General features: G+C 42.8%; 2 protein-coding genes across 2 annotated transcripts; both read left to right on the top strand.

Annotated features, from left to right (window-relative positions):
- Window positions 1-18,662: 18,662 nt before the first annotated feature.
- Window positions 18,663-28,152, top strand: LOC131196962 (vomeronasal type-2 receptor 26-like). Its single transcript, XM_058180483.1, has 3 exons — window positions 18,663-19,266; window positions 24,382-24,576; window positions 27,248-28,152. The coding sequence occupies exons 1-3, from the start codon at window positions 18,663-18,665 to the stop codon at window positions 28,150-28,152; spliced, it is 1,704 nt and encodes a 567-aa protein (XP_058036466.1).
- Window positions 28,153-32,261: 4,109 nt separating this feature from the next.
- On the top strand, window positions 32,262-50,082 carry LOC131196969 (vomeronasal type-2 receptor 26-like). Its single transcript, XM_058180497.1, has 4 exons — window positions 32,262-32,288; window positions 38,796-39,035; window positions 44,462-44,588; window positions 49,178-50,082. Exons 1-4 carry the CDS (start codon window positions 32,262-32,264, stop codon window positions 50,080-50,082), a joined length of 1,299 nt encoding a protein of 432 aa, XP_058036480.1.
- The last annotated feature ends 14,557 nt before the right edge of the window (window positions 50,083-64,639 follow it).

Below are 64,639 nucleotides of genomic sequence, written 5' to 3' on the forward strand. Positions count from 1 at the left end.
AGGAATTATTTTGGATTATGATTGTTAGTTTTGATACCCTGCATTTTGTTCTGGGAAGTTGGGGTGGGGGTGGGGGTAAGGGGAAGGAATTGGGGGGTTGAGGCTAGAGATGGAGTGATGGTTAATGTACAGGGATTATTGAAGATGTATAAATATAATTAATGTAGGGTCGGGTCTGCCCAGTTACCATTTTAGAACGGTGGGGAGAGAGAAAAGAGAGAGTAGGAGGTAGGAAAGAGGAGAAGAGGAAGGAAGAGGGGTAGAAGAGGGAGAAGGAAGGTGGAGGGTGGAGGGAGGAGAGGATGTAGATAAGAGAAGGAGACGAAGATCTGGAAAGTAGAAGAAGGTAGAAGAGGGAAGAGTGTTAAAAAGGGGGGTGGTGACTGGACAAGCCCGACTAATTGTATATAACTGTACATTGGATGAGCTGTTTGATATGATTGTAAAAATAAAACTTTTTTATGAAAAAAAAAAGAGGGGTAGTAGACTAATGGAAAGGAAGATCCCACTAAAACATGTAGACAACTGACCTTTATAAAGAAAGAGTTTGAGAAGAGTTTTGTGTTGGGCGTTGTGACCAATATGTTTTAAGAACTTAGTCTATTGTAGGGGTATCATCAGATATTAAAACCAGCAGGTTTTTTTTTAACACTGTATATTTTATATTTAGAAAGAAAGTTTACTGAGAAGTATTTATTCTCAGAGAAAATACAATTGAACTTCAAGGACTATTCCAAGATCAACACCTAATTTGGGAGCAAGGGAATTTAGTGGATGACTGCTCAGTATTTTTCTAGGAGTTGCTGAAGCTCTGGAATTAAGCATGATTTCCTAACTATAACTAGGGCCAAAGAAACACAGGATTTAGTCTACCGTGTTTTCGGGGAGATGTCGTCCACTGACTCACTTCACTTGTAGGTGTTGCCCCACCTTTTTTGCTGTCAGAGGCCTTCAGGAACTTCTTTGGCCAACAGTAGCTCTGTTATCAGCTACAGAGGCCTTCGGCAAAGCCTTGCTGGCTAGAGAAGAAATGGACCGAGGTGTGAGAGGCCCATCTGCAAAGTTGCAAGTTGTAGGTACCTCCCTTTACCGTGGAGATTTCCAGCCCCACCATGAGCTGCCTGGCCGGTCCCATATTCCAGAGCTCTAGTCGCAAGACTGGCCATTAGTCATTCCAAAGAAGCTCCTCCACCCGAGTGCCCCACAGACCACCAAAATTTTCTTGCGCATCACCAGTGGTCTGTGGACCATCAGTTGGTGACCTTTGTTGTGAAAGGTATGGAAAAGAATTAAGATAGATAAGGCAAGACAAGGAGATATAATATAATGTAAGGTAAAGTAAGGTAGGGTAAGGTAGAGCAGGGCAGGGCAGGGTAAGGCAAGGCAAGGCAAGGCAAGGCAAGGCAAGGCATGCTACGGCTCGGCATGGCACAACAAGATGATAAGACAAGACAAGACAAGACAAGACAAGAAGACGTGGGTGTGTTAAGGCAGCAGTCTTCAATTGTCCCATTATGTCCCAGACAATACTGTGGACCCTGGTCAAGCATTGTGTGTATGCTATATCCTGAAGAAAAGGAAGTCGACTTCCAATAATCTTTTCTGCTGTCCTCACCACTCTCTGCACAACCTTCCTATCTGAAACAATAATACTGTCAGGGTTCCAAGTAACACACCCAATGGAATCAAAACTCCAAGGCAGGCATATTCCTCAAAGTATAGATTTATTAGGCATATCATATTTGTACATCTGGGGAAAACCTACTCTAAATCCCCCTCGGTTTCCCCCTAGTTAAAAGTATAGTTTTCTTCCCCCTGCCCATGCAGTCCATCACATGGTCCAATCAGGTCACAGCCCAAGGGTCATCTGGTCTCAGATCTCACCTCCTTGCACCTCGAACATCCTTGGTTCTCAGAGGAAAGAATTTTATTTTGGTTACAATCCCCTTGTTATCTCTACCTCTCCCCTCCCATTCTCACAGCTTGGCTTGTCTCTGCTGCAGCAGCCCTGAAGGTGCTAGGAGAAAATGGCTCCAGGACTGACAAATACAGTTGAACTTAAGGAATGTTCAAAGATCACCAGAAAAATTGGGTAAATAGATAATCTGTGTTTTCCTAAGGCAGGGGTGAAAAACTCAATTTCACTGAGGGTCGCATCAGGGCTGTGGTTGACCTTAAGGGGGCTGGGCAGGCATGGCTGACTGGGTGGGTGTGGCTAAGTGGGTGGGTGTGGCCAGCTTGACACCACTCCCCAAATGTTTCCTCTTTGCATTGGATAGGCCGGGCCCAAGCCATGCTAGCCCTATGTTTCCTCTTCGCATTGGGTAGACTGGGCCAAAGCCACGCAGGTAGACCCAGCCAAAGTGACATGGGTAGACCAGGTTGAAGTGACAAGGGTAGACTGGGCCAAAGTGACACAGGCTGGCCCCTTACATTTTCCAGAATGGCCCCATGGGCCGAATCCAACCACATTGCGGGCTGGCCTGTGGCCTTGAATTTGACATCCCTGGCCTAAGGCATAGTGAAGCTATAGAATTATGTACAACTTCTTAACTATGACTAAGGCCAAGGAAACCCAGGTTGAACTCCACCTTATGAATTAGTGGGGGACTCTATTGAGTTCAAATGTAGGGATAGCACCAGGAAAACTCCTTCAAGACTTTGGAGGAAAGGCAGAATAGGATTTCAAGAAAAAAAAACTGCCAAGGAAAGGGTAAACCAAGACAAGCAATATACAGCACATACATTGATTTTGCACTTTGTATCTGTTGGGTTTCAATAATTGCACATGAGACTTGACATAGTTGCAAGTGTGCGAGCAAGCATGCGAGCAAGCGTGTTCACACATTTTTATTCTTCCTCTTTTAACAGGAAGTATTTGTATAACATGGTACGTAGGTGAAAGTCAGATAGCGTGATGGGAAGGGCTGTTGTCACAGATGTGAGACACGAACTTTGGTTGAACCCTCTTTCAGACCACCTGTTCTGTCCTCCTTCGCCTCCGTCTGAGTGATGGCTTAATTAGCCGGCACTATCAGCTCTGGCAGCAGAATAGCGAACATCTGCCAGATGAGTCACCCAGGAACAAACTTCAGCTCTTAGTTAATCAGTTGATTTGCCTGCTACAAAGAGGTACAGCAGTTCTCACTGCCTTTATATCCTGTGGGTGTGGCTCCATGACTCAGTACTTCCTAGGCCTGCCCCACCCCTGCTTCTGTTGTTCCGTCCTCTCCTGCCTACGAAACCTAGGGTCCAAGCAAGCCTGATTGCCATCAGCTGGGTCTGAAGGCGTGGCCTGGGGGGGAGAAAGAGTCAGGGGATGGAGGCCTCATTATCTCTTCCACCTGGTCTGCCTCTGGCTCCTGGAGCTGAGCCAGGGAAGCCGGTGCTCCCGAGGTAAGTCCTGATGGCCCTTCCCCCTCACTGTCCAAGTCACTTTCTGGCAGGAGGCCCGGCTCGGGGGGCGCACACAACACCACCCAGGCATGACCGAAAGTATACAATACTAATATACTGAAAGTATAAAAAGTATGTAGGAAAGAGGAACGAAACAGCTAAAAATATAGGTATTATGCTGACATGTAGTGGAGCGTCAAGGGTGGTGTCCCATAATCTCTTGACGTACTACTGAAGCAAGTTTTAATAGAATTATGAGATGGGTCAGAATGGCCAGCTTGGTGGCCATCTACTCTACATCTCACTCTCTTTCGTTTTAATTATGAGATTATTTATTTTATTTATTTATTTATTTAATTTATATACCGCCCTTCTCCCGAAGGACTCAGGGCAGTTTACAGCCAAATAAAAACAGATTTCAGAAAAATTTAAAAACAATTTTAAAAAGCTAATTCAATTAGGCTGAAACAGACTAAAACTATAATAAAACCCACATTAAAACTACATTAAACCAGCCCCGCGCGATGAAACAAAAAGGTCTTTAGCTCGCAACGAAAGGTCCAGAGGTCAGGGAGTTGACGTATCCCCAGAGGCAGCTCATTCCATAGGGCAGGAGCCCCCACTCCCTGGGGGTCGACATTGTTTGACTGACGGCACCCTGAGGAGACCCTCCCTGTGGGAGCGCACAGGTCAGTGGGAGGCTATCGGTGGCAGCAGGCAGTCCCATAAATAACTCGGTCCTATGCCATGGAGCGCTTTAAAGGTGGTAACCAACACCTTGAATTGCACCTGGAAGACCACCGGAAGCCAGTGCAACTTGCGCAGGAGAGGTTACATGGGAGCCTCGAGTTACTCCCTCTATTACCCGCGCAGCCGCATTCTGGACCAGTTGGAGCCTCCGAGTGCTCTTCAAGGGGAGTCCCATGTAGAGAGCGTTACAGTAGTCCAGGCGGGAAGTGACGAGGGCGTGAGTGACTGTGCATAGGGAAACCTGGTTAAGAAAGGGATGCAACTGGCGTATCAGGCGAACCTGATAAAAAGCTCCCCTGGCGACGGCCATCATATGCTCTTCTAAGGAGATTGATGGGGAGGAGTAGTTTTCTACTCTCCTTCCCTACATATATCAATAAATTTATAGAAAAATAAGGAATCCTACAGCCGTATCCTCAGTAATTCTTTTCAGGTTAATTACGCTCAATGGTTGCCTAGAGAGAAATATTTGGAGAAGGTACAGATCTGAGTCATAAGTATTTATTTTGTGAAGGCTCCCATGGGTAATGGTTATGTTTACAGAAATAAAATTATATAAAATTGTTTTACGTGGTATCTATTTAAAGAGCTAATAAAGATGGTTTTCTCAAAAGGTGTAATATAGAAGTAAGAGCTCTCCAAACCCAGGAGGTTCCACTGCAGGGATGACTTGTTTATTGGCAATTAACCTAAATGACTGTCATTGTAGCTTTATGACGCAGCTGACAGCTTTCAGAGGAAATAATTCATAAGTCAGTCTTTAAGAGTTTATAAAAACTTTTACTTCTGTAGCCAAAGAGAAAACAGGCAGGCGACACCTTATCCTTTGGATTCTGCTCGTGGTTTCAATTGACTGGAGCGTGCTTCTCCATCGTACTTCACTAACCTTTTTGATGTGCACCTATCGGATGAGAGAACTGATATAGTTGCATGTGTTAGCTGAACGTGTCCTTAGATGTCGTTGTTGGTTGGAAAATAGTCTCACCAAATGTAACCCTGGGATCGTAGCTAGACACAAGGAAGCCTCTTCTAGAGACAATGCTGAGGATAGTGATCATACTGTGGTTGCTGATTGACATGAAGTGCCAGACAGATACCGCATCTTGCCCCAGAAGTGATCCTTCTCCTATCCTTCATGAATGGTATAAGCCAGGAAACCTCCTCATTGGTGGGATCACAGCTCAGATTGCCTATGTACTAAAGCAATATTCTTTTGACGAGCGTCCTTCGCAGAATTCATTTATACCACCCCTGTAAGAATTTCTCTTTTTTACTGTCCTCTCCACCTGTTGTTTGAAACTGCAAAACAAAAATAAAACAACAACAACAACAACAAAAAGATTCAAGGATGTTCTGGTAAACTAAGCGGAGACTATTGCAAGTTTTCACACCCATTTTTAAGAGCTTTGTTTGTATTTTTTCCGCAAGTTTTTTATTTTTTTACAACTATATCAAATCAATGCCTAAACAGTGTGGCACCTGGGTGTCATACATTCTAATACAAGTAAAACTAATGAAGTTAATCCTACTTATTACATTCAATCAACTTATGTTTTTGCTAATAATAATAATAATAATACACATTTATCTTGGGTTGCAATCTCTCATTCTTCAATTATTCCATGTTTTCTCTTATTACTTTTATTTTATTATATAAAAATGGATACACTAATAGTTCCCCTTCTCTTATTTCTATCGCTTATTCTAGCTTTTAATCATGTCACCTTTTATTAAAAAACATTTTCTTTCTATCCTGCCTAATTTCTAATCATGTCACCTACCTTAAAAAAAGAAAAGAAAAGAGAGATAGAGGAGAGGAAAAACAAATCAAAACAACAATAAAAAGGAAAAGTCATTTATCCATCATCTCTTGCCCACTTCAATACTTTAATTGCTATGCTTTAAAAGAGAGAGAAAAGCAAAAGCAAATCAGAACAAAAAAGAAGAATAATCTATCCATCGTCTCTTGCCCGCTTCAATACTTTAATTGCTACGCTTTTTTTTTTACTTGCCTCCCAAATTCCTCTCTTAGATCTTTATCTCTGTCTGAATCTGCTTCAATCTAGGTATTTCTCCCACCTCTACCCTCTTCCACTGCCTAGCTTCCAAAATTTCTACCCAGGCCCCTTCTCCCTTTCAAACTTAACTTCTAACTCTTAATGTACTTTCCCACTGGTTGAATTCATCAATCACTGTTATTTTCATTGTTATCTCCTCTTTGTCTCTAAGAGCTCTATTTGTTTTGTTTTGTTTTAATTCTTTTTATTGTTTTACTGTGATACAAAATCTGACAAACACACAACATATAACATATAAATATTTCCTATTTCTAAACAGTGTTTCTTAGTGGTCTTCTTTCGCTTTTATACCTTTCCCTCCATATCACATTTGTTATTTTATTTTCTTTCTTATCCCCTTTTCTTTATTTACATTAAATTAATCTAATACTAATAGCTTTACTTTTCCAGATTCTTATATGTTTATTATTTACATATTGTACGTTTCTAATACATTCTGTACATTCTAATTTCTGCCCTTAATTTTTTCCCCCTTTAATTCTAGAGTCAAGCCATTCATACCATTTATTCCAGATTATATAATATTCTGTCTCTTCGTTCTCTGTAATTTCTTTAAGAGCTCTATTTGTAATCAGACATTGTTTCGGTGGTGTATCAGCTTCAAAGAATCTTTTGGAATCTTACAGACCCTCAATTTTATTACGTTTTTCTGGATCAGGTTGACTTACCCTTGTGAGAAGCTATCAAATAGGGGTCCCCTATCTGTATACCTTTAATGCTGTACCTATCCCAACTCCCTGTGCCCTGAACCTGTCTACATTTATTACCTGAAGGTGTATTTAACTTACCTTTTTATATTGTCTTATATATCACATTGGAAGAATCACTGTTATAAGGTTGTTCTGTGAGTCGCAGATCCATTACCTAGATCCACGTTGATAGGAATATGAACAAAAATCAATGTAGTCTGTGTGATGAATGTTTGCCTCCAAAGTATGTGGAACTAGTGCTGTGTATGGGGAAATTATGCCTTGCAAGCGGGACAATTGCTTAGCTGGCACATTGTGGTGAGCTAAGATCATGGCAAATGAAGAACTAAGGTTGGTCACATATATAATATAATATATATATACATAACTCAGGGGTTGCCACAAAGAAGAGGGAGTCAAACTATTATCCAGAGCACCTGAGGGTAGAACAAGAAACAATGGGTGGAAACTGATCAAGGAGAGAAGCAACTTAGAGAAATTTCCTGACAGTTAGAATAATTAATCAGTGGAACAACTTGCCTGCAGAAGTTGTAAATGCTCCAACACTGGAAATTTTTAAGAAAATGTTGGATAACCATTTGTCTGAAATGGTGTAGGGTTTTCTGCCTGGGCAGGGGGTTGGACTAGAAGACCTCCAAGTTCCCTTCCAACTCTGATATTATTATTATAAAAATAGCAAAGTTGTGACAGTTAGGTTGAAGGAGGTAGCAACTGCCCCTGTTGCTATGGCAGAATGGCAAATCCCAGAAAGTCATGTGGGACTATGGTCTTTAGGTATAAAAGGACTAAGATGAGATGTAGAAGTGGCCAATTGGCCTCAAGCCAGTGGTGGGATTCAGCCGGTTTGCACTTATTCGGGAGAACCGGTTGTTAACTTTCTAAGCAGTTCAGAGAACCGGCTGTTGGAAGAAATCTTATTTTGTTTTTTTTCCACTTTCCAGGGCTAATCCTGTAAGGAAGGCAGAAAGGAAACATTCTGGTGGTGCTTCTAGCCTAATCTTTATTGCTCTGCTTACAGAAACTGCCTCTCCGGTTAATCCTTATTACATTGTAACAGCTAAGGCGAAGCACCCATCGACGTGAGTGACGTTGAGTTGTTCATGCCCTCACGGTCACATTACCACCGAGCCACACTGATCCAGCTGATCATTAGGGCAGAGAACCAGTTGTTAAATTATTTGAATCCCACCACTGCCTGAAGCCGTCCCTTTTGACTGCTTGTCCAACTGATCCTCACTGAAATGTGGTTTTGGTGTAAGTGTTTGCTATTTTGCCTTAAAATTCGATAAACCTCTGAATCTCAAAGTGAGACTTTTGTGATGTGCTTTATTTTAATTGTTATTAATTGCAGCTATGCTCATGATCAGATTTTTTCCCCCTGACATCACTAAAGCCTATACAGTAATAGAATAGTTGGTTAGGTCGCAATGGATCTGATCCAGGGCATTAGAAATGTTGTGTGTAGTTTTGGGAAATGATTGTGACCAGGGGTGGAATTCACATAATTTACCTCCCGGTTCTCCCGGCACCAATATGACCATCCGCATGCACACGGCCTTCCGCACATGCACTTTGCTTGCACACACAGCTTCCATGCATTTACACAGCTTGAAAACCTGGCTAAATAGGATGGCATAGCGCTGGGGCGGGTTGCCGACCCACCTGCAGGTTGCTACTACCGGTTCTCCCAAACCGGTCTAAACCGGCTGAATACCACCTGTGATAGTGACTGGTTGCTGGTTGCTGACTCAACCCTTGCACAAAATGACCAAAAACCCTCCATGCAATTCAGACAAAATTGCAAGTACAGAGCAGTGACTTTGGGGAAACGGTTGACTGCATTTTTTCCAAATGCCTTCCAATCTGCACTACTATTAATCTTCTCATTGTTCCCACCACCAATCTCTTTCCACTTATGACTGTATGACTGTAACTTTGCTGCTGGCAATCCTTATGATTTATATTGATATATTGACCATCATTTGTGTTGTAAATGTTGTACCTTGATGAAGGTATCTTTTCTTTTATGTACACTGAGAGCATATGCACCAAGACAAATTCCTTGTGTGTCCAATCACACTTGGCCAATAAAAAATTCTATTCTATTCTATTCCATTCAAATTCCACTATGCCCATCAGTGTTTCGTTGTCCACATCGAAGTCAGCCAGTTGCGCACTCCAAATGAATTATCAACAGGACCTCACATGAATAATAATAAAGAAGAATATTTCTGTTCTTCAGCTCTACAACTGACTTGCCCTTCACAGTTTTGGTGAAAACTGCATCCAGTTTTGGTCACCACAATGTAAAAAAAAGATGTAGAGACTCTAGAAAGAGTGCAGAGAAGGGCAACAAAGAGGATTAGGGGAATGGAGGTTGAAACATATGAAGAGTGGTTGCTGGAACTGGGTATGTCTAGTTTGATGACAAGAAGGACTAGGAGAGCAGTCTTCCACTATCGCAGGGCTGCCACAAAGAAGAGGGAGTTAAGCTATTTTCCAAAGCACTTGAGGGTAGAACAAGAAGCAGTGGGTGGAAGCAACCTTGAACTAAGGAGAAATTTCCTGACAGTTAGAACAATTAATCAGTGAAACAACTTCTGAATGCTCCAACACTGGAGGTTTTTAAAATGTTGGATAACCATTTGTCTGAAGTGGTGTAGGTCTTCCTGCCTAAGCAGGGGGTTGGACTAGAAGACCTCCGAGGTCCCTTCCAACTCTGTTTTTCTATTTGTCTGAAGTGGTGTAGGGTTTCCTGCCTAAGCAGGGGGTTGGACTAGAAGACCTCTGAGGTCCCTTCCAACTCTGTTATTCTATTCTACAGTTTCCTGCAAGCTAGTCCAGTTGTTGACTTCTGTTTCATGATCTACCAAATGTTTCTCCATGTCTTTATTTATTTATTTATTTATTTATTATTCACACTTTTATACCGCCCTATCTCCCTAGGGACTCAGGGCGGTTTACAGCCATATAAAAAACATATATATATACAGAATAAAACATTAATTTAAAAAACTTATTACATAGGCCGAATATTTAAAATATAAATATATAAAACCCCATTAAAACCAAATTTAAAATTTAAACGTTTAAAAATTTAAAATTCTAGTCCAGTCCTGCGCAGATAAATAGATGTGTCTTAAGCTCGCGGCGGAAGGTTCGAAGGTCAGGAAGTTGGCGAAGTCCTGGGGGAAGCTCGTTCCAGAGGGTGGGAGCCCCCACAGAAAAGGCCCTTCCCCTGGGTGTCGCCAGTCGGCACTGCCTGGGCGACGGCACCCTGAGGAGTCCCTCTCTGTGAGAGCGCACGGGTCGGTGAGAGGCATTCGGTGGCAGCAGACGGTCCCGTAAGTAGCCCGGCCCTATGCCATGGAGCGCTTTGAAGATAGTCACCAAAACCTTGAAGCGCACCCGGAAGGCCACAGACAGCCAGTGCAGTCTGCGCAGGAGAGGTGTTACGTGGGAGCCACGAGGGGCTCCCTCTATCACCCGCGCAGCCGCATTCTGAACTACCTGGAGTCTCCGGGTGCTCCTCAAGGGGAGCCCCATGTAGAGAGCATTGCAGTAATCCAGACGAGATGTCACAAGAGCATGAGTGACCGTGCATTTAGAGATGATGCTTTTCACAATGTGCAAGTTTCATTTTGTGGTTGTTGTTGCTTCATGGAAAATATTCCTCTTGCCTCAGTCCCTCAGTATTTCAACTATGCCTCAATTATATTTTCAGAGCCATTTTAAAGTTTTATCAGCATTCCCTGAGTTTGATATTTGCGGTGAAACAGATCAACTCAAACCCAAGACTCTTGTCTAACCTTACCTTTGGGTTTTTCATCTGTGACAACTATTTTGATGCGCAGTGGACTTACCGTTCAACTTTGGAATTGCTCTTCCGATCTGACTGGTTGGTTGTCAACTATAGATGTGGTACCAAGGAGAATCTCATTGTGGCCATCATTGGAGGATTTGGTGCTGACATCTCATTCTTCATGTCAGATATCATAAGCCTTTATAAAATCCCACAGGTAAGATATATGCATGGATATCTAGGAAAACTCTTCCATATTTCAAAATGGAAGGGAATGGGGAACAATTTTATTTCAAGTAGGAGTGACATTATTTTTTAAGGATGCAGCAAAAGAGCCCAATGAAATTTGGGAGTTGGATTTAAGCCCTGCCTGATGTACCCCATTGAAAGTTGTCAGTTAAAAACGGTTTCTGAAAAAGGGAGCAGAAGCTGAGCACTTAAGGTTTACATATTAACAGAGTTGGAAGGGACCTTGTAGGTCATCTAGTCCAACCCCACACCCAAGCAGGAGACCCTACACCATTTCTGACAGATGGCGGTCCAATCTCTTCTTGAAAATCTCCGGTGATGAAGCTCCCACAACTTCCGAAGGCAACTTCTGTTCCATGGGTGGACTGCTCTCACTGTCAGAAAATTTCTCCTTATTTCTAGGTTAAATCTCTCCTTGATCCAACCATTATTCCTTGTCTAGCCTTCAGGTGCCTTGGAAAATAGCTTGATCCCTTCCTCTCTGTGGCAGACCCTCAAGTGTTGGAAGACTGCTATCATGTCTCCCCTGGTCCTTCTCTTCACTAGACTAACCATGCCCAGTTCCTGCAACCATTTTAGTCTCTAGCCCCCTAATCATTTGTTTCAGTCTCCAGGCCCCTAATCATCTTGGTTGCTCTTCTCTACACCCTTTCTAGAGTCTCAACATCTTTTTTTTTATACTGTGGTGACCAAAACTGGATGCAGTATTCGAGGTGTGATCCTACTAAGGCTTTATAGAGTGGTATTAGTACCTCACTTGATTTTGATTGTATCCCTTGATTGAAGGTGCTTATCTAGTTGCACATTGACTGTGACTGTGTCCATCACACTTTTGTGGCCACATAGAGGGGGTTGCTTAGAATAGCAATAGCACTTAGACTTGTATACCATTTCATAGTGCTTTACAGCCCTCTCTGAGCAGTTTACAGAGTCAGCGTCTTGCCCCCAACAATCTGGGCCCTCATTTTACCCACCTCAGAAGGATGGAAGGCTGAGTTAACCTTGAGCTGGTGAGATTTGAACTGTTGAACTGCAGCTAGCAGTCAGCTGAAGTAGCCTGCAGTGCTGCACTCTAACCATCACGACACCTCGGCTCTTACCTGAGGTCCTTTAGCTGTGGTGGAGCCACGGCTTCAGAAACACAGATTTCTGGGACTTCCGCTGGCAACGCAGGCTTTGTGGACGTTCCTTTGGGATCGTCTGCCCTGGGTTTCGTCAAACCATCCCTGACAGTGTAAATGGGCTGTCAAATGGTTTGGAATTCTCTCCCCCGGGAGAAGGGGGAGGGAAGAGTGGTCAGGTTTGGGTAGAGCTCCCCGGGAGCCCCTGGAATTTAACCAGGGGATCGAAGGGTGAGAGCTCCCTTTTAGCCTGACGAAGCTCCGTGCCCAGGGTGCTTCTGTTTATACAGAACGAGAAGCCACGACCATCTCTGTGCCAAGATTTATTTTTAAAGAGAACTCAACACAGACAGAACAAAGTAGGAGGACTAGCAAGAATTTGCAAGTACTTCAGCTCTTAAATAGCTTTTCTTTGAACTAACTTTCAACTTGAGTGGATTTAAAATGGTGTTTGCAATATACAAAGGAAAGTGAAACTATAAAAGGATGAAGGAAGAGAAGAACATAACAAGCTACTTTTTAAATGGAATGAATAAGAACTGTTAATGATTTTTTTTCTTTTTACCTTTTTCTTTATCACAATGTTTAAGAAGAAAAGTTTATTGAATTTTTTTCTTCTTCTCTTTTTGGTAGATTTTACAGTTTAAGAATGGCTCTTAAGCAAACAGAACTAACTACTAAAATCTTGGAAACTTCTTCACTTCAAATATGGAATTTTTTTTTATAGGAACTTTTGGAGGCTTATCTTTTCTTAATAAGTTTTTAAATAAGAGATTTTTACACCAATATATTAAAGATTGGAAATTCTTTATTGTTAGATGTTAAGCTGATTGGTGAGCAGATGGTGGAAAATGTGTAAGATAGAAGACAAGGGGAAGGAGAATGCTTAAGATGTGATTTTGATGGTATTTTTAAAAAATATATATATATAGGGTTTAATTTTTACAACTGACTTATTTTGGGTATAAGGTGTTACTATTTGATATATGTGAGGTATAAAGGAATGGGAAGATGGAATATTGTTTAACTTTTGGAGGACAGATAGAAAAATTTATGGATGTAATGTTGGTATTTGGTTAAATAGAATTTAATTGTTATAATTGATATATTTTGGATATAAGTTATAATTTTAATAATGTTATTTGACAGATGTAAGGTAAATTGAAGAAATATTAATATTAGCAATGTGATTTATGTAAGTGATATTAAAGATATGAGAAGATAGAATATTGTTTATTTTTGGAGATTGGATAAAAATTTAAGAATTTAAGCTGGAAATATGAATTATATTTGGGAGACTGTTTAAGGAAGAAAGGTATATTATAAAAGAATTTCTGATGAATACTGGAAGATGGAATATCATCTTGATCTTGATCGATGAAGATTGGATATTAAAAACTATAAGATTCTGAAGATTTCAGGAGTGGAATGGACTGATATATAATGGACTGGAAGAAGAATGTACTTTTTTGTTTCTGGAAGGGAAGTTAAGGTCTTAGAGAGAGGAGTGACTATGGATTATGACTTATGTTGTATTTTAATTTATGATTGTTAATCTTATACCCTGTACTTTGTTCTGGGAAGTCTCGGGGTGGGAGGGGAGGGAGGGAAGGGGAGAGGGGAGATGAAGGATCAATGTAAAGGAATGATTGAAGATATGTAATTAAGAAATAGAAATAATTTGAAATGAAATCGGGCTGCTCAGCTGCCATTTCAGAAGGAATGGAAAGGAGAGGAGAGTGAAGGAAGAAAGTAGCTAGGAAAGAGAGAGGTAGAAAAGGGGAAAGGAGAGGAAGAAGAAAGGGAAAGAGAGAGGGTTAGAAAGGGTGGAAGAGAAGAGTAGGGAAGGAGGAGAGGATGTAGAAAAGCGAAGGAGAGGAAGGATGAAGAAAGTAGAAGAAAGTAGAGAAGGGAGGAGGAAAGGTTTGTTAAGGAAGGAAGTGGTAGCTGGGCAGGTCCGAATAAGTAACAAATGAAAGTTAATGACTAATGTTGAATAAGAGACTATATATTGAATAGGTTGTTGGAAAATGGAAATAAAACTTTTTTACTAAAAAAAAAGAAACCCAGATTTCTGCCTTGAGCTGAATTTTTTTTTTTGCCGAGCTAGGTAGTCCCGATTGTCCACTGTAAAGAAATCACCCTCTTCCTGCGGTTCCTGCAGGTTGTGGGAAGTTGCAACAGCTGAAGGATGTGGTAGGGATTTTTGACAGCATCCTTGGTCCCCGAGTTCATTTCTTGCCTTCTGCCTTACAGGAAATGACATCTTCCTGGTCTGAACTTCCTGAACTGCTAGCAGTAGGCAGAGTTAGCCTGCAATTCTGCATCCTAACCATTGCGCCACCACGGCTCTGGTGTTATGTGTATCTTCTCCAATGGCAGGATATGAATCTTAAGAAATAAACAAATAGGGTAGAGTTCCATTAGTGAACATCAACCATAAAGTTTATTTATTTATTTATTTATTTATTTTTCAGATTTATATACCGCCCTATCTCCCTAGGGACTCAGGGCGGTTCACAGGCAATTAAAAACAAACATATAAATACAATTTAAAATCAGACATAAAAAACTTATTCAATAGCCAGATTAGTAAAAAACAATATAAATACTAAAAACCCCATTAAAACCAATAAATTTAAAAACTAACCCAGCCCCGCGCAAATAAATAGGTGTGTTTTGAGCTCGCGACGAAAGGTTCGGAGGTCTGGAAGTTGACGAAGTCCTGGAGGGAGTTTGTTCCAGAGGGTGGGAGCCCCCACAGAGAAGGCCCTTCCCCTGGGTGTCGCCAGACAGCACTGCCTAGCCGACGGCACCCTGAGGAGTCCCTCTCTGTGAGAGCGGATGGGTCGGTGAGAGGTACTCGATAGCAGCAGGCGGTCCTGTAAGTAACCCGGCCCTATGCCATGGAGCGCTTTAAAGATTGTCACCAAAACCTTGAAGCGCACCCGGAAGGCCACAGGTAGCCAGTGCAGTCTGTGCAGGATAGGTGTCACACGGGAGCCACGAGGGGCTCCCTCTATCACCCGCGCAGCCGCATTCTGGACTAACTGGAGCCTCCGGATGCCCCTCAAGGGGAGCCCCATGTAGAGAGCATTGCAGTAATCCAGACGAGACGTCACGAGTGCGTGAGTGACTGTGCATAAGGCATCCCGGTCTAGAAAGGGGCGCAACTGGCGCACCAGGCGAACCTGGCGGAAAGCTCTCCTGGAGACGGCCGTCAGGTGATCTTCAAAAGACAGCCGTTCATCCAGGAGGACACCCAAGTTGCGCACCCTCTCCATCGGGGCCAATGATTCGCCCCCAACAGTCAGCCGTGGACTCAGCTGACTGTACCGGGATGCCGGCACCCACAGCCACTCTGTCTTGGAGGGATTGAGCTTGAGCCTGTTTCTCCCCATCCCGTACGGCTTCCAAACACCGGGACAGCACTTCGATAGCTTCATTGGGGTGGTCCGGTGTGGAAAAGTATAGCTGGGTGTCATCAGCGTACAGCTGGTACCTCACACCGAAACCACTGATGATTTCACCCAGCGGCTTCATATAGATGTTGAACAGAAGGGGTGAGAGAATCGACCCCTGCGGCACCCCACACATGAGGCGCCTCGGAGCTGACCTCTGCCCTCCTGTCAACACCGTCTGCGACCGGTCGGAGAGATAGGAGGAGAACCACCGATAAACGGTGCCTCCCAATCCCAATCCCTCCAACCGGCGCAGCAGGATACCATGGTCGATGGTATCAAAAGCTGCTGAGAGGTCTAATAGGACCAGGGCAGAGGAACAACCCCTGTCCCTGGCCCTCCATAGATCATCCACCAATGCGACCAAAGCCATCTCAGTGCTGTAACCGGGCTGGAAACCGGACTGGAACGGGTCTAGATAGACAGTTTCATCCAGGTGAAGGGAAAACTGATATGCCACCATACTCTCTACAACCTTCGCCACAAAGCGAAGGTTGGAGACCGGACGATAATTACCTAAAACAGCCGGGTCCAGGGAGGGCTTCTTGAGGAGGGGCCTCACCACCGCCTCTTTCAAGGCGGCCGGAAAGACTCCCTCCAACAAAGAAGCACTCGTAATCGCCTGGAGCCAGCCTCGTGTCACCTCCTGAGTGGCCAGCAACAGCCAGGAGGGGCACGGGTCCAGTAAACACGTGGTGGCATTCAACCTGCCCAACAACCTGTCCATGTCCTCGGGAGCCACAGGGTCAAACTCATCCCAGACAATATCACCAAGACCGCCCTCAGATGCCCCATCTGAATCGCCGCAATTTTGGTCCAGACCGTCTTGAAGCTGAACGATTTTATCGTATAGATAACCGTTAAACTCCTCGGCACGTCCCTGCAACGGGTCTTCCCGCTCCCCCTGGTGAAGGAGGGAGTGGGTCACCCGAAACAGGGCGGCCGGGCGGTTATCTGCCAACGCAATGAGGGAGGAGGCGTAGCAACGCCTCGCATCCCTCAGTGCCACTAGGTAGGTTCTAGTATAGGACCTAACTAGTGTCCGATCAGCCTCTAAATGGCTAGACCTCCAAGAGCTCTCTAGGCGTCTTCTCCGGCGTTTCATCCCCCTCAGCTCCTCGGAGAACCAGGGAGCCAGTTGGGATCTGCGCCGGGTCAGAGGCCGCAGAGGCACGACACGGTCTAAGGCCCCAGCTGCAGCCCGTTCCCAGGCTGCGGCTAGTTCCTCCGCCGTGCCGTGGGCCAGACCCTCAGGAAATGGCCCAAGCTCCGTCCGGAACCTCTCCGGGTCCATCAGGCGCCTGGGACGGAACCACCGTAACGGTTCCGTCTCCCTGCGGTGTTGAGTAGCGGTCAGAAAGTCCAGGCGAAGGAGAGAGTGATCTGACCATGACAAAGGTTCTGTGACTACATCTCTCAAATCCAGATCCTTCAACCACTGACCAGAGATAAAAAAGTTCAGAGTGTCATTAACAATGGAAAATGTGGGGGGGGGGGGGAAGGGGAAAATTACAAGTTGATTGATTGCCATTGTACTGAAATAAGGGTAGAATTAAACAAGTTGGAATGGTGTAAAGTCGGGGCTGCTCGGTAACCACTCCCGAAGGGAAAGGGTAAGGAAAGAGGAGTAAAGAAGGAAGAAAGTAGGTAGGTAGGTAGGTAGGTAGGAAAGAAGGGAGGGAGAAGAAAGGATAGGAGGAGAAGAAGGAGGAGAAGATAGAGGGTTAGAAAGGATGGTAGTGAGAAGTGGGAAAGAGGAGGGGAAATAGAAAAGCGAGGAGAAGGATGGTGGGGAAAGTCGAAGAAGGATGAGAAGGGTAGAAAGGATTAAGGGAGGGAGTGGCGGTCGAGTAGCCCGGATTGAGCATAATTTGAGTATAGGATCGATTGTTGTATAAGTGATTGTATTGTATACTGGTCAAATTGTGGGAATTATTATGGGGAAAAAAATAAAAAAAATTTGTCCTAAAAAAAACAACAATGGAAAATGGAAGCCCATGAAAGGGAACAGCTTGGGGAAAAATGTATTATTTATTTATTTTATTTTATTTTATTTATTAATTTAGGGCCGCGGTGTGGCTCAGGCTGTAAGAAGCCTGTTATTAAACACAGCTGCTTGCAATTACTGCAGGCTCGAGTCCCACCAGGCCCAAGGTTGACTTAGCCTTCCATCCTTTATAAGGTAGGTAAAATGAGGACCCAGATTGTTGGCTGGGCAATAAGTTGACTTTGTATATAAATATACAAATAGGATGAAACTATTGCCTTACACAATGTAAGCCGCCCTGAGTCTTCGGAGAAGGGTGGGATATAAATGTAAATAAATTTTTAAAAAAATTATATACCGCCCTTCTCCCAAGGACTCAGGGCGGTTTACAGCCAGGTAAAAACAGATTTCACAAAAAATTAAAAAAACATTTTAAAAATCTGATTCAATTAGGCCGAAAGCAAGTTAAAACTATAATAAAACCATAATAAAACCCACGTTAAAATTACATTAGGCCAACCCTGCGCGATAAAACAGAAAGGTCTTTAACTCACGTCGAAAGGTCCGGACCCCCTGGGGGTCGCCAGACGACATTGTCTGACTGATGGCACCCTGAGGAGACCCTTCCTATGTGAGTGCACAGGTCGATTTGAGGCTATTGGTGGCAGCAGGTGGTCCCGTAAATACCCCGGTCCTATGCCATGGAGCACTTTAAAGGTGGTAACCAACACCTTGAATTGCACCCGGAAGACCACCGGAAGCCTGTGCAGCTTGCGCAGGAGAGATGTTACATGGGAGCCTCGAGTTGCTCCCACTATTACCCACGCGGCCACATTCTGGACCAGTTGGAGCTTCCGGGTGTTCTTCAAGGGGAGCCCCATGTACAGAGCATTACAGTAGTCCAGGCGGGAAGTGAAGAGAGCATGAGTGACTGTGCATAGGGAATCCCGGTCTAGAAAGGGACGCAACTGGCGTATGCATCGGCAAGTTCTTTAAGAAACAATGCCTTTCTCAGATTAGTAGAGACATGCCAACGATAAGCAACCAACTGCACATTGTATTTTAGCTCGCTTATGGCTCATTTGCTCCCAAGAAGCAAGGGACAAAGATGGCTGCTACTTTTTACCGCATGGCTCCCAATGAAAGCCTTCAGGTTGCGGGGATTATCCAGTTGCTGAAGCACTTTGGATGGACGTGGATTGGCCTCTTAATTCTGGATGGGGACAGCGGAGACAATTTCCTCCACGTTCTGGACCCGCTTCTTTCTGAGAACAGGATCTGCGCCGCCTTTGTGGAGAGGTTTCCTAAGCAATCCTTTTATTTCGTTTTTAAAGGCCATACAATGCAGTGGCTGGCTATTTATTTGCTCGACGCCAAAGTCAACACCTTCGTCTTCTACGGGGAAAGCAACACCGCGATGCTCCTGTTTCTATTCATGAGATATATAGACGACAGCCTTGGAAAGCTGTGGATTTTGACCGCTCAAGTAGACCTCACATTAACAAATGCTCATCGACCTTCAGATCTGCAATTGTTCGACGGAGCTATTTCCTTTGCCATACACTCCAACGCGCTGCCAAGGTTTGATGAATTCCTTTGGGCCATCAAGCCATTACAGACCCAACGAGATAGTTTGTTCAAAGAGTTCTGGGAACAAAGCTTTGATTGCTCCTTTTCAGGAAGTAATAAACCGGTGGAAAATGATGCAGCATGTACTGGGAGGGAAGATCTAAAAATGCTTCCTACCCATTTATTTGAAATAACTGGCCACAGCTACAGCATCTATAATGCAGTCTACGCAATAGCACATGCTTTTCATGGCATGGATTTACTTAGGTCTAAATACAAAAGAGTAGCAGAGAGTACAAGGGATGGCCTTCAAAATCAAGACATCTGGAAGGTAATAACTTTTGAATCAAAGATTCCATTGCAAGGAACAGATTGGAACAATTAGTACCATGTTTGAGCTTCTCTCTCAAATTAGTGAGGAGGTATGAAGTGTGTGTGTGTGTGTGTGTGTGTGTGTGTGTGTGTGTGTAAGTCTTTCGTTGTTCGGGTTTTCTCCCATGTAAAATTGGAAGTGTCTTGGCGACGTTTCAACGAAGTCTCATTCGTCATCTTCAGGCTGGTGTTTACTGACTGCTTTGTGCTTCTAGGAGCAATGTGTGATCACAGCTGTTTTTTCCTTTTAACTGCTAGTGGGGGTTTGAACTGATCAGTTCGAACTGATCAGTTCAAACCCCACTAGCAGTTAAAAGGAAGAAACAGCTGCGATCACACATTGCTCCTAGAAGCATGAAGCAGTAAACATCAGCCTGAAGATGACGAATGAGACTCCGCCGAAACATCGCCAAGACACTTCCAATTTTACACGGGAGAAAACCCGAACAACCACAGATCTACATACAAACACCCATGGAAACCTCAGAATATATATATATGTAGGTCTTTGGTTATTCGGGTTTTTTCCCGCGTAAAATTGGAAGTGTCTTGGCAACGTTTTGACAAAGTCTCATTCGTCATCTTCAGGCTTCAGCTTCGTGCTTCTGGGAGCAATGTGTGATTGCAGCTGTTTCTTCCTTTTTAACTGCTAGTGGGGGTTTGAACTGATTTGGTGGGAGCTTGGCTGTGCTCTGATTGGATGGGGTTTTTTGTGCCCTGATTGGCTGGGGGTGTGTCCTGTTTGGGTGGGGGCTTGGTTGTGCTCAGATTAGTCTCAGTTGCAGGGGGATTTGAGCTGGTGAGCTGCACTGCTGCTGTTTGGCTTCGTGGTCGTGGTCGTGCTACATCTTCATAGTGGGTGTCAGTCTGCTGCATGTATGGATTGGAGGGGTTTGAAATGGCTAATGTTGCAGCTGCGGTCTGGCTTCTGGTCCTTGGTCGTGCTTCCTGATCAGTGTGGGTTTGGGTCTGCTTTCTGGGTGGATGTGTGGTGGTGACATCCTGTGTGGACCTCGTGAGTGTGGGTCTGGTGTCATTCCTCGTGTTAAGGACTCGTTTGTCAATAAGGGCGAGTTTCCAAATGGCTGGTAGGTGGGAGGTATCATCTCATTTGTTCATGCTGTGTGGGCGTTTTTCTATCTCGATGGTTTCTACATAGAAGTGCCTACTATCCCTGTCCTAATGTTCCCTTTTATTTGTATTCCTTTTATGTAATCAATTCATGCTTATACTGATATATATTATCTAATACATACTTGACAAAATAAATAGATAGATAGATAGATAGATAGATAGATAGATAGATAGATAGATAGATAGAAGAGAATAGAATAGAATAGAATTTATTGGCCAAGTGTGATTGGACACACAAGGAATTTGTCTTGGTGTATATGCTCTCAGAGTACATAAAAGAAAAGATACGTTCATCAAGGTACAACATTTACAACACAATTGATGGTCAATATATCAATATAAATCATAAGGATTGCCAGCAACAAGTTATAGTCATACAGTCATAAGTGGAAAGAGATTGGTGATGGGAACTATGAAACGATTAATAGTAGTGCAGATTCAGTAAATAGTCTGACAGTGTTGAGGGAATTATTTGTTTAGCAGAGTGATGGCCTTCGGGAAAAAACTGTTCTTGTGTCTAGTTGTTCTGGTGTGCAGTGCTCTATAGCGTCGTTTTGAGGGTAGGAGTTGAAACAGTTTAGAATAGAATAGAATTTTTTATGTCCAGGATGCGAGGGATCTGCAAATATTTTCACGGCTCTCTTCTTGATTCGTGCAGTATACAGGTCCTCAATGGAAGGCAGGTTGGTAGCAATTATTTTTTCTGCAGTTCTAATTATCCTCTGAAATCTGTGTTTTTCTTGTTGGGTTGCAGAACCGAACCAGACAGTTATAGAGGTGCAAATGACAGACTCAATAATTCCTCTGTAGAACTGGATCAGCAGCTCCTTGGGCAGTTTGAGCTTACTGAGTTGGCGCAGAAAGAACATTCTTTGTTGTCCTTTTTTAATGATGTTTTTGATGTTAGCTGTCCATTTGAGATCTTGCGATATGATAGAACCCAGAAATTTGAAGGTTTCTACTGTTGATACTGTGTTGTCAAGTATTGTGAGAGGTGGAAGTATGGAAGGGTTTCTCCTAAAGTCTACCACCGTTTCTACGGTTTTGAGTGTGTTCAGTTCCAGATTGTTTTGGTTGCACCACAAGGCTAGTCGTTCGACCTCTTGTCTATATGCGGATTTGTCATTGTCTCGAATGAGACCAATCACTGTTGTGTCATTTGCGAACTTCAGTAGCTTAACAGATGGATCATAGATAGATAGATAGATAGATAAAGTAACATACGTCCCATTTTTGTCTCTTTTGTGGAAACCCATAATTATAATTTGCATCAGGGTTCAGTGAGACCATTTATGTTTTTCTTTTTTTATTCCCATAAATCGACCCTCTCTTTTTGTGGCAGCCCCTTAGATATTGGAAGGTTGCTATCATGTCATACCTAGTCCTTCTTTTCATTAAACATTGCAATTCCTGCAATATTCTTTGTATGTTTCAATCCCCTAATCATCATCTTTGTTGCTCTTCTCTGTACTCTTTCTAGGGTCTCACATCTTTTTTATATTGTAGCAACCGAAACTGGATGCAATATTCCAACGGTGATGTCACCAATAAAGTGTTATTAACACTTTATGTACTCTTGATTCTATCCCCTTATTCATGCAACCTAGGACCACATTCTACCACAAATCCATTGTTTCCTCTTTTTTATTCCTTCTTCTTTTTATTTAGCTTCATTGGTTTCTGCAAGGCCTTTCATTCAATAATTCACTTGGAGAAACTGTGTCCATCGACCACCATGGAGAAGTGCTTTATGGATTCGGTATTACAAATGTGGTCATGTTTCCAAACAATTCATACCGCAAAGTGAAAATCGGAAAGATGGATCCCAAAGCACTTGATGGAGATGAATTCGTGATTCATGAAGATTTAATTGTGTGGCCCAAATATTTTAAGAGGGTATGGATTTTGAGAGATTTTATTATTTGGGATGAAAGATTTGGAGATAAGTTTCATTGAGCAGCTGTCTTTCAGATCCTTTAATCAGTTAAAATGAACTACTGTATTTTTCGAAGTATAAGATGCACCTTTCCCCCCCCCCAAAAAAAGGATAAAAATCTGGGTGCACTGCCCAGCTTCTCAAATGGAGGTTTCAGAGGCTGAAAAAACCATCAGAAACAAAACTTCAGAAAAGAAGCCCCCAAATAGAGCTTCAGAAAAGAAGCCCCCAAACAAAGCTTCAGAGGCTTTTTTTCTGAAGCTCTGTTTTGGAGGCTTTCAGAGGCAGAAAAAAGTATTTTTTTGAAACAGAGTTTCAGAGGCAGGAAAAAAAGCAAAAAAAAAAAAAAAGCACAGAGCTCACAACTAAGGAACCTGTTGCTAAAATTCACCTCTGGGAACAGCTGATTGGCAGTATTCCAGGAAGCGGATCCACCTGCCAATCAGCTTTTTTCTTATTTTCCTCCCCAAAAACTAAGGTGCATCTTATACTCTGAAAAATATTATTCTGTGTTCAAAGTATAGCTGTTTTATCCTATTCTGGGGTAATTATAATTGGGAATAATTTAGAGGGTTTTTGGAGGTGAGTGGATGATGGAAAACTTTGCTGTTACCCCCGTCTCTAGAAAAAATGAAATAAAATTCAGAGATAAAAAAAATTATTAAAAATAATTGAGTAGAATATCCTTCTTTATTTATTGATTAGCCCTTGAGCCATATCAAAATGCAAAGTTCCAGAAACAAATTATTACTAAAATGTGATAAAAGCAGCTTAAAATGGAATTGGAATAAAATACGATTTAAAATGAAATCGGAATAAAATACAGTCTAAAATGAAATTGGAATAGAGTTCAATAATTTAAGATATAGCTCAAATATGATAACATTATATTTCGATGTCACCCCTGGAATCTACCCCAATCAATCCCACATATAAAGATCTCAACTGAATCATTTTGCTTAAGTACTGTGCTGTGTTAAATGTTATTTTCAGATTCCGGCCGCACGTAAGGGAAGTTGTTTTGATATGGTTATCCCAATGGCTCATTCGTTTGGTATATAGACCAAGGCACCTATCTCTCACCCTCTTATACGGACAACAATCAAATAGAAATATCAGAAGTACTCCCACCCAGGGGTGGGCTTCAAAAATCTCAGCAACAGGTTCGCTGCCCCGTTGCTGGGTGGGCGTGGCCATTGCGAGTGTAGGCTAGTCGGCCTCCTGCATCACGGCGGGGGGGAGGCGTTTTTTGCCCTCCCCAGGCTCCGGATGTTCTCCTGGAGCCTCCGGGAGGGCGGAAATGGCCCAATTCCGGCCCTCCAGAACTTCTGGTAGGCCCCTTTTTCACCCTCGCAGAGCCTCCGCGCAAGCCTTATACTTACCTGACATCTAAAACGGGCCGCATGGAGACTCCTGGGAGGGGTGGGGAGAGGTGGGCAGGGCCAACCAGCCGTGGGATTTGGGGGTTCACCGAACTGGGCAGAATCCTAGCTAGAGGATCGCCCACACCCATGTGAACCCTCAGAAGTCCACTCCTTTTTTTGGACAGGCCATGAACCATTTGCGAACCAGTGCGCTGACAAATTTCGTATAGCCTGGCTTCGTTGCGTTTCACAGAGCAAAGCCCTGAATCCCTTGGGAGATAGGGCGGTATAAAAATGTGATTAAATAAATAAATAAATAAATAAATAAAGTCTCTAACTTAATTGTTGGTGTAATAATGGTGTAATAAGTGAAATAAGTGACTCCTAATGTCACGGGTGGGGAAAGAACAGATTTTACGATTCCTTTGATTTCTGCTACTTGGTTTGTGCAGGTAGATTACAGGACAGTCCAGTATTACTTCAAACTTCAGTCCTGATTTCCATCCTGGTTTATCAACAGGTCTTGCCCCGTTCAGTCTGTAATGACCCCTGTCCTGCTGGCTATCAGAAAAAAAAGAAAGAAGGCGAGAAATTTTGCTGCTATGATTGTGATCCATGTTCTGATGGGAAGATCTCAAACATGTTGGGTAAATTATTCTACTCTACTCTACTCTATTCAACTTTGCCTATTTCACTCTACCATATTCTACTCTACTCTACTCTACTCTACTCTACTCTACTCTACTCTACTCTACTCTACTCTACTCTACTCTACTCTACTCTACTCTACTCTACTCTACTCTACTCTACTCTACTCTACTCTATTCAACTTTGTCTTATTCCACTCTACCATATTCTACTCTACTCTATTCAACTTTGCCTATTCCACTCTACCATATTCTACTCTACTCTACTCTACTCTATTCAACTTTGTCTTATTCCACTCTACCATATTCTACTCTACTCTACTCTATTCAACTTTGCCTATTCCACTCTACCATATTCTACTCTACTCTACTCTACTCTACTCTACTCTACTCTACTCTACTCTACTCTATTCAACTTTGTCTTATTCCACCCACCATATTCTACTCTACTCTATTCAACTTGTCTTATTCCACTCTACCATATTCTACTCTACTCTACTCTACTCTACTCTACTCTACTCTACTCTACTCTACTCAACTTTGTCTTATTCCACTCTACCATATTCTACTCTACTCTACTCTATTCAACTTTGCCTATTCCACTCTACCATATTCTACTCTACTCTACTCTACTCTACCCTACTCTACTCTACTCTATTCAACTTTGTCTTATTCCACTCTACCATATTCTACTCTACTCTACTCTATTCAACTTTGCCTATTCCACTCTACCATATTCTACTCTACTCTACTCTACTCTACTCTACTCTACTCTACTCTACTCTACTCTACTCTATTCAACTTTGTCTTATTCCACTCTACCATATTCTACTCTACTCTATTCAACTTTGCCTATTCCACTCTACCATATTCTACTCTACTCTACTCTACTCTACTCTACTCTACTCTACTCTACTCTACTCAACTTTGTCTTATTCCACTCTACCATATTCTACTCTACTCTACTCTATTCAACTTTGCCTATTCCACTCTACCATATTCTACTCTACTCTACTCTACTCTACTCTACTCTACTCTACTCTACTCTACTCTACTCTACTCTACTCTACTCTATTCAACTTTGTCTTATTCCACTCTACCATATTCTACTCTACTCTACTCTATGCTATGCTGCGCTACGCTACTCTATGCTACTCTTCTATTCTATCTACCCCTACACTCAACTCTACTTTACCCTACCCTATTCTACTTTATCCTATTTCCTCTACTCTACTCTCTGATATATTATTTTGTTTCAGTGCAAAATTGACCAGATAGTAAATACCCCTGATTTTATTTATATATGTAGCTGATTTATTTGCTTCATTGATTCTCATAAGATTTTACATGCATAAAATTGTACAGTAAAACATAGACAAGGTTTCAGTCACACCATAGTGACCACATTCTTGGTCTTTTGGAACAAGGTGAGCCTCTGGTGGCTCAACAGCCTAAGACAGTCTGTTATTAACATAGCTGCTTGCAATTACTGCAAGTTCAAGTCCCACCAGGCCCAAGGTTGACTCAACCTTCCATCCTTTATAAGGTAGGTAAAATGAGGACCCAGATTGTTGGGGGCAATTAGGTTGACTTTGTATATAATATACAAATGGATGAAGACTATTGCTTAACACAGTGTAAGCCGCCCTGAGTCTTCGGAGAAGGATGGGATATAAATGCAAATAAAAAAAAATGTGAACACTCCCACTTATATGCATCCATGGGATGGGTCTTTAGGAAGCTTGCGGGATACATCCAGGGTGGTGCCTCCTGACTATGATCACTAACAGAGAAGATTCTCTCTCCAATAAATTACACTTAGGTATCATATAATGATCTAATCAGGTCTTTTTCAAGCTTAGCTTTCAGAGGTGTGGATGTCAAATCCCAAAATTCCCAGCCAAAATTCTGAGAATTGAAGTCCAAAGTTCTTAAAATGGCAACGTTTCAAAAAAACATTTATATAATCTAATTCTTGTGGTCTGCCAGCAGCCTGTGGAGCTGGCAGTGGAGTCGGACAGTGAAGAGGCTGGGAAGGACAATGGGTCAGTCCTGGAGTCAGGGGAAAGCCCAGTTGAAGGCTCTATGTTGGAGGCAGAGTTGGGGCCAGGGCCATCTGGGAGTTATGCGAGGACTCCGGAGCCTCCAGAGGTGGACAGCAGAGACGCAGAGGAACAGGAGGAGCCTGTTCCTAGTGCATGCATGCAAAGAGCTGCCAGAAGGCAAGAGCAGCTAAAGCAAAAAGGATGACTCAGGAGTAAGGCCAGGAGATGATTAGCCTCTCCCATAAGGCTTAAAGGAACAGCAACGGCTTTTGGGTTTTTTGTAGGAAAGCAATGTTGCTACAATTTTTTCTTGTTGGGGTCTCCTGTTTCTGAACTTCGTGGGCTTCTTGCCAAGAAAAGCCTTTGGCAGGGTGCCAAAGAAGACAAAGGTTTGTGATAAGGCCGAAGGACTTCTTTTTGGATTTAATTTGTACTAAGCTGAGAATGAAGTAATTCTCAGCTGTTCTAATAAAATATGTTTGTTTAGGACTAATTGTGTCTGGTAATAACTACTTGGGCCTAGGTCACAACACTCATCTATAAATGTATAAGTTGTATATAACTTGATGCTCCGTCAGTCATGAAGGTTAGATTCCATACCTCGTTGGTTTTTCTCTTATTTGCAGACACGATTGCCTGTTTTGAATGTCCAGAAGATCAATATGCAAGCAAGAACAAAGTTCGATGCATCCCAAAAACCATAACATTTCTATCTTATGAAGAACCTTTGGGGATCAGTTTAGTTGTGGTTGCTGTTTTATTTTCAGTCATGACCATATTCATACTTGGAATATTTATCAAGTATAAAGACACCCCTATTGTTAAAGCAAACAACAAGGACCTCACTTACAGTCTCCTCCTCTCTCTTCTGCTTTGCTTCCTCTGCTCTTTCCTTTTCCTGGGAAAACCTCTCAAACTAATTTGCTTCCTCCGACAATCCGTGTTTGGCCTTATCTTCTCTGTGGCCATTTCTTCTGTGTTGGCCAAAACCATCATGGTCATTGCAGCTTTCATGGCCACCAAACCAGGATCTGGGATGAGAAAATGGTTGGGGAAAAAACTTTTCTTCTTAATTGTTTTTTCTGGGTCTTTCATTCAAGCAGGCATTTGTCTGGCATGGATGATCACTTCTCCCCCCTTTCCAGAACTTAACATGAAATCCATGGCTGAAGAGATCATAGCAGAATGTAACGAAGGGTCTGTTGTGATGTTTTATCTTGTCTTGGGCTACATGGGGTTTCTGTCTCTGATCAGCTTCATGGTGGCTTTCCTAGCTAGGAACCTGCCAGATACATTCAATGAAGCCAAGTTCATCACTTTCAGCATGCTGGTGTTTTGCTGTGTTTGGTTGTCTTTTGTTCCCACCTATTTGAGCACCAAAGGAAAGTATATGGTAGCCGTGGAGATCTTCTCCATCTTAGCTTCTAGTGCTGGTTTATTGGGATGCATCTTCTTCCCCAAATGCTACATTATTTTGCTGAGGCCTGAGCTCAACAGCAAAGAGCAACTTGTAAAGAAAAAACATTTCTGATTATTAAATTTTGGTTTTCCCTTGAGTTCCTTATATCTAGCTTTGCATTTCCTTTTGGTAATATTGCACAAGAATTCTGAGCATTCAGCTGTTTAACCACTTCAGAGGGATATGCCTCAGTGGTGAAATCATTTTTTATTACTACCGGTTCTGTTGGTGTGGCTTGGTGGGCATGGCAGGGGAAGGATACTGCAAGATCTCCCACCCCACTCCAGGGTAAGGATATTGCAAAATCTTCATTCCCACCCTACTCTGGGCCAGCCAGAGGTGGTATTTGCCAGTTCTCCAAACTACTCAAAATTTCCACCACCAGTTCTCCAGAACCTATCAGAACCTGTTGGATTTCACCCCGATACACCCCCAAAATGAACAAAATATTGCAGGGGCTAAATATATCTTCTTTCGAAAAGAGTTATAAATTCCTAAGGAAAATATGTTCAAGCAATACTGAAAACCATCAGGGTTTTGAAAAAGGTGGTGAATGGACAGATGAAAAAGAAAGAGTCCACCTTTTATATAAAGACAGGAGACTTTTATAAAGGAATTGTTTGAGGACAATTAACTTGCTTGTGTTTAATCTTGGATCCAATATATTCCAACTTAATAACTTAATTTATTGAATGAGAATTATCAGATTGACAGTTATTAAAAGCATCAAACCTTTTATATCTGTGTCTTTATTCCTTTATTATTTTTTACAAATAGCTCAAGATGGCAAACATATCCAACACACTTTGGATATTTGGGTTGTGAACCCATTTCATTGGGTTCACAACCCCTAGTGATCACAGAAAAGGAAGTGCAGGACCTATTTCACAGACAAAAGCCAGGAAAAGCTCCAGGCCCAGACAAGATAACTCCATCTTGCATAAAAGTCTGTGCTGACCAATTGGCCCCCATCTTCACCCATATTTTCAATAAATCACTAGAGATGTGTTATGTTCCTTCTTGCTTCAAAGGCTCTACCATCATCCCAGTGCCAAAGAAGCCCACCATCAAGGAACTGAATGACTACAGACCAGTTGCTTTAACATCTGTAGTCATGAAAACCTTTGAAAGGCTAGTGCTTTCCTACTTGAAAACCATCACGGATCCGCTGTTAGACCCCTTGCAATTTGCATACCGAGCAAATAGATCAACAGATGATGCTGTTAATATGGCTCTGCACCACATCCTACAACACCTTGAGTCTCCAAAGACCTATGTAAGGGTCCTTTTTGTAGACTTTAGTTCAGCATTCAATACCATCATTCCAGACATTCTTCTAACTAAGCTAAACCAGCTACAGGTATTGGAACAGACTTGTAAGTGGATCACAAGCTTCCTGACAAACAGGAAGCAGCAGATGAAGCTAAGCAATATCACATCAAATACCTGTACAATTAGCACAGGGCCCCCCCAAGGCTGTGTGCTCTCCCCACTTCTCTTCTCTCTGTATACCAATGACTGCATCTTCAATGATCCATCTGTTAAGCTACTGAAGTTCACAGATGACACAACAGTGATTGGTCTCATTCGAGACAATGACGAATCCGCATATAGACGAGAGGTCGAACGACTAGCCTTGTGGTGCAACCAAAACAATCTGGAACTGAACACACTCAAAACCGTAGAAATGGTGGTAGACTTTAGGAGAAACCCTTCCATACTTCCACCTCTCACAATACTAGACAACACAGTATTGACAGTAGAAACCTACAAATTTCTGGGTTCTATCATATCGCAAGATCTCAAATGGACAGCTAACATCAAAAATATCATTAAAAAAGGACAACAAAGAAGGTTCTTTCTGCGCCAACTCAGTAAGCTCAAACTGCCCAAGGAGTTTGCTGCTGATCCAGTTCTACAGAGGAATTATTGAGTCTGTCATTTACACCTCTATAACTGTCTGGTTCAGTTCTGCAACCCAACAAGAAAAACACAGACTTCAGAGGATAATTAGAACTGCAGAAAAAATAATTGCTACCAACCTGCCTTCCATTGAGGACCTGTATACTGCACGAATCAAGAAGAGGGCCGTGAAAATATTTACAGACCTCTCACATCCTGGACATAAACTGTTTCAACTCCTACCCTCAAAACAACGCTATAGAGCACTGCACACCAGAACAAGTAGACACAAGAACAGTTTTTTCCCAAAGGCCATCACTCTGCTAAACAAATAATTCCATCAACATTGTCAAACTACTTACTGAATCTGCACTACTATTAATTTTCTCATAATTCCCATCACCAATCTCTTTCCACTTATGACTGTATGACTGTAACTTGTTGCTGGTAATCCTTATGATTTATATTGATATACTGACCATCAATTGTGTTGTAAATGTTGTACCTTGATAAACATATATTTTCTTTTATGTACACTGAGAGTATATGCACCAAGACAAGTTCCTTGTGTGTCCAATCACACTTGGCCAATAAAAAATTCTATTCTATTCTATTCTATTCTATTCTATTCTATTCTATTCTATTCTATTCTATTCTATTCTATTCTATTCTATTCTTTCACATCTTATTTTTTCCCCACAACAATACTGTCTTAGGCCCAGTACTCTTCAACATCTTCATCAATGACTTGGACGAGGGGATAGATGGGGAACTCATCAAATTTGCAGATGACACCAAGCTGGCAGGAATAGCCAACACTCCAGAAGATAGGCTCAAGTTACAGAAAGATCTTGACAGACTTGAACATTGGGCACTATCTAACAAAATGAAATTCAAAAGTGAAAAAAGTAAGGTTCTACATTTAGGCCAAAAAAAACCCAAAATGCACAGGTACCGTATATGTGATACCTTGCTCAATAGTAGTAACTGTGAGAGGGATCTTGGAGTCCTAGTGGACAACCATTTAGATATGAGCCAGCTGTGTGCAGCAGCTGCTAAAAAAGCTAACACAGTTCTGGGCTGTATAAACAGAGGGATAGAATCAAGATCACATGAAGTGTTAGTGCCACTTTATAATGCCTTGGTAAGGCCACGCTTGGAATACTGCATTCAGTTTTGGTCTCCGCGATGTAAAAAGGATGCTGAGACTCTAGAAAGAGTGCAGAGAAGAGCAACAAAGATGATTAGGGGACTGGAGGCTAAAACATATGAAGAACGGTTGCAGGAACTGGGTATTTCTAGTTTAATAAAAAGAAGGACTAGGGGAGACATGATAGCAGTGTTCCAATATCTCAGGGGTTGCCACAAAAAAGAGGGAGTCAGGCTGTTCACCTGAGGGTAGAACAAGAAGCAATGGGTGGAAGCTGATCAAGGAAAGAAGCAACTTAGAACTAAGGAGAAATTTCCTGACAGTTAGAATAATTAATAAGTGGAGCAACTTGCCTGCAGAAGTTGTGAATGCTCCAACACTGGAAATTTTTAAGAAAATGTTGGATAACCAGCTGTCTGAGATGGTGTAGGGTTTCCTGGCTGGGCAGGGGGTTGGACAAGAAGGCCTCCAAGGTCCCTTCCCACTCTGTTGTTATATTATATATTATATTAAATTTGGACTAAGAGGGAAGGACAGATCCAAGGTCACCAAGCTGGATTTCATGGCTAAGGAGGGACTAGAACTCACAATATCTCTGGCTTTCTAGCCTGGTTCTTTAACCACTATATCAAACTAACCAGGGATGGTATTCACTTACTTTCCCTACTGGTTCGCAAACGTGAGCACTCCCTGTCCACGCCGTTCTACACATGAGCTTTGCTGGTGCATGCGCCATCCGTGCATGCGCCTGGCTTAAAAAACGTGCCTAAAATAGGATGGCATAGAGCCGGGGCGGGTGGACGGGCCCACCAGTGATTTCTACTGCCGGTTCAGGTGAACCGGTCCAAACCGGCTGAATACCACCAATGAAACTGACTCCTTAAAAAGAAGGCTCACTAAGAAGTATTTAGAAGAGGCTATGTGAGAAAATACAATTGATCTTTAAGGAATGTTCAAAGATCACTAAGTAATTGTGGAATAGAGGAATTGGGTGGATGAATGCTCTGTATTTTTCTAGGGCATGCTGAAGCCATAGAATTATATATGTTTCCTAACTTTAACTAAAACCAAGAATCCATCTTGAAACTGAGTAACTGTTGTGGTCCGTCGGCAGCCTACAGTGCTGGCAATGGCGTCGGACAATGATGAGGCTGAGGTGAGGCCAGGGCCATCGGGAAGTGAGGTGCGGACTCCAGAGCCTCCAGAGCCTGATAGTAGTGAGGCAGAGGAACAGGAGGAGCCTATTCCTAATGCTTGCATGAGAAGAGCTGCCAAAAGGCAAGAGCAGCTCAAGCAGAGAGGACAATTCGGGAGTAGGGCTAAGAGATGTTTGGCCCCTCCCATAAGGTTTAATAAGAGACCAGCACAGGTGTTTCAGCTTGCTGGAAAACAATGTTGTAGCTGCATCCTCTGCTTCATGTTTTGGTGAATTCTGGACATTTAACAGGAAGGGCCTTTGGCAGTTTGCTGAATTGGACTCAGGTTTGTGAGATAACTGATGAATTTGTATTTGGGAGGCATTTGTTTTACTCTAAGTTGAATGATGCTGGGAATGAAGTAATTCCCAGCTGTTCGAATAAAGTTTATTTTATCACAGACTGAGTTTGTTGCTACCTACTTGGGTCTGGGTCACAACAGTGACATAATAGACTTCAAATGAAGGGAGATCAGCAGGAAAGTTCCTTGGAGGAAAGCTGGGATAGGTCTTCAAGAAAAAATAATATGCCAAATGTAAATCAGGATACGTATTGTACCACCTATGGACATATTATGTGGTTAATATCAATATTACAAAAGAATAAAAAGTTCCTAGTGTATCTTCAGTGCAGCAGCAGCCAAAAAGACCAACACAATCCTAAATTGCATTAAGAGGGATACAATCAAGATCAAGTGAGGTACTAATACCACTCTATAAAGCCTTAGTAAGGCCACACCTAGAGTACTGCATCCAGTTTTGGTCATCACACTATAAAAAAGATGTTGAGACTCTAGAAAAAGTGCAGAGGAGAGCAACCAGGATGATGAGGAGACTGGAGACTAAAACATATGAAGAACACTTACAGGAACTGGGCATGGGTAGTCTAGTGAAGAGAAGGACCAGGGGAGACATGATAGCAGTCTTCCAATATTTGAGGGGCTGCCCCAGAGAGGAGGGGGTCAAGCTATTGTCTAAAGCACCTGAACGCCAGAGAAGAAATAATGGATGGAAACTGAACAAGGAGAAATTTAACCTGGAAATCAGAAGACATTTTCTGACAGGGAGAAAAACCAACCAGTGGACAGAAATTGTGGGAGCTTCATCACTTGAAACTTTCAAAAAGAGATTGGACTGCCATTTATCAGAAATGGTGTAAGGTCTCCTGCTTGGTCAGGGGTGGGGGGTTGGACTAGATGACCTACAAGGTCCCTTCCAACTCTGTAAATCTGTTAAACTTTGATCCTTATTATGCTCAATGGTTACTTACAGAGATATATTTGGAGAAGGTAGAGATGTCAGCCATAAGTATCTGGGTTTGGAAGTACCCCTTGAGTAATGATTAAGTTTGTAGGAATAATCACACATCATTATTTTATAGAATAGAATAGAATAGAATTTTTATTGGCCAAGTGTGATTGGACAAACAAGGAATTTGTCTTGGTGCATATGCTCTCAGTGTACATAAAAGAAAAGATACGTTCATCAAGGTACAACATTTACAACACAATTGATGGTCAATATATCAATATAAATCATAAGGATTGCCAGCAACAAGTTACAGTCATACAGTCATAAATGGAAAGAGATTGGTGATGGGAACTGTGAGAAGATTAATAGTAGTGCAGATTTAGTAAATAGTTTGACAGTGTTGATGGAATTATTTGTTTAGCAGAGTGATGGCCTTCGGGAAAAAACTGTTCTTGTGTCTAGTTGTTCTGGTGTGCAGTGCTCTATAGCGTTGTTTTGAGGCTAGTAGTTGAAACAGTTTATGTCCAGGATGTGAGGGGTCTGTAAATATTTTCACGGCCCTCTTATCTTATCAGATATCTCCTTAAAAAGCTAAGAAGATGGTTGCTTCCAAAGTTATTGTATGGAAGTGAAATGATACCTTTCCAAACCCAGGGGGTTCCTTTCACGGAGGTAACTGTTTATTGGCAATTAACCCAAACGATTATCATTGATGCTTTATGACACCGCTGCGACAGCTATCCAGGAAACACTGGAATTCATCAGTCCATCTAGAAGAAGAGGTTATAAAATCTATCATTTTTGTTGATAGTTAAGGGGAAAAGAAACAGGCAGGATCTTATCACTCTGGTGATGTGTGGCGTGTGCTTGTCTATTCTTTGCTGACGTCGTTGATGTCTTTGCGTTGGATGAGAGAACTGACAGAATCATGTCTGCTCCATCAACCAGTTGCTTGATTTAGTCTTCGTGTTCCCAGATTTCATAGCTGACAGAAAATAGCCTAGTCATATCCAGTGTGATTATGAATAGAATAGAATAGAATAGAATAGAATAGAATAGAATAGAATAGAATAGAATAGAATAGAATTTTTCATTGGCCAATTGTGATTGGACACAAAAGGAATTTGTCTTGGTGCATATGCTTTCAGTGTTCATAAAAGGAAAGATCATCAACAATTCTAAGGTACAACACTTAATGATAGTCATAGGGTACAAATAAGCAATCAGGAAACAATCAATAGCAATATAAATCGTAAGGATACAAGCAACAAAGTTACAGTCATACAGTCATAAGTGGAAAGAGATTGGCGATGGGAACGATGAGAAGATTAATAATAGTGCAGATTTAGTAAATAGTTTGACAGTTGAGGGAATTATTTGTTTAGCAGAGTGATGGCTTCCGGGAAAAAACTGTCCTTGTGTCTAGTTGTTCTGGTGTGCAGTGCTCTGTAGCATCGTTTTGAGGGTAGGAGTTGAAACAGTTTATGTCCAGGATGTGAGAGGTCTGTAAATATTTTCACAGCCCTCTTTTTGACTCGTGCAGTATACATGTCCTCAATGGAAGGCAAGTTGGTAGTCATTGTTTTTTTGCAGTTCTAATTATCCTCTGAAGTCCGTGTCTGTCTTGTTGGGTTGCAGAACAGACAGTTATAGAGGTGCAGATGACAGACTCAATAATTCCTCTGTAGAATTGTATCAGCAGTTTCTTGGGCAGTTTGAGCTTTCTGAGTTGGTGCAGAAAGAACATTCTTTGTTGAGCATTTTTGATGATGTTTTTGATGTTAGCTGCCCATTTTAGATCTTGCGATATGGTAGAACCTAGAAATTTGAAGGTATCTACTGTTGATTCTGTGTTGTCTACTATTGTGAGAGGTGGAAGTATGGAAGGGTTTCTCCTAAAGTCCACCACCATTTCTGCGGTTTCGAGTGTGTTCAGTTCCAGATTGTTCCGGTCGCACCACGAGGCTAATTGTTCGACCTCCCATCTGTATGCGGATTCATCATTGTCTCAAATGAGACCGAATAGGTACAAAAGTCCTATTCTAAAGAAAATGCTGAGGGTAGCGATCACACTATGGTTACTGGTTGACTTGGAGGGCCAGATGGATGCCACACCTTGCCCTAGAATTGACCCCTCTCCTATCTTTCATGAGTGGTATCAACCAGGAAACCTCCTCATTGGTGGGATCACAGCTCAGATTATCTATGTACTTGAGGAGCATTCTTTTGATGAGCATCCCTCGCAGAAATCATTTATGCCACCTCTGTAAGTAATTCTTTTTTTCCCCCTTCATGTCACTGGAGATTGAAAAGAAAAGTCTCAATCACCTTCCTATAAAAATTATGCAGAGAATATTGCAAAAAAAAATTTAGAGTAAAGTTTTTATTTTTATTTTTTAACACACAAAAAAAACCATACGATGCATTTTTTTCTGAACAGAATATAAGCCAGGTTACATGTTCATACAAAATATAGTTCTTCTCTAATGCATCTTACACACTTTCATTGATATATTTTCTCTCATTTTTTATTTTCCTTTTTTTATTTCTCTTTGTAAATCTAATTTTACCCATCACCCTAAATTTTAGTTATTATTATATTTAGTTATTTTATTAATTAAACTTTCCCTCTTTCCCCCCTTTCCATTCCCATTTATATTAAACCCTTTTATTCCATAATAATAATAATAATAATAATAATAATAATAATAATAACAACAACAACAACAACAACAACAACAACAACAACAACAACAACAGAGTTGGAAGGGACTTGGAGGTCTTCTAGTCCAACTAGATTAAAGTGGTTGACATTAAGTTTAAATTTAAATTTAAATCTATTAGTTGCTCTAGTATTATTGCAATTAAAGCTGAAGTAGTCTTTAACAGGAAGGACATTACAATAGATGATTCTGTGAGTTAAGCTTAGGTCTTGTCGAAGGCGACAGAGTTCCAAGTTTTCTAAGCCTAGGATTTCGAGTCTGGTGGGATAAGGTATTTTGTTGTTTTCAGAGAAATGGAGAACTCTTCTTGTAAAATATTTCTGGACATGTTCAATTGTATTGATGTCAGAGATGTGGTGAGGGTTCCAAACAGGAAAGCTGTATTCTAGAATTGGTCTAGCAAATGTTTTATATGCTCTGGTTAGTAGTGTGGTGTTTTTGGAAAAGAAGCTACGCAAAATTAGGTTTACAACTCTTAGAGCTTTTTTTGCTATGTAGTTGCAGTGGGCTTTGGCACTTAGATCATTTGACATGAAAACTCCAAGGTCTTTAATGGGATGGGGGTCGTCTGTAAGGTAATGTCCATCTAGTATGTACTTAGTTTTTGGGTTCTTTTTTCCTATATGTAAGACTGAGCATTGGCTGGTTGAAATTTGGAGCTGCCAATTTTTAGACCAAGCGGTTAGATGATCAAGGTCATTTTGAATGATAGAAGTATTGTCTGTGATGTTAAATAAATCACATGATCTTGATTCTATCCCTCTGTTTATGCAGCCCAGAACTGTGTTGGCTTTTTCGGCAGCTGCTGCACACTGCTGGCTCATATCTAAATGGTTGTCCACTAGGACTCCAAGATCCCTCTCACAGTTACTACTATTGAGCAAGGTATCACATATACTGTACCTGTGCATTTTGGGGTTTTTTTTGCCTAAATGTAGAACCTTACTTTTTTCACTGTTGAATTTCATTTTGTTAGATAAGCTTTGACTTCTTAGTGCAGTCTACAGTTCTCAGATTTCTTGATAAAAATCTATTTTAGCATCAAATCATGGAATAAAAAATATTCTAAATCCCCATTGGGATAGCTGGGATCTGAAGGCTTCTCCTTCAGTAGACAAAGCTCTGAGCATGAGTGGGTTTGTTTAACTTGTCACAGATGTTCACCAAAAGTGTATGTAGTGGTGAGATCTATGCAGTTACATATAAGGATTGCAAGAAAGGCAAACCAGCACAATAAGTATTATTTCGGAAGAAGTGGAAATAAGATTTGGAAGGAATAAGTAAAAAACCACTGTAAGAATGAACTCAAAAAAATTCATTTAGGCTGCAACTGGATCTTGCAGTAATAACTGGAAGATCTGCAAGAAGTTATCATTTGCCTGCAAGAAAGAATTGATGGGCTCACAAAAGCCTGAGCACGTCAGTACCTGGCAACAACAGAATAGAAGAGAAAGAATTGGAGAAAAGCACAAAAAGTAAGATCTGAGAATAGACATAGAAGATCTGTGGCAAAAGAAAGCAAAGGTAGTACCAATAATAATAACTGCCTTCGGTGCCCAATCCCCAAACAAATGGGGCACCACTTGAATACCATGGACACTGACAAAATCACCATCAGCCAATTGCAAAAGGAAACCTTACTCGGAACAGCTTATATCCTACAACAATATCTTTAACAACATCAGACATCAACTTAAGCCTATTTCAGGTCCTTGGGAAGGCCTCGATAAGTAGACAAAAGATGCTAAATACAGTCTACGTATCTGAATGATGTGCAACCAACCACCAGAAATAATAACAAGCTACCAATTTTTACAGATTAACAGAGTTGGAAGAGACCTTGTAGGTCATCCAGTCCAATGTTTGAGGGGCTGCCACAGAGAGGAAGGGGTCAAGCTATTTTCCAAAGCACCTGAAGGCCAGAAAAGGAATAATGGATGGAAACTGAACAAGGAGAGATTCAACCTGGAAGTCAAGAGAAATTCTCTGACAGTGAAAACAATCAACCGATGGAACAGAAGTTACCTTCAGAAGTTGTGGGAGCTTCATCACTGGAGGCTTTCAAGAAGAGATTGGACTGTCGTTAGTCAGAAACGGTGGAGGGTCTTCTGCTTGGGTGGAGGGTTGGACTAGATATCCTACAAGGTCCAACTCTGTTAATCTGAATCTATACCTGACTACTGTTGTTCAACCAACCATAATAATAAGAATCTTCTGGCTTTCTAGCTTCGCAATTAAATTGCACAGCATCTTTCCTGCAAACTGGTCCCATTGTAGACCTCTGTTTCGTGATGCACAATATGTTCCTCCTAGGTATTTATATCTAATGTTTTATCACAATGTCCAAGTTTCTTTGGGGCTATAATTGGTGCTTCGCTGAATATGTTCTTCTCGCTTCGATTCTTTCGCATTTCTGATACCCCTCAAATATCTTTTCAGCGCTGCTTTAAAGTTTTATCAGCATTCCCTGAGTTTGGCATTCGCCGTGAAACAGATCAACTCAAACCCAAGTCTCTTATCTAATGTTACCCTGGGATTTTTCATCTGTGACAACTATTTTGATGCCCGGCTGACGTACCGTTCCACTTTGGAGCTGCTCTTCCGATCCGATCAGTTGGTTGTCAACTACAGATGTGATATCAAGGAGAATCTGGTTGTGGCTATTATTGGTGGATTTGGTGCTGATATCTCATTCTTCATGTCAGATATCATAAATCTTTATAAAATACCACAGGTAAGATATAATTAACAACATATATGAAAACTCATCCATATGGCAAAATTGAAAGGAAAGCAGAAATTCTATTCCAAGTAGGGGTTACATTCAGCTTCAATCAATAGCAATAGTACTTAGATTTATATACCACTTCATAGTGCTTTATAGCTCTCTCTAAGCAGTTTACACAATCAGCCTATCACCCCCAACAATCTGGGTCCTCATTTTACTGACCTCGGAAGGAAGGAAGGCTGAGTCAACCTTGAGCCAGCCAGAATTGAACTGTCGAATTGCTGGCAGTCAGCAGTCAGCAGAATTAGCCTGCAGTGTTGCTGTCAGGGTTCCAAGTAACAGCCCAGATGAAATCAAAACTCCAAGGCAGGGTTCCTCAAAGTGTAGATTTATTAAAGGTAAAGGTTCCCCTCACACATACATGCTAGTCATTCCTGACTCTAGAGGACGGTGCTTATCACCATTTCAAAGCCAGAGGGCCAAAGCTGTCTGAAGACATCTCCGTGGTCATGTGGCCAGCATGACTAAACACCAAAGGCACACGGAATGCTATTACCTTCCCACCAAAGATGGTCCCTATTTTTCTACTTGCATTTTTTACGTGCTTTCAAACTGCTAGGTTGGCAGAAACTGGGACAAGTATAGGGAGCTCACCCTGTTATGTGGCACTAGGGATTCGAACCGCTGAACTGCCGACCTTTCAATCGACAAGCTTGAGTGTCTTAGCCACTGAGCCACCTCATCCCCTATAGATTTATTAGGCATGTCATATTGGCATTGCTGGTGGAAAACTGACTCTGAAGCTCCCCAGGTTTTCCCCACCCAGTTCAAAATCCAAAGTTCTTCCCCCCATGACACACAACCATCACATGCCCCAATCAGGACACTGTCCCCATCCCGGATGTCTCCCATCCATTCCCCTCTAGGTGCTGGTGAGAGTGTCCTTGGTTCCCAGAAAAATGAATCTTATTTTGGCTACGTATTCTCCCCAGCTATCTCTACTCCCCCCTCCCTTTCCCACAGCTCCATCCAGTCTCGCTGTGGCAAACCTTAAGACATTCAGAGATGGCTCCAGGGTTGACAATTGCATTTTAACCACTTAATCACGGATCTTAAAAGGCCTGTTGAAATTTTGGGAGTTGCAGTTAAGCCACTTGAAATTATGAAAATAGTTTGTCAAAAATGGTGTCCAAGAAAGGGAGCAGAACCTGAGAGCTGCTAATATAAGAGTAAGTTCATCCTCAGCTATAGAAGCTTATGTTCATGTCCATCATTCCCATCCAGTCAAATCTACCAGGTGCATGAAGAAAAGGCAGGATGGGCCTTTGCAAAGCAATAAGGCAGTGTTCCATTTATTACCATTTGGTGAATAGTGATCATAATGACCAGAGCTTTCTTTACAATTGTAAATGGAAGCCCATGCGAAGAAAGAGCTTGGGGAAACATATGTATCTGCATGTTCTTTAAGAAGATATATCATTCTCAGCAGGGGTGGGATGCTGCTGGTTTAACAACCAGTTCGGTGAGCGCATGCTTTGCCTAAAGTGCTTGCACGCAGTATTGTAAATGGAGCATGTCAGGAAATTGTTATTTTCCTAACTAGTTGGCTAGGCAATATATAAACTAACTATGTATGTTTATAAAAAGGCATGATATTGCTTTAAGGCTGTGTTACATCATTGCAAGCATCCTGATTGGTTGAGCTCTGTAGCCAATGTATAAAAGGAGTACTAAATTATGGTTTGTGGGGAATCTACAGGGACACTACAGCATTGTAACCTGATGACATGCTACAACTGTATATTTGAGCTTTATGATCATTGTTTGATCATGGCTAGTTACCGATTCCTCAAGATACTGACTGTTGTGTATTGAACTGTGCTTTGCCGAACTGAAAGAAAACCTTGTTTGTTGTGCAAGTCTATGTTGGTAAGAAGACTGACTGACTGAATTTATATGTGTATGACCTGGAATTGTTTTTGGACTATGACTTTGCCTTTTCCCTAAAAGTAAAGGAATATCAAACCCCAGTTTGTCTGCAAGTGACTGTTATTGTATACACCCAGTCTCAGTCATTTTCATGCATAGGGTACTCTGCTCAATAGTCCACAACCTTGGTTGTGAACCCAGATTATCCTTAACAGAGCATTTAGAAACTCAGCTGCTTACCTTCCAAGTCAGCAACGGTAAGTAGAACAATAGGGGGGGGGAAATCAGCTCTGCTGCATGATTGAGATGAGCTAGAAAGCAGGAAATAAAGGACAGGATAGGGCTGGGGCAGGTGGGTAGGGCCAGCTGATCATCGGAGCTACCAGTTCGCCTGAATCGGTCCAAATCGGCTGAATATCAGCTCTGATTCTCAGGTGATTCATGACATTCCAACCATAGCCAACAAAATGCACATTGTATTTTAGCTGTCCTATGGGTCATTTGCTCCCGGGAAGCTAGGAACAAAGATGGCTGCTCCCTTTTACCGCCTGGCTCCCAACGAAACCCTTCAGACTGTGGGGATTGTTTACTTGCTGAAGCATTTCGGATGGATGTGGATTGGCCTTTTTATTCTGGATGATGACAGTGGAGACAAGTTCTTCAAAGCCCTGGAACCACGTCTTTCAGAGAACCGGATCTGCTCTGCCTTTGTGGAGAGGCTGCCGAAGCAGGCATTCTTTTTTATGTTTCACGGCGATTTAATACAGATGATAAATATTTACTTGAATCACCCTGTGGTCAATACATTCATCTTCTATGGGGAAAGCACCACAGCAATGCTTCTGTTTATGTTCATGAAACTCCTAGTGATAACCTGTGGAAAAATGTGGATTCTGACAGCTCAAATGGATTTAACGTTAACGAGTCTTCACCGGCCCTCAGATTTGCAAATGTTTGACGGAGCGATTTCCTTTGCTATTCATTCCAAGGAACTGCCAGGGTTTGATGGATTCCTTGGGGAAATAAAACCATTTCAGACCCAACGAGACAGTTTGTTGAAAGACTTCTGGGAACAAGGCTTTGATTGTGGCTTTTCGGGAAGCAGTAAGCCAGTGGAAAGTGACGGCGCATGTACTGGGAAGGAAGATCTAAGAAACCTTCCCAGGCATTTATTTGAAATGACCGGCCACAGTTACAGTATCTACAATGCAGTCTCTGCTGTAGCGCATGGTGTTCATGACATGAACTTACTTAGGTCTAAATACAAAAAAGTAGCAAAGAGAACAAAGGATGAACTTCAAGATCAAGGCACCTGGAAGGTAAAAGCTTGTGAATCAAACAGCTTTATTGCCAGGAGCAAATTAGTGCCATGTAAATGTATACCGAGTTTCTAGCACTTTCTCAAATGAATGATGATGTAGTGGTGTATAAAAGTCCTGTGAAAAGTGACTTATTGACTTCTGCAAATATGTTGATGGCAGAGGTGGTATTCCGCCGGTTCATATTGGTTCACCTGAACCGGTAGCAGAAACCGTGGGTGGGCTCAGCCACCCACCCACCCGCCCTGGCTCTATGCCATCCTATTTACCTCATTGGATGTCAGTCGTGTAACATTTCTGTCTTTCTTGTGGGAGCCCATAATTGTGTCTTGTGCAACCTGCCATGGCTTAATGATGGTTCTCTGATGGGCCTCTGGTGGCTCAGACTGCTAAGACAGTCTGTTATTAACACAGCTGCTTGCAATTACTGCAGGTTCAAGTCCCACCAGGCCCAAGGTTGACTCAGCCTTCCATCCTTTATAAGGTAGGTAAAATGAGGACCCAGATTGTTGGGGGCAATAAAAAGTTGACTTTGTATATAATATACAAATGGATGAAGACTATTGCTAACATAGTGTAAGCTGCCCTGAGTCTTTGGAGAAGGGCGGGATATAAATGCAAATAAAAAAAATTGACTGAAAGCAATCAGTGGGACTTAAGTAATGCAAATTTCACTTCCATAGAGATAAATTTCAGGAAGTTTGATGTAATCCACTGTATTGTTTCAAATGATACGTTCCTTCTCGTTTTTATTTAGCTTCACTGGTTCCTTCAAGGCCTTTCATTCAATAATTCTCTTGGAGAAACTGTGTCCATCGACCACCATGGAGAAGTGCTTTCTGGATTCGATATTACAAATGTGGTCATGTTTCCAAACAATTCATACCGTAAAGTGAAAATCGGAAAGATGGATCCCAAAGCATTTGACGGAGATGAATTTGTGATTCATGAAAACTTAATTGCGTGGCCCAAATATTTTAAGAGGGTATGGATTTTGAGAGATTTTATTATTTTGGATGAAAGGTTTGGAGATCCATGATGAGTTTGTACAGCTTGCTTTCATATCTGTTAATCAATTGAAATTAAACATTCTGTACACAGCATATGACTGATTTTCTTACTCTGGAGGAATTATAATTGACAAATGTGGGAAAGTGGGGAATTTTGGGAAGCTGCTCAGTTAGCTGTGTAAAAATATTGTAAAAAGGTGAGTAACTGATTCCTGATGTGATGGTTAAGGAACAGAAAGACCATCAACTACGAAGACTAGGAAGACTATTGTAAACTTTAATCCAGTGGTGAAATGTAAAATTTGTTACTATCGGTTCTGTGGGCGTGGCTTGGTGGGGAGGAGTAATGTGACTGGGTGGGTGTGACCAACTTTTTTTTAAAACTTTTAAAAGCATTTTTTCTACAACCTCTTTGGCCGAAGAGGTTGTAAAAAAATGCTTTTAAAAGGCTCCTTTGATGATCCCAGCTGAGTTGCCTAATCGTCAGAGGCTTTTCTTTTCTTTTAAAAGCAATTTTTTTTGCCTTTAAAAGAAAAAAAAGCTTCTGACGATCAGGCAACTCAGCTGGGATCATCAGAGGAGCCTTTTAAAAGCCTTTTTTCTATAACCTCTTCGGCTGAGGAAGTTGTAGAAAAAATGCTTTTAAAAGCCTCTGACGATCCCAGCTTAGCCGCGCGATCATCAGAGGCTTTTTTTTTACTTTTAAAAGCATTTTTTCAGCTGACGAAAAAATGCTTTTAGAAGTAAAAAAAAATCCCTCTGATGATCGCATGGCTCAGCTGGGCGGGGGGGTGGGGGGCAGGGATTTTTGCTACCAGTTCTCCAAACCACCTGCCACCATTGCTACTGGATCAGGCAATCCAGTCCAAACTGGGAGCATTTCACCCCTGCTCTAAACTCTTAATGCCCAGAGTGAATTTTTATTTGTCTGCTTGTATTAAGTTTGGTATTAAATATAACTTCAGGTATTTTAAAAAATTATTTATCTTTCTTCCATTAATCCAGAGAGGGAAAAGGTAGGAATATTTAGAAAGTGTGGGAGAAATTTCCAAGTGTGGCCCTTCATTTCACGATCCTACTTGTTACTCTGTTTATGCAGGTATGTAGATTAGAGAATGTTTGACCTGTATTATTTAAGTCTTAAATCTTGGATTCCATCCTCGTTTGTCAATAGATCTTGCCCCATTCAGTCTGTAATGACCCCTGTCCTGCTGGCTATCAGAAGAAAAAGAAAGAAGGGGAGAAATTTTGTTGCTATGATTGCGATCCATGTTCTGAGGGGAAAATGTCAAACATGTCAGGTAAATTATAATCTATTTTACTCAACTTTATTATACACTGCACTGTGATAATATTATATTCTCACTGCAAAATTAACCAAATAGAGAATTACTTGGTGGCTTTCCTAGTTCGGAATCTGCCAGACATATTCAATGAAGCCAAGTTCATCATTTTTAGCATGCTGGTATTTTGCGGTGTTTGGTTGTCTTTTGTTCCAATTTATTTATTTATTTATTTATTTATTTATTTATTTATTTATTTATTTATTTATTTATTCAATTTCTATACCGCCCTTCTCCCGAAGGACTCAGGGCGGTGTACAGGCAAGAATAAAACAGATGGTACAATATACAAATTTAAAATGCAGTTAAAAAACTTATTTTAAAATTGGCCTGAGAAGTAAAATATGTAATAAGCTAAAAAACCCCATTTAAAATTAGTTAATAAGAATTTAAAATTTGTTAAAATCAATTTAAGCCAGCCCCGCGCGAATAAAAAGATGTGTCTTCAGTTCGCGACGGAATGTCCGAAGGTCAGGAATTTGGCGTAAACCCGGGGGAAATTCGTTCCAGAGTGTGGGAGCCCCCACAGAGAAGGCCCTTCCCCTGGGGGCCGCCAGCCGACATTGCTTGGCGGACAGCACCCTGAGAAGTCCCTCTCTGTGAGAGCGTACGGGTCGGTGGGAGGCATGTGGTAACAGCAGGCGGTCCCGTAAGTACCCAGGCCCTAAGCCATGGAGCGCTTTAAAGGTAGTAACCAACACCTTAAAGTGCACTCGAGAGGCCACAGGTAGCCAGTGCAGTCTGCGCAGGAGCGGTGTTATATGGGAGCTACGCGGAGCTCCTTCTATCACCCGCGCAGCTGCATTCTGGACTAACTGAAGCCTCCGAGTGCACTTCAAGGGGAGCCCCATGTAGAGAGCATTACAATAATCCAAGCGAGAGGTAACGAGCGCATGAGTGACCGCACACAAGGCATCCCAATCAAGGAAGGGGCGCAACTGCCAAACCAGGCGAACCTGGTGGAAGGCCCCCCTGGAGACGGCCGTCAAATGATCTTCAAACGACAGCCGTTCATCCAGGAGGACACCTAAGTTGCGCACCCTATCCTTTGGGGCCAATAACTCGCCTCCAACAGTCAGCCGCGGCTGCAGCTGATTGAATCGGGGTGCCGGTATCCACAGCCACTCCGTCTTGGAGGTATTAAGCTTGAACCTGTTTCTCCCCATCCAGACCCGTACGGCTTCCACACACCGGGACAGCACTTCAACAGCTTCATTGGGGTGGCCTGGGGTGGAGAAGTACAGCTGGGTGTCAGCAGCGTACTGCTGATATCTCACCCCAAAGCCACTGATGATCTCCCCCAACGGCTTCATATAGATGTTGAACAGAAGGGACGAGAGAATCGACCCCTGCGGCACCCCACAAGTGAGGTCCCTCGCGGTCGACCTCTGCCCCCCTGTCAACACCGTCTGCGACCGGTCAGAGAGATAGGAGGAGAACCACCGATACACGGTGCCTCCCACTCCCAATCCCCCCAACCGGCGCAGCAGGATACCATGGTCGATGGTATCAAAAGCCGCTGAGAGATCTAATAGGACCAGGGCAGAGGAATAACCCCTGTCCCTGGCCCTCCAGAGATCATCCACCAATGCGACCAAAGCTGTCTCCGTGCTGTACCCGGACCGGAAGCCGGACTGGAACGGGTCTAGATAGATGGCTTCATCCAGGTATTGGGGTAGCTGTCGCGCCACAGCACTCTCTACAACCTTCGCAACAAAGCGAAGGTTGGAGACTGGACGATAATTACCCAAAATAGCTGGGTCCAGGGAGGGCTTCTTGAGGAGGGGTCTCACCACCGCCTCTTTCAAGGCGGCAGGGAAAACCCCTTCCAACAAAGAAGCGTTGATAATCTCCTGGAGCCAGCCTCGTGTCACCTCCTGAGTGGCCAGTACCAACCAGGAAGGACACGGGTCCAGTAAACATGTAGTGGCGTGAAGCCTCCCCAACAACCTGTCCACGTCCTCGGGAGCCACGGGGTCAAACTCATCCCAAATGGACTCAACAAGACGTGTCTCCTCTCCCTCGCTTGGATCATCCCAATTTCGGTCCAGACCATCCCGGAGCTGAGCGATTTTATCGTTTAGATAACCACTAAACTCCTCAGCACGTCCCTGCAACGGGTCATCCCGCACCTCCTGATGAAGGAGGGAGCGGGTCACCCAAAACAGGGTGGCCGGGCAGTTATCTGCCGACGCAATGAGGGTGGAGGCATATGAGTGCCTCGCCTCCCTCATTGCCACTAGGTAGGTCCTAGAATAGGACCTAACTAGTGTCCGATCAGCTTCGGAACGGCTGGACCTCCAGGTGCTCTCTAGACGTCTTCTCCGGCGTTTCATCTCCCTCAGCCCCTCGGAGAACCAAGGGGCCAAACGAATCTGCGCCGGGTCAGAGGTCGCAAAGGCACGACACGGTCCAAGGCCCCAGCCGCGGCCCGCTCCCAGGCCGCAACTAGTTCCTCAGTCGTGCCGTGGGCCAGATCCTCAGGAAATGGCCCAAGCTCCGTCCGGAACCTCTCAGGGTCCATCAGGTGCCTGGGACGGAACCACCATATAGCTTCCGTCTCCCTGCGATGGTGGATGGCGGTTCGGAAGTCTAGTCGAAGGAGAAAATGATCGGACCATGACATCGGTTCTGTTACTAAATCATCTAATTCCAGATCATTTAACCACTGACCAGAGATATAAATCATGTCCAGTGTGACTCCCCCCATGTGCGTGGGGCCATCATTTACCCGAATCAGGTCCAAGGCCGTCATGGAAGCCTGGAACTCCCGAGCTGCAGTCGATAGCAAGCCAGCCGATGGCAAGTTGAAATCCCCCATGACTATGAGTCTGGGGGTCTCAACCGCCACAGAGGCAAGTACCTCCAACAGGTCGGGCAGGGCTGTGATCACGCAGCAAGGAGCCAGGTACGCGATCAACAAGCCCAACTGATTCCTATGGCCCCACCTCACATAGAGGGATTCACAACCGGCAATCTGAGGAACAGTGGCCTCCCTCGGTTCTAGATCTTCCTTAATGACAACCGCCACCTCCCCCACCCCTACCTTGGGCCCTCGGCTGGTGAAATGCTCGGAAACCTGGAGGGCACAGCTCAACGAGGGGAACCCCCCCCCCTCCGGACCCAACCAGGTCTCCGTAATGCCCATAAGGTCCGTGGACTCCCCCTGAATAAGATCGCAAATCAGGGGGGCTTTATTAGCCACGGACCGGGCATTACATAACATCAACCAAAGATCCAGGCTCTGAGGATCATGGCCGCCTGAGGAACGGGTAGGGACTGAGGGGCCGGAGCACGTGATCACCGTCAAACATCGAGCACGTGCTCCCCACACTCGATACGCCCCCCCTCCGCCATATCTGCCTCTCCCACTCACCGTACAGATTGAACAACCCTCTAGTCCTGGAACAGAACCCTCCCCCCCTGCCTTCAGACCAGATGTAATAATGTCGCGAACAAGCACAGGGGCTGGATCCCTCCCCGATGGGTTCTCTCCCCACCACAAATCCTCCCCTCCCAACCCTTAAAATCCCCTTTAAAACTCCCCTTAAAAAGTCTATTAAAACAACTAATTAAAAAACCCCTAAGCCTCCTATTTTTCGCATGCCACCTCTCGGGACTCCAAAGCCCGTCCTCAAGGTGGGCCCTCAATAATCTGGAGGGCCAAACCCGCGAGAGAGGGGCATCTCGCAGGGCAAGTAGGTCAGCCACAGTAAATGTTCGCATCACTGAGAAGGTCCGGCAAAAGGCCCATCCTGGGCATCCTTGAGCACCAAAGGAAAGTATATGGTGGTTGTGGAGATCTTCTCCAGCTTAGCTTCTAGTGCTGGATTATTGGGATGTATCTTTTCTCCCAAATACTTCATTATTTTGCTGAGGTCTGAGGAACAACTTGCCCCCAGAAATTGTAAATGCTCCAACACTGGAAGTTTTAAAGAAGAGATTGGAAAACCATTTGTCTGAAGTTGTGTAGGCTTTCCTGACTAAGCAGGGGGTTGTACTAGAAGACCTCCAAGGTCCCTTCCAACTCTGTTATTCTATTCTATTCTAGTTAAAAATGGGATCATCATGTTGATTTTTTTTTTTATGGACCCTACTGCTCATATGCATCAATACTTAAAAACTGGACAATGAAAGCTTGAAAGGATGGGGTTTTCAGGAAGTTTATGCCATATTTTAAGCATGGTACTGTTTGATCACAATTATAACCAAAAAAGAAGATTCCCACTTCAATAAGTTAATTTTGGTTCTTGTTTTATGATCTATTCCAGTGTTTTTCAAGCTTAGCAACTTTAACACCTGTGGACCTCAATTCCCAAAATTCCCCAGCCATAATTCTGAGATTTAAAGTTTATACTTCTTAAAGTGGATAGGTTAAAGGAAAACTGATATAATCAAAGTTAATTAGATATTTCACTTGATGCTACAGCAATCATGACAATTAGATTTAATGCCTCATTCTCTCCCTCCCTCCCTCCCTCCCTCTCTGTGACTCTTTGTCTGTCTCTCTCTCTCTCTGTGTCTTTCTCTCTCTCTCTCATTTACAGATATGATTGCCTGTTCTGAATGTCCAGAAGATCAATATCCAAGTAAGGACAAAATTCGATGTATCCCCAAAACCATAACTTTCCTAGCTTATGAAGAACCTCTAGGAATTAGTTTAGCTCTGATTGCTATATTATTTTCAGTCATTACCGTGTTCATATTTGGAATATTTGTCAAGTATAAGGACACGCCTATTGTTAAAGCGAACAACAAGGAACTCACCTACACTCTCCTCATCTCCCTTCTGCTTTGCTTCCTCTGCTCTTTTCTTTTCATTGGAAAACCTCTCAAACTGGTTTGCCTCTTCCGGCAATCGGTCTTTGGCCTTGTCTTCTCTGTCGCCATTTCTTCTGTATTGGCCAAAACCATCATGGTCATTGCAGCTTTCATGGCCACCAAACCAGGGTCCGGGATGAGAAAATGGTTGGGGAAAAGATTGTCCTTCTTAATTGTCTTCTTCTGCTCATTCCTTCAAGCAGGCATTTGTCTGGTGTGGATGATCACTTCTCCCCCCTTTCCAGAACTTAACATGAAATCTATGACTGGAGAGATCATAGCAGAATGTAACGAAGGGTCTGTTGTGATGTTTTATCTTGTCTTGGGCTACATGGGGTTTCTGTCTCTGGTGAGCTTCATGGTGGCTTTCCTGGCTAAGAACCTGCCAGACACATTCAATGAAGCCAAGTTCATCACTTTTAGCATGCTGATGTTTTGTAGTGTTTGGTTGTCTTTTGTTCCCACCTATTTGAGCACCAAAGGAAAGTATATGGTGGCTGTGGAGATCTTCTCCATCTTAGCTTCTAGTGCTGGGTTATTGGGATGCATCTTCTTCCCCAAATGCTACATTATTTTGCTGAGGCCTGACCTGAACAGCAAAGAGAAACTTGTAAAGAAAAAGCATTTTTGATTATTAAATTATGGATTGATATATTTCTGCTCTGAAACTGAATGAGCAAACCTCTTCTATGAATAAAAATGGGGCTGGTTTATTGGTTCTGTCAATTTTATTGATATTGTATATCCTTGGCCTATCTAACAGTTTGTCATATTCTTCTGAATGGATATGGAAAATAAAATATTTCACTGTTTCATGAGTCATTTTGCTTTTAATGAAGTATTTTGTTTTAGTTCTGATTATTTACAGGGCCTATTTAAATGGAAAGAATAATTAGGTCTTCTTTACGACTGTGTGCTGGGTGTTAATGGTTAACAATGATCAGATATCTGAGTAATGTTGCTGTTGGTCTGCAACACTTATTTGTTGTCCTAGGTTCCCTGTTAATGTTGTCCTGGGTTCCCGCAGGAACGGGTCTCAGCCCTCGCTGAGACAATTTAGTGGGTCCTCGCAAGGACGAAAGAAGCCAAATAAAAGACACCACACCAGGAGTTCTTCAAAATGAGATAGCACGAAGAAAGGGTTGTAAAAGGAGATCCCCCTTAGATCGCAACAGTCTCTTTTATTATGCAGTTTTAGCAGGGAGGGGTAACTACAGCAATGAGGGAATTAGCATATAGAAACTTAGCTATACCAATCAGCAAGCGTTTAGAGTATACGTATTAGCAAAATACCACATGTTTTTCAGGAAATCATGCATTTTACCTGAATAGAAACCCAACTCAGGAAAGGGGCCTAATTCAGGGAAAACAAAACTATGCATAACTATGCATCTAACTCAGGGAATGTTCAGCGGAATAGAAACCTAATTCAGGGAAAGACTATTAATCATGTCTATCATGTAGCACCGAAAAAAGTCAAGTCAAGTTCTCCCGGCTGTGAGGCCTAAGAAAACCTGAACCAATGATATATCCATATGTCCTCTGTTTTTATTTTTTAAGATGGGTAATATTCTTCTAAAGCTATGACATCCCCAGTGGATCCCCCCTCCGGGAGAGCCCGCAGGGAGTCAGTACGCTTTTCCAAAGGAATGGTTCCCGATTCAGAGTCTTCATCAGCCTCAGAGGCTAATTCTAAAAGAGGTTGTTTATATTCATTTTCAACAGTGTTCCTTAGCAAGAGGACATCATCTCCAATACTGTTTAGTCTTTGTTTCAAAAATGCTAGAACTCTCCCCATGACACATGGGCCAATTGTACATGCAAGGAGCAACAAAATCAGAGGACCAACTAGGGCAGAGAGGAGGGTGGTCAACCAGGGAGAGAGATTAAACATTCCCTGATACCACGTGTGGGATTGAGAACGCTCTTTTTCTCTATCTTTCAATCGGGTATTTAATTCTGCCATAGAGTCAAGCACAACACCAGAACTTTCAGTGTAAAAACAACATTCTTCTTTCAAAGCTACACACAGACCGCCCTGTTTTAAGAATAGCAAGTCCAAACCCCTTCTATTTTGTAACACAACTTCGGAGAGAGAGGTCAGGGAATTTTGGAGGGCAACCATAGATTGCTCAATGCGTTTGAGATCAGCATCTATTTCAATACTGAGCTCATGGATGTTTTTGTCAGCCACAACCATTCCTGCGATTCCAGTTGCAGCACCAGTGGCTCCTAGGCCCAGGAGAAGGGCCAAAGTCATAGTAGTAACCACCTCCCGTTTGGTTCGTGGAAGGTATTGGGGTGTTTCTATGCGAGAAAAGAACTCATTATTGGAAAAAACAGACATTTTAGGGAGAAGATAAACCTGAATGCAAAAAGCGTGTTTGGTGTGTAAAATGTCTCCACTGACACATGCAGTAGCACCCGTAGAGCAGGCCCAAATAGAGCCATTGGAAGGAATAAAAAACTGACCGTTTAAACGTTTGGAAAGATCTGCAGTTGATAGAGTAGTGTGTATTATAGTCCACCCTCCAGTGTCAAGTCCTAGCCTTTCTTTGGACAAGTATATTGTGCAGGAAGTATAGGCATCCGAGGAGGCATTAATACAATAGTGAGAAAAGTTAGAGGGTACATACCCAAGGCAACAACCTTGACCTTCAATTGAGGATACCGTTATAGAAGAGTTAGACCACCTGCAACCGGTATCTGAGGTGCTATTGGTAAAAGGTAGGGCGGAACCTATGGCCTCATAAAAAGGGGGTTGAGAAGACAGACACAACCAACATCTACTATCATTGTTAGAGGAGACCAAGGACACCAATGGATTGTTGCTTTTAATCAAGGGCTGTAAAAAGGGCGAATTGACTTGTTTGTTTGGGCCCACAGGTGGGGATGTTTCTAAGGACATGGTAAGACGAATTATGAATATATTTCCTGGATGTCTGTAATCGGAATTATCTCTCGACCTTCCCCCCCATCTTTTCCCTTTAAGCCATTCAGTAATCGGAAGACTCCTTCCATGAGATGTAAAAGTAACAGTCATAGGATTGAGGCGAACGCCGCAGCAGGCCCAATTGGAGCAGGAATTCCAAGGCAAATTGTTATCAGGGCCTAGTACAGCTTTGATATAGTCAGTAGTATAGGGAGCAGTCCACCAAATCTTTCCGGTTGACACACATTGCCAGGACTTACAATACCAATCAGAGATGGTCCCACATTCATCTAGGTGGGAGAGATCAGTAAGATGTCCTGGGCAGATATACAGGCCTGGACCAATTGACCAGACATCCCGAGGGGAAGGATTACATTTTGTTTTATGTTTAAATCCATGGGCGCCGACCAGCATTTCAGCAAAGTCAAAGTAGAGTGCAGGAAACCAAGGCCACAGAGTTCGATTAGAGATGGAATGAAGGACGCTTCCTTGGAAGTCCAAAATAGTCCAAGTATAATTTGCGGGACGATGCAGGTTCTGCTGTGCTCCGGATAAGGAGCGCCGCGAACGGAGAGCTGCAGAGGTAGAAACGTGGGAAGAGGGCAAGAAGCGAGATACGCCAGGGGAAAAATGGGCAGCAGAGAGAAGGGAAATTTTCATGTACATTTAGGAAGAGAGGAAGAGGCATTAGAGACAGAAGAGGCAAGAGAGATCAGTGATAGGATCAGAAGGATCTTCATCTTTCTTTTTTGGATCATTGAGATGACAGGGGCGGACACAGCGAGCCGGAACCCACAGGACTCGATCAGGCAATTGAACTGCAGCGTAGCCTTTTCCCCAGGTAATCAATTGAGCTGGACCTTTCCAAGCTGGATCCGGAAGATGCCTATAATATACCAGAGGACGAGAAGAGGGGAGGGGAGGAGCGGAAAACTGTCTCGAGGCGGCAGTGGAGGCAGGAGATCCAGTTAGATTAAGAAAATTCAATGAATACAAGCAAACATTTAATACATTTTGCAACGCCGGGAGTGTCGGGGGGCTGATGCCTTTTGACCCCAAGTGTCTGTCCAAGGCCTGTTTAAGAGTCAAATTCGCTCTCTCTATAATGGCCTGGCCCTGGCTATTGAAAGGAATGCCGAATTTATGGATTATTGACCAGCGATGGCAAAATTGTGCAAAGGCAGAGCTCGTATAGGCTGGTCCATTGTCAGTTTTTAGAGTTTTTGGACATCCCAACGTTACGAAAGTCCGAATACAATGATTAATAACTTGTTTTGCGGTTTCACCCCTTTGCAAGGTTGCCATGATGAAACCTGAATATTTCCAAGGGGTAAAGGATGGATATTGAGTTACATCCATTTGCCATAGTTGACAGGGCACTGTTCCTCTGGGGTTGACCCCCATCGGAAGAGAGTTACCTTGGCGGCTGCAAGTAGGGCATTGATGTATGATCAGATGCCTCAGCAGCCGTGAAGCCAAATTGTTTCATGAGCGCCTTTTTGTTTTGATGAAAATAGGAGTGACTGTCCCAAGGAGAGACAGGAGAAAGTGTCAAAAGAGAGGAGGCAGAGGCCGCAGCGTCTGCTACATAACAAAATAGGGATGTGTACGTTTGTAAATGAGAGACTGTAAAGTTGTGAAAAGAGAAGTGAGATTAGAATCAAGAGAAGGGGACAAGTAAGATTGAAAAATAGTTTTTACTATTTGAGTAACATACTATGTGGAAGACAGAGAAAAAGACAATCAATATAGGTTTAATCAGGCAGGTTAAACCTCAAAAAGTTCCAGAAAAGATAAAAAATTAAAATTAAAATCAAAATCAAAATTGTATGCATGATTAAAAATTAAAATCAAAATTGTTTTCATGGTGGAAAAGAAAATATATCTGCATAGGTTTTACATAGCCTTTTACAAAAGCAATGCTTCCAGAGAGCCTAATTGTCCCTCCCTTCTCAGACAAGAAAGAAGAGAGAAAAAAAAATGGAGTGGGGGTGGATGGTTATCCCCCGTAGCCCACCCTTTTCCCTGGCACAGCAAGGAACAAAAGGGGGGGGGGTAGTTAAGATAAGCCAGAGGGCAGAGAAAAAAAAGTTAAAAGTAACTCACTGGAAAGACACTCTCATGCATATAAAGAGAAAAAAAAAAATGTCCAAAAGTAACTCACTTGCTTGCAAAAGGAAAGAAAAATGTTTTATTTCTTTTCCAAAAGTACCTGGCTGCTTGCATACGGAATTTATGCAGACAGATACACACACACACACACACACACACATGCAGAGACAATTTCTCACACGTGCACACATTTCTTGCAAATCCAAAAAACAACACAGAAATTTCACACCTTCTCAATGAGTTTTGCACATACACACATTACATGCAAATCAAGCATCACAATTATCTCTACAATTCTTATGCAGGTCTGAAAATGATCACATACATACATACACAAGCACACACATCATCAAACAACATTTACAGACCTGGGGAACTTGTCTGAGAAAACTCAGCAGTTTAAATCATGACTGTGATTGTGGATCCTTTTGAGTCATTTTTGATCTAAGTGACGTCTGCAAGTAAAATGAGGCATTCAAGGATCATGTGCCAGATGTACAGAATTTTTACAGGGGCTCTTGGACTTTCATGGAAAAAAGTTCCCAATGTTTCCCATGTAGTCGCTGTGAGCAAATTCTTTTCCAGATTGTTTCCAGATATAGAGAAGCAATTAAACCAAATCAGTTGCTGATCACCCATGGGGGAAAGGGAGGGGTGCTCTGGGGGAAGGGAGGCAGGCAGGGGAAAGGAGGCAGTTTTCAAAGCAGGGATGGAAGAAACAGGTATAGGTTTAACTTCTGGTTCAATATGCTTTGAGAGTTGAAAGCAAGGGGCTGAAGGGATAGCAAGCACAGAGTTAATTTCTAGCTCAATATGCTTTGAAGGTTCAGAGTGGGGGGAAAGGGAGGAGGAGGGAAAGGAATGAGCAGACATAGGAGCTAAAGGAACGGAGAGTGAATGCCTGCCGTAGGAAGTAACAGCTTCTTTTAAATTTTTAAGCACCCGTACATTGATGTTTTCATGTATCGGCTGTCCCCCTCCTGGTGGATTGAGGTTTAAAGGGTAAGCCGATATCGGGGGTTCAGTTCTTAGAGAAAGAGAAGAAAGGGCGACCAAGGCAGAAAGAGTGCCTGCAGCTATGTCTGTATCCTCCGGTGGGGGGGGAGACGCTGCAGAAGGAGAAAGAGCTGTGTCCGCAGGGGGAGCAGAGGCAGCTACAGAGACAGACGAAGATTCATACGGAGGTGGAGAGACCTTTTCATCTGTAGTAGAAGAGAGCGGAGCAGGCGAATCAGTAGAAGGAGAATTAGGATAGAGGGTGCCAAGAGCAGCCGTAATAGCCCACCAAGTCACTAGAATATCAGGCGGAGCTCGAGGGTGGTCATGGAGGAATTTTCCCAAGCGCGTCCAGGTGGCCTTCTTAAGAGACCCTTCCTCCGGGTAGGCAGGGCACTTTTCATGAACATAGGATAGAAAAGAGGTAAGAGATTTCTTAGAAAGAGGATAGACAGTGGTGCCATTAACTTTTTGCAAACAATTAGCCTTCTTCACCAGAGAGTAAAGCTCATTCCTATGCAATGATGAGACTTTCGAGTTCGAGGAGCCCATTACTTACGTATGCATGTGTCGCATCCCGGACGGGTAAGCAATGAGGGTGAAGGTGACGCACCGCTAGACAACGATCGCGCCTCTGGACAACACAACAGGTCCGGACGAGCCCCCAGATGTTGCTGTTGGTCTGCAACACTTATTTGTTGTCCTAGGTTCCCTGTTAATGTTGTCCTGGGTTCCCGCAGGAACGGGTCTCAGCCCTCGCTGAGACAATTTAGTGGGTCCTCGCAAGGACGAAAGAAGCCAAATAAAAGACACCACACCAGGAGTTCTTCAAAATGAGATAGCACGAAGAAAGGGTTGTAAAAGGAGATCCCCCTTAGATCGCAACAGTCTCTTTTATTATGCAGTTTTAGCAGGGAGGGGTAACTACAGCAATGAGGGAATTAGCATATAGAAACTTAGCTATACCAATCAGCAAGCGTTTAGAGTATACGTATTAGCAAAATACCACATGTTTTTCAGGAAATCATGCATTTTACCTGAATAGAAACCCAACTCAGGAAAGGGGCCTAATTCAGGGAAAACAAAACTATGCATAACTATGCATCTAACTCAGGGAATGTTCAGCGGAATAGAAACCTAATTCAGGGAAAGACTATTAATCATGTCTGTCATGTAGCACCGAAAAAAGTCAAGTCAAGTTCTCCCGGCTGTGAGGCCTAAGAAAACCTGAACCAATGATATATCCATAGAGTAAAGTTGTTTGGATTGATTTAAAATCAAGCAACAAAAGGAAATAACCCTGGTGTCAGTTTTGGAAGACAATTTTCTTTTTGTCTGGATTCTACTTGAAGTAATTCAGTTGAAAGGATATCAGAATCAATAAAGGAGAATATTTGTAGCTCAGGTTTGAAATGAGGGTTCCTTGATGTCCTCTGACCTTGGTTGTTTTCTTGGACATATTTGTAGTGCACTGATGTTTCCTGATTTGGATATTGAAATGTCTGCAAGGGAAAAAAAAAACAAGTTTAGAGGATATAGCAATAGCAATAGCACTTAGACTTATATATCTTTCACAGTGCTTTTAGAGCCCTTTCTAAGCAGTTTACAGAGTCGTCCTATTGTCCCCAACAATCTGGGTCCTCATTTTACCCACCTTGGAAGGATGGAAGGCTGAGTCAACCTTGAGCTGGTCAAGATCAAACTCCTGACTGTGGGCAGAGCTTGCCTGCAATTGTGCATTCTAACCACTGTAGTACCACAGCTCCTTCCTTCCTTCCTTCTCAATAGCCCTTAGACCAGTGGTTCTCAACCTTTATAGTGCTACGACCCCTTTAATACAATTCCCCACGATGTGGCGACCTCAATCGTAAAATTCATCGTGGTGATAGGCAGCGATCTCAGTGCGCCTCAGCAGCCACAGAAGGGGGAAAAAAGCAGCAAAGTGTTTTTTTGAATTTATTGCGCCTGAAGCCGTATTGGCTAGCAAGCTGAACTGCTTGCGATTGCCTTGAGGACAGAGGCATTAAAGCGGAGACTCCTCCCCTATTAAGTTTATCGCGCCTGAAGCCAGATTAGGCTAGCGATTGGGAGTGATTGCAGCTGGCTTGAGAGGAGACATCAGAGCAAAGATTTCTCTCTTTTTTAATTCATCGCGCCTGAAGCCGAATTTAGCTAGCGATTTGAAGAGCCTGCAGCTGGCTTGTGGAGTCAACCATTGGAGCGCGATTCTTCGACTCGCAAGTATACTTCCCATATTTCCGATGGTCTTAGGCGACCCTTGGCAAATCGTCATTCGACCCCCAACAGGGTCGCGACCCACAGGTTGAGAACCGCTGCCTTAGACTTATATACCGCTTCACAGTGCTTTTATAGCCCTCTCTAAGCAGTTTACAGAGTCAGCCTATTGTCCCCAACAATCTGGGTCCTCATTTTACCCACCTCGGAAGAATGGAAGGCTGAGTCAACCTCGAGCCTGGTGAGATTCGATCTGCCAAATTGCAGTCAGCCGGCAGTCAGCAGAAGTACCCTGAAGTACTGCACTCTAACCACTATGCCACCGCGGCTCATGAAGAATATATCAGCAGTTACAGGTGTATCTGATTCATTTTTCCTCGAGAATAATTTATTTCTGTCCCTTTCAATTAATTTCCAACTTCTTTGAGTTTGAGGAAGACAGATCTTTATAGGGGTTTTTTCCCCCCATTTCTCTTTCACATCAGGAAGAAGTGGAGTTGTAAGCAATGTTTTTTTATGTGCTATTTTTTTTTTACCAAAGAACTTTTTAAAAGAATACTAATACAAATTTTGAAAAAAAAAAGTAGGCGAAGAATAGAAGAGTAATAAATATAATGTCAACTCGCAAAGCACCCCTGGCCTGCTCTCAAGTTGCCATAGGCCAGACGGGATGGGAAACCAGTGAAACAGCATGGCAGCCAAAGACAGATGCACATTCAATGACCTCTTTCAAGGCTGTATCCCAGGGTTATCCACAGCAGCCAGAGGGGAGTAACCTCTACAACCTGCGAAATTGCTTTGTTGGTGAATGTGATTGATGACACACCCTGGGGGGAGGGGGGGAAACAGGGTCATCATTGGGGCATAAATTACATAGGGTTTTGTGACTCTGCCCCCCGAGCCTGTCCTCATGGAGGAGAGTGACTGAGAGAATGAGGGAGAGAAGCAAGCAAGGCCTCCCTCGCTAGGACCCTCCTCGCTGGCACTGTCCCAAGTTCCAGCTGCAGGATAGGAGGAGGAGATGACAAGGCCTCCCTCTCCCGCACCCTCCTCCTCCCTGGCAACGCCTCAAGTCCCAGTTGCTGCTGATCAATCCTGGATTGATCCCAGGCAGCGACGAAAAGATAAGCATGTGCAGCAGAGGAAATGGTGTGGCAGGCTCAGAGATTGCTGAGTCACTGAGCCACACCCCTCAGGGTATAAAAGTGGGTGGAGCTGCCATGTGGCCCTTGTGACGGACAAAAAAGCTACCAAGGGTGCACTGCAACTCAGCTGTTGGAGGGTTAAAGGACTTTGTCAGTGAGTTTTGGCAACGGATCTTGGACACGAGATAATGGACTCAGAACTTGGCAGGCATTTGCACGGTCACTGCCAAGTATTTCCTCAACTGAAGTAAATCAGGTCTGTAGCAAATAAAAAGACTGGGAGACATGCCTCTTCGCATTTGCTCTGTGAAGTGGGGAGGGGGACATAACATAGGGTCTGTCATATCCCACTCCATGGCCGGGTCGGGGAAGTCCATATCAAGCGTGCCTCTGCAGCTCTGCCAAAGTCCTAGCAAAGTTCTCAAGGCAGGCAGGAGACCAGAAAGTGATTTCAGCAAGATAAGGTAGACTTTGCCTGACTTAGAGAATGCCAGAAAGCAGATCCTTTATATAGGCCATGGGGTGTGGCTCCATGACTCAGCACTTATCTCGGCCTGCCCCTCCCTTCCTTCTGTTGACGCCACTTATCTAATCTCCTGAAGCGAGGGTCACTCCAGTCTGCAGCTGTTGGTAATTGACCTTCCTCAGGCTCACATGCTGTGGGGGAGGGGGAGGGGTCTAGTTGCTCCGTTTGCCTGGGCATGGAGCCAGGGCTGGGGCCAGGAGGCATGCTAGGACATTCCTCAGCATTCGGAAGCAGATAAGAAGGCCCCGGCTGCGGGGAAAGCGGACGAGGCACAACAAATGTCGACTGGCCGCCCCCAGGGGGAGGTCCTTCTCTGTGGGGGCTCCTGCCTTCTGGAATGAGTTGCCTCTGGGGCTTTGTCAACTCCCCGACCTTCGGACCTTCCGCCGCGAGCTAAAGACTCTTTTATTCCATCGAGCTGGGCTAGACTAAAAATGTAGTTTTAATGGGTTTTTAGTTTTATTGTTATTGTTAGTTTTTAGTATTTTGGCCATAAATTATATTAATTTTATATTGTTTTTAACTGGTATTATATTGTGTTTTTAAACTGGCTGTTAACCGCCCTGAGTCCTTCGGGAGAAGGGTGGTATACAAATTCGATTATAAATAAAAATAAATAAAATAAAAAATTTACTTCATCAGAGTCAAATTTCCCTATGGAATTGCGAGCCGGTGTGAAAATCATACGACTTATCCATGCCTCCCGAAACAAGAAACAATTATTTCTGTGCAATTATCAGTCTCCCCTGACTCAACCAACTTCCAATTTCTTCCCAATAGCTACCAGAAAAAAGTATTAAAAAAAAAAGACACGAGTCTGAAATAATTAATTTGAGGTTTTCATTCAGGGAAGGTGTGGAAGGGAAATAGGACTCTTCATCATTTAATCCAGAGCGCTTTAAAAAAAAAAAAAAATAATAATAATAATAATAATAATAATAATAATAATAATAATAATAATAATAATAATAATAATAATAATAATAATCCAGAGCGCTTTTATTCCCAACTGTTCCATTCTAGGCTAATGGAATTAATAGCCATCATGCATCTGTAGAAGGGTCACAGTGGGACCTCCGACACCTGACGGTGATGCTAGTCCTGGTTTTATTTCTTTTTACGCCCTCAGTGTGCAGACTTGCAGCCGAGACATGCTCTGGAAATGAGCCTCTCCCTGTTCGACATGAGTGGCAGCAACCAGGAGACGTCCTCCTTGGTGGAATGTCATCACAGATCATTTATATTTCCTATCCACTTGCCTTCAAGAAACATCCTTCAGAAGAGCTGGAGGTTGATTTTCCCATGTAAGGATTTTCGTCCTCTTTTTTTCTGCTGTTAGGTGCCCAAACGCTTTGACAAACTCAGTTTTATTGACTCAGAATGATCTACTGAATCAGAATGGCTAGGAATTGGGTATATCTAGTTCAATGAAAAGGAGGACTAAGGGTGATATGATAGCAGGCTTCCAATATCTAAGGGGCTACCACAAAGAAGAGGGGGCGGGGGGTCAACCTTTTCTCCAAAGCACCTGAAGACAGAATAAGAAGCAATAGATGGAAACTAATCGAGGAGAGAAGCAACCTAGAACGAAGGAGAAATTTCCTGACAGTTCAGTGGAAAAGTCTTACTTCCAGAAGTTGTGAATGCTCCAACACTGGAACTTTTTAAGAAGATCTTGGATCTTCTTAAAAACTTAAAACCATTTGTCTGAAATGGTTGCTTTTGCTCGAGTAGAGCATTGGAGTAGAAGACTTTCAATGTCCCTTCCAACTCTGTTATTTTAATATAATATAACAACAGAGTTGGAAGGGACCTCGGAGGCCTTCTAGTCCAACCCCCTGCCCAGGCAGGAAACCCTACACCATCTCAGTCAAATGGTTATCCAACATTTTCTTAAAAATTTCCAGTGTTGGAGCATTCACAACTTCTGCAGGCAAGTCGTTCCACTTATTAATTGTTCTAACTGTCAGGAAATTTCTCCTTAGTTCTAAGTTGCTTCTTTCTTTGATCAGTTTCCACCCATTGCTTCTTGTTCCACCCATTGCTTCTTGTTTTGAGTGAGAAGGTCTTCAGATGAGTCCATTATCTGTTTTAATGACTAAAAGTTACGTTCGGCTTGTTATGTTATCTCAAATTGAACCACAATTGTTTTGCCAAAGCTTATCCTGAACCTCCAAATTTGCTATTTCAACCTTTTATCATAGGCTAGAGGGAAATATAAGATTCAGAATGATGTAGCAATTGTGGCACTGGGTTAGAAACTGAGAGACCGTGAGTTCTAGTACTGCCTAAGGCATGAAGCTAGCTGGGTGATTTTGGACCAATTCCTCTCTATCAAACCTAGGAAGAAAGCCAGGGAAAATATTTTTTAAAAAAATAATATTGGGAAACTATATAAGGTGTCCATCTAGCCAGCAGAAGTGCAAAATGACATGAAGTCGCGTAAGGAAAAATAAATAAAGGTGGGAAGGTAATATTTGTTCATAGTCCACCTAGGAATCGTTATTCTTTTAAAAGAAAAATATAACGGTGGCCCCTGATTTTACTAAATGTTTTGGAAAGAGACACCGGAAAAGGCTGGAACATTTGAAATCTTTTCAAATCATCAGGCCTTCTGTTGAAGAATATTTTGATACAGCTTCAAGGTATGCATTAGAGTTGTCACCTATTTTCTATCTATCTCTTTTGTTAAAATGCCAGCATTTTTTCTTCTTCTAAATTTGATGGCTTGCATTGGAAATTTAAAGGTAGATCATCCACATTCTTACAGAAACATTTGAAAGATTTCTCTGTCCCAGGTGTTATATTCGTTATATAAGTTGTTTTATAGGAATCATTCTCATGATGTATCTGGCTGTGGGTATAAAATTAAGGTCGAGGAACAAAGCAGAAACTAGTGAATGGCAACTGATTAACCTCAACGGTCAACACTAACATGCTTAAATATTGATTTCCTAGATTTTTGTGAGCCAAGTACTTAAAATGCCTTAGGTTAAATAGATACTTTTCTATTCTTTCCTTCCTTCCTTCCTTCCTTTTAAGGAGGGACTGGACAACCACTTGGGTAAAATGATATAGGGTCTCCTGCTTGAGCAGGGGGTTGAATTGGAAGACCTCCAAAGTCCCTTCCAACTCTATTATTCTGTCTTTCTTTCTTTCCTTCCTTCCTTCCTTCCTTCCTTCCTTCCTTCCTTCCTTCCTTCCTTCCTTCCTTTTAAGGAGGGACTGGACAACCACTTGGGTAAAATGATATAAGATCTCCTGCTGATCAAAGAAAGAAGCAACTTAGAACTAAGGAGAAATTTCCTGACAGTTAGAACAATTAATAAGTGGAACGACTTGCCTGCAGAAGTTGTGAATGCTCCAACACTGGAATTGGAAGACCGCCAAAGTCCCTTCCAACTCTATTATTCTGTCTTTCTTTCTTTCCTTCCTTCCTTCCTTCCTTCCTTCCTTCCTTCCTTCCTTCCTTCCTTCCTTCCTTCCTTCCTTTTAAGGAGGGACTGGACAACCACTTGGGTAAAATGATATAAGGTCTCCTGCTTGAGCAGAGGGTTGAACTGGAAGACCTCTAAAATCCTTTCCAGCTCTGTTATTCTGTCTTTCCTTCCTTCCTTCCTTCCTTCCTTCCTTCCTTCCTTCCTTCCTTCCTTCCTTCCTTCCTTCCTTCCTTCCTTCCTTTCTTTCAAGGAGGGACTGAACAACCACTTGTGTAAAATGGTATAGGGTCTTCTGCTTGAGCAGGGGTTTGGGCTAGAAGACCTCCAAAGTCCCTTCCAACTCTGTTATTCTGCCTTTCTTTCTTTTCTCCCTCCCTCCCTCTTTCCTTCCTCATTCATTTTTTCCATCCAGTTGAGGAAGAAATTAGAAAAAAAATGTTATTTTCTCCTGGAAAAAAAGCTTTGCAAAGAAGTAAGGCAAGGAATATTACTTTGATTCAGGATGGAAGGTATAGATTACATGGTACTGAGCAGGCTACATTTTCTCTTTCTACTTCTGAGCAGACAAACAATTTGTACCAGATGTATATTCCAGGTGATCCTTCTCTTTATTTCCAAAACCTGTGTTCTCCTTTTCCCAAATCCATGTTCAGGTGCCTTCTCTGTTCTCTTGGAAATTTCTCCTTCCCTCTCTGTCCCTAATCTCTTCATGGATTATCTGCAAAGTTCTTGCTCAGGTATGTCTAGTTTAAGGAAGACAAAGACATGATAGCAGACTTCCAATACATGAGTGGCTGCTGTAAAGAAGAGGGGGTCAATCTAGTCTCCAAAGCACCTGAAGGCAGGTCAAGAAACAATGGATGGAAACTAATCAAGGAGAGCAGCAACCTAGAGCTAAGGAGAAACTTCCTGAGAGTTAGAATTATTAATCAGTGGAACAACTTGCCTGCAGAAGTTGTGAATGCTCCAACACTGGAAATTTTTAAGAAAATGTTGGATAGCCATTTGTCCATGTAGGGTTTTCTGCCTGAGAAGGGCATTGGACTAGAAGATCTCCAAAAATCCTTTTCAACTCTGTTATTCTGTTATTCCCTCTTTCCATCAGTGATGAAAAACTATGACTGTTGCTTGCCATGAATGTTATTCAGTACTGCAGCCTTTTTCTTTCAGTGTTAGTCTATGCTGGGACCAGGGGTGGGCTGCTGGGGGTTTGCAGGGGTTCGAGAGAACCTCTAGCTAAGATCCTGTGTGGTTCAGAGAACCCACAAATCCCACTCCTGGCTGACCCCACCCCACCCCACCCCTCTTTCCCTCTCAGGAATCCCCATGTGACCCATTTTGGATGCAGGTAAGTGCAGGGCAAGGGATGCGATGGCTTAGTGGGTAAGACACTGAGCTTGTCGATCGAAAGGTCAGCAGTTCAGTGGTTTGAATCCCTAGTGCCGTATAACGGAGTGAGCTCCCGTGACTTGTCTCAGCTTCTGCCAACCTGGCAGTTCGAAAGCACGAAAAAAAAATGCAAGTAGAAAAATAGGGACCATCTTTAGTGGGAAGGTAACAGCGTTCCACGCACCTTTGGCATTGAGTCATGCCAGCCACATGACCATGGAGACGTCTTCGGACAGTGCTGGCTCTTCAGCTTTGAAACGACTAGAGTTGGGAACGACTAGCACGTATGTGCGAGGGGAACTTTTACCTTTACCTTTAAGTGCAGGGCATGTGCAGAGGCTCAGGGAGGACGAAAAATAGGCCTATTGGAAGTTCAGGCCTGTTTCCAGCCTCCAGAGGGCGTCCGGGGCCTG

Source organism: Ahaetulla prasina, chromosome 4 (assembly GCF_028640845.1).
Source record: "Ahaetulla prasina isolate Xishuangbanna chromosome 4, ASM2864084v1, whole genome shotgun sequence".
Lineage (NCBI taxonomy): Eukaryota > Metazoa > Chordata > Lepidosauria > Squamata > Colubridae > Ahaetulla > Ahaetulla prasina.

Excerpts from the sequence above, each read along its gene's own strand:
- LOC131196962 (XM_058180483.1), top strand. The coding sequence starts at position 18,663 with ATGGCTGCTACTTTTTACCGCATGGCTCCCAATGAAAGCCTTCAGGTT. Across the intron at positions 19,267-24,381 it reads GGTGGAAAATGATGCAGCAT|GTAGATTACAGGACAGTCCA; the intron begins GTACTGGGAGGG and ends TGGTTTGTGCAG. Across the intron at positions 24,577-27,247 it reads GAAGATCTCAAACATGTTGG|ACACGATTGCCTGTTTTGAA; the intron begins GTAAATTATTCT and ends TCTTATTTGCAG.
- LOC131196969 (XM_058180497.1), top strand. The coding sequence starts at position 32,262 with ATGGCGTCGGACAATGATGAGGCTGAG. Across the intron at positions 39,036-44,461 it reads ATCTTTATAAAATACCACAG|ATCTTGCCCCATTCAGTCTG; the intron begins GTAAGATATAAT and ends GTTTGTCAATAG. Across the intron at positions 44,589-49,177 it reads GAAAATGTCAAACATGTCAG|ATATGATTGCCTGTTCTGAA; the intron begins GTAAATTATAAT and ends TCTCATTTACAG.